At 48.4% G+C, this 72089-nt stretch overlaps 1 long non-coding RNA gene across 1 annotated transcript; it reads left to right on the plus strand.

The window, feature by feature from the left end:
- Positions 1-33303: 33303 nt before the first annotated feature.
- Positions 33304-35462, plus strand: LOC142006989 (uncharacterized). The gene is made up of 3 exons (XR_012643879.1): positions 33304-33407; positions 33700-33761; positions 33864-35462. It is a non-coding gene; the product is annotated as an uncharacterized LOC142006989 (long non-coding RNA).
- Positions 35463-72089: the final 36627 nt, after the last annotated feature.

Consider the following 72089-nt stretch of genomic DNA (forward strand, 5'->3'; position numbering starts at 1 on the left):
CTCCAGCGTCCCAGGGGTGGGCTCCTGGGGGGGCCCCTGGAGTGCGGGGCTTACCTCCGGAGTGGACTCCGCCTCCAAGGCCTGATGGGGCTCGTCGGCTGAGGTATCAAGAGTGGCCGGAGGGGAGGAGGTGTGCCGGGGGCCCAGGATGGCCCTGAGCTCCCTGTAAAAGGGGCAAGTGACAGGGGCCCCGTAACCCTGCTGCAGCTCCTTCACCTTACTCCTGACATGGTCAGGAGTGCGGTCAGGGTGACCCCGGGCAGCCAGGCCCTTGGCCAGCCGAGCGAACGCATCTGCGTTCCGCCTCTTGCTCCCCATTACCTGGAGCACCTCCTCCTCACTCCAGAGGCCCAGCAGATCCCAAAGCTCGGCCTCCATCCAGGAGGGGCCCCGCTGCTGCTTCCCAGCCTGGCTGCTGTGCTCTGGGGGCACTTGGGGGGCTGGGGGACGGCCATTGCAGCGGGGGGGCTGTGGCTGCAGAGGGGCATGCAGGCTAGCCATGTGGCTGGGCTGCCACCTGCACACTCTCTCAGCTTCCTGCACAGGAAGGCAGGGGGCGGGGACCATTAAGGGGCCGCTGCACGCGGCGACCATCGAGTTCAGGGGCTGGATAGAGCATCTCTCAACCCCTCCGCTGATGGCTGCCATGGCGGACCCCGCTATTTCGATGTTGCGGGATGCGCAATGGCTACACGTTCCCTACTTCAACGTTCAACGTCAAAGTAGGGTGCTATTCCCATCTCCTGATGGGGATAGCTACTTCGATGTCTCGCCGCCTTACGTCGATGTCAACTTCGAAATAGCACCTGCCACGTGTAGCTGTGGCGGGCGCTATTTCGAAGTTGGCACGGCTACTTCGAAGTAGCCGGCATTTGTAGACGCGGCTCATATAAGCATGCTCAAAGTTATTGCAGGCAGTAAGGCTGATGCCTCAGTATGTGGCACTCTTTCTTTTGAATACAAATTGAACCAATGGTGTAAGTGTGCTGTTGTAAGTGTCTCCTCTCATAACACATCTAGAACCTAGCAACTTCACACCCTCAAAGACCTTACATATCTTTTTACCAGTAACACTGCAGTCATCATTGCCCTGCCCATATTTCTCTTTTGGTAAATTCTCCTTTGTTATTTCAATTGAATGCACTATTTTTGTGACATTTTAAGTTGGTTAGTGTTGCTGTTTACTGCTAAATAAACTCTGCTGCCCATCTTAGAAGTAGCTGTGGCACCGCAATAGGTGAAATGGAGCTTGTGTACCTGTATATGTAACTATAGTAGTATAGAAGGCCTTTGAGAGCTGTGTAGATGAAAGTTATAATGCTAATGAGAGACATGAATATTTATGGCTAAAGCACTATCCAATGGTGGTTGAAATATTGGTTGTGTGTGCCAAAAGACACACTCAACTAATAGACATAATGCACATAACAGGGTGTGTATATGCATTACTATAAAACAGGAGTACACTTTATTTGAGTAAGGATAGATGGTGCACTTCAAGTTCGTTAAACAAGTGCAATGACCAGACAATGTTTGAGATTGTGGGTGTCATGAGCAAAACTCTTTTTGGGAGTGGGAGGTGTTAATGGACCCATAGCTTGACAGAGAAGAAAACAATGGGTGGGGAAAGGCATCATCAAAATCTTAATCGCTATCTTCCAAATATGCTATTTCTTGCAATCTGGACTGAAATTTTGGATCCCAAACCTTAGATGTGTGTGTTCTGATGTATCCACAGGCGTTTCTAGGGACACTGGGAAACTGAGAAATATGCTGATTTACATAGTGCCATATTTGAAAAGAAGGTACTCTAGCTATAGGACTGATCTATTCAGAGGGCCTGCAGTATTTTTACCTTCATACACCACACCACAGAGACTGTCAAGTGGCATAAAGATGATGGATTATCTGTGTTTGGATGCTGCAGGTGATAGGTACCTTAGCAGAAAACATATGACATAGAAAATACTCTGAAAAGCACATTAATCATTTTATCTATATTATGGTAGAGGGTTTTAACATTCTACATGGCTTGGAAAGAAATAATTCCTTCCATTTCTGCAGGCTAATTTAGGTTTCTTACAATATGCTGAAGCCTTTGTTTTGAGGCTCAGCTGTTACTTCACTCAATCTCTTGTTCTGACAGACTTTTGTAGTAAACAGGTTAATCTCAACAATGCCCGCAAGAACACAAAGCAATACCCTTTAGTGTCAGTGTGTGCACTGACTGTCACCCTTTTATCAGGCATGCACATTGTGCAGATAAATATACACTTTACAAATTACCATATCATACCAAGGCCATCATTCTTCAGGCTTCCTGATGATGTGTATAATAGGTAGTGAAGAGTTATTAACCATTATAGATGTTAGGGAAATTAAAATTAAAACTTTTTTTCAAATAAAAATAGGAATCTCACTGTTTTGGTCCATCTTAGACCAAGCAGTGGTCCAACTACTATGATGTCCCCTTACACACCTTAGCTAGGTACACAAGTAGCGATGTAGATGCCACACAACCTCTGTGTCAGTAAGGGTGAGTTGGAGGGAGGAGTCAGAACTTAGTATACCAGGGAACATGGGTTGTGTATTGCTGAAACCTGGTGCAGTTTACTTCTTCCCTGTAGAATTTGTGTGTGTTCGTGCGTGTGTGTAGATTGGAGGAGGGGGAGATCCAGTAGGCAGGTTGGCTCTTAGGTTGGGTCTACGTTACTGTGATCCTCTGGATCACCTTACATAAGAGCATGTCTGCGCCTAAAACATGGCCCAAAAGAGATACCCGTCCCCTCAGAAGAGCATGTCCACATAGGCGTGTACCCTCTTCCAAAAGAACAGGCTAAGAAATGCCCCAGATGGGGTTGTGCAGCTGGGAAGCACTTTTGGGAGCACCAGACATCGGGGGGGGTGTTTAAAGGGCCCCTCCCAAACACCCCCTCCCTGTGCACACTGCTGAGGCCAGCCAAGTTGCTTACAGTGAAGGTGAGCCTGTGCCTGGTTCTGACCCTCACTTGTGAGAGTCATGGACCCACAGCAGCTGTGGACCCCCCAGGATTGCCCAGGCATGTCTGCTGACTACCATCCTGGAAGCGATCCTCCACCACCTGCAGAGCTGGAGATCCTGCCCTGGGGGCCTTGACTTCCTCCCCTGACTGCCCTTGCCAAGGTTCGGACCCACCCTGCCAGCACCAACTGGTGGGACCGGGTGGTCCTGAATGAGTAGGACAATGAGCACTGGCTGCAGAACTTCTACATGAAGAGGAATGAAGGGGTCCTGTGGCACCTTATAGACTAACAGAAAAGTTTTGAGCATGAGCTTTCGTGAGCACAGACTCACTTCATCAGATGCATCTCAAAACTTTTCTGTTAGTCTATAAGGTGCCACAGGACCCTTCATTGCTGTTACAGATCCAGACTAACACGGCTACCCCTCCGATACATGAAGAGGGACACCTTCACAGAGCTCTGCACTTGGCTCGTCCCTGTTCTTTGACACCAGAACACCTACATGTGGCCTGCCATCTCCATGAAGAAACGTGTGATCATTGCCTTGTGGAAGTTTGCCACCCTGGACACCTACCAGTCCATCAGGCAGCAGTTTGGAGTGAGCAAGGTAACCATCAGAGTCACTGTCCTCCAAGTAAGGCACAACCGATGCCCCAGCCTGGCACAGGGAGTAGGGAGAGTGCCGCTGGGCAAGTGGGACCCCCAGGGACTGGGGGTGCAAGGGGGAGGGCTGGGGAAGAGGGTAGGCCCATCCCTGGGGGAACTGGGACACCCCGCTCACACTCAGGCCCTCTGACAGAGGGGCCATCCCACAGGGGGAGCCCAGAGGGCCCAGAGGGGAGAGGGCCTTGGAAGGGGCCCTGGAGAGGGCACAGAGGGGCATGGGGATGGGGCAGAGGCACCCTCTGTCTCACCCATGAGCCCACAACGCTCTCCATCACATGCTCCTTTGGAGGCTGGTGCACATCGGGGACCTGGATGCAGCCATCATGGGGTTTGCCACCCCTGGTTTCCCCCACTGCTTCAGAGTGATCAAAGGCATTTTGAAGCACTTGGAGAAGGGGAAAGTGATCAGGAATAGCCAGCATGGATTCATGAAGGACAAGTCATGCCTGACCAACCTGATTAGTTTCTATGATGAGATAACTGGCTCTGTGGATAGGGGAAAAACAATGGATGTGATTTATCTTGACTTTAGCAAAGCTTTTGATACGGTCTCCCACAATATTCTTGTCAGCAGATTAAAGGAATGTGGATTGGATAAATGAATGGTAACATGGATAGAAAGCTGGCTAGAAGGTTGGGCCCAGTGGGTAGTGATCAGCGGTTCAATGTCAGGATGGCGTTTGGTTTCTAGTAGAGTGCCCCAAGGTTCAGTTCTGGGTCCTGTTCTGTTCAACATATTTATCAATGACCTGGATGAGGGGTTGGATTGCACCCTCAGCAAGTTTGCGAATGACACTAAGCTGGGGGAGAGGTAGATATGCTGGAGGGTAAGGACAGGGTCCAAAGTGACTTAGACAAATTGGAAGACTGGGCTACAAGAAATCTGATGAGGTTCAATAAGGGCAAATGCAGAGTCCTGCACTTGGGCTGGAAGAATCCCAAGCATTGTTGCAGGCTGGGGTCTGACTGGCTTAGCAGTAGGTCTGCAGAAAAGCACCTGGGAGTTGTAGTGGACGAGAAGCTGGACATGAGTCAACAGTGTGCCATTGTAGCCAAGAAGGCTAATAGCATATTAGTTTGCATCAAGAGGTGCATTGCCAGTAGATCCAGAGAAGATTATTCCTCTTTATTTGGCTTTGGTGAGGCCGCGTCTGGAGTACTGTGTCCAGTTTTGGGCCCCCAGTTATAGGACGGATGTGGACACACTGGAGAGGGTCCAGTGGAGAGCTCAGCCCAGCAAGTTCTGTAGTGGCAGCTGCCTGGCCCCGGCCATGTTTGATGTGAGCAGCTGGCCCTGAAGCCATGCTGCAGAGACCATGGCCCCAACTATCTACACGCTCTTGGCCCCATGCCCTGAGGACTGGGGGTCTCCGAGGCTGTACATGAACCCCAGGTCACATGGCTGCCAAGCTCTTCTGGGAGGATGATGCCATGTGTGCCCATATAGGACCCTCTGGCATTATCAGCCCTGGTGCATGCTGAGGAGCCCCCAGGCTCACATGCATGTTGCACGCCCTGGGCATTTCAAGGGAGGCCAGTGGAGCTGTCTGCCTGGTGCAAGGAAAGATAGGCATTGCACACAGCTGAGCCCCGAGCCCGAGAGGCAGGAACCCCTGCCTCCCCATGCCCGCCTGCATGCCTTGACCTGCCTGCTAGCCTCCCTCTTGACCACCATTGTGTATGTGTTCCAGCTGTTGATGAATGTTCTTGTCCCCGCTGGGTCCTCCCCTCCTGACAGCCAGGGTCACAGCTCCACAGCCAGCCCTGCCTGGTGGGACTGGGTGGTCCTCCATGAGTAAGACTATGCATGCTGGCTGTGAGGTTTCCTCATTAGGAGGGACACCTTCATGGAACTCTACAGGTGCCTTGCCCCAAACCTTCGTTTCCAGGACACCCACATGCAGCCCACAGTGACTGTGCAAAAGCAGGTGGCCATCACCCACTGGAAACTTGCCACCACTCACAGCTACCAGGCCATGGGGTGGCAGTTCAGGGTGAGCAAGGTAACCATAGGCTCTGCCCTTCTCCTAATAAGGTCTGCCCTGCTCACAACCCTGGCAGTGGGATGGGAGCAGGCAATAAGTCCTGCTTCCAGGCACCCATGCCACTCCAATGAGAGTTGGGTCCACTGCCAGAAGGGCTTCCCCACTGGGGAGAGTTTCCCTGTGGGGACTGTGGGTGGCAGGGCTGGAGGGGAGGCAGGGGCAGCTGTGTGCCCATCCATGAGTGTGCCCAAACTCCATCCCTGACAAGTGATGGCAGCCATCAACCACCTGCTGTTCTGGAAGCTAGAGTGCATGAGGGACCTGGACAAGGTGATCACAGGGTTCCACACAACTTCGGCACACTCCACACAATGCACATTGCCATCCACTCCCCAGACTGGGTTCCTGATTGCTACATGGAGTGCATGGGCCATCACTCCATTGTGCTGCAGGTGCTGGTGGAACATTGGGGCCACTTTATGGACAAATGCAAGGGGAGCCCGGCTCCAGCCTCTGAAGTATGCATGTTTCAGACCTCAAGCCTGTACTGCAGGATGGAGGCTGGGACCCTCGTCCCACATCATGAGTGCTTGGTCAGGGACATGAGCATACCCCTGTGTGTGGAGGGTGACCCAGGCTGTCCCCGGCTGCTGTGACTGATGTGGTCCTATATCAGGTGCCCTGAGTCCTCCCAGGGGCTCTTCGATGGGTGCATAGCCCATACGCTTGCTCCATGGAGTGTGCCTTTGCCCGCTTGTTGGCGCACTTTTGGGGCCTCCTCACACTCTTGAAAGTGGGGATGGTGGATATCCCACGGGTTGTGTTGGCCTGCTGCATCCTGCAGAACCTCATCAAGGTCACGGATGGTCCCCTTCCCCTGGCCTGGCTGGATGAGGCCATACCAGCTTACGAGGAGCCCGAGATGGTCCTTTGGGCCTGAGGACATCCTCACAGTGCTCCACATTTGGAATCCCCACTTGCAGGAGTTCATCCATGAGACCCCGTGAGCGGTCCTGAGGTGGCCGTGGCTGGCTCCTCATGGCTGCTGGGTCCTGTACAGCCTCAGCCCCACCAGGCTCCCCTCCCACCTACCCTTTCCTCACCCTGGCCCACCCTCCCCAGGCACCACAGACATGGGGGTGTTTGCTTCTCAAGTGGGGTTTGCATATATTGCTGTGATGGCCCTTTTGGGGCACTGGGTAGTGTAACTGACTTACATAGCTCTTCATGTAAAATAAAAGATAATGTTGAAGTAGGCGCACCATGGTCTGGCTGTGCCATTCTCTCCCACATATGCACAGGGGTACTCTGTCCACATTGGGGGGTGACATGGGATGGGGATGGGGATGGGGATGTGAGTCTGTGGGGCTGTCCTGCCCAGGATGCAGCCTGGGGTCCCATGGGGATTGGGAGGGCAACGATCCCTTCAGAGGTGGGGTGTATGGGTCCCCCCGGCCCTTGCGTAGTATGGCTGGCCAGGTGGGGGAGACAGCATGTCTGTCTGGCAGCTGGATGCAGGGGCCCATGGCGCTGTCCCTGCTCCTGCCTCCTGCTCTGGGGAATGGGCTGGCAGACAAGGGGTTTCGCCAGACACAGGGGTCCCTGCATGGGTAGTGTGTGGGTTGTGTGTGGCCGTTCCATTGCCCAGGCACTCACCACAGACATGCAGCTTGCAGCACTGTACGTGGATGTGGGTTCTGGCTGTTGCATGAGTGTGGGTCTGCACCCTGTGGCAGCGCTGCTGCGTGGGATCCCTGGGGTCAGGGTTTAGCCATATGGCCAGCCTGCTAGGGGGATCAGGGTTTGCTGTGAGCCCATGCCTGTCTCCTGCATAGCTCCTCCACATGTTGGGACTGTGGTGTGCTGTCCATGGGGGGGCAGTTGTCCACCTTGTGGGTGGGTGTGGGAAGGTGTGGGCACCTGACCCGTATCCCTGCTCATGCGGCACTATTGTATTGGTGCGTTGGCGCCTGTGGGACTCGCTGATGCTTTAAGGACAGCTGGAATACTGGGCCATAGAGCTCCTCTGGTGCTGTCTTCTTACAGTGTCTTCATGCTCCCTGCTGCCAGCACCATGGCAGACTGTTATCTCGAAAGAGGGACTCACAAAACATCTAAATGCACTATCTTCCAGCAGAATCTTCTGGAAGAGGACGCTCTTCCTGAAATGGGAGCAGAGTATGAACTCCAGAAGAATCATAGAATCAACCTCAGGAGGTCATTTAGTCCAGCCCCCTGCTTCAAGCAGGATCAACCCCAACTAAGTCATCCCAGCCCAGACTTTGTCCAGCCAGGACATTAAAACTGCGAGGGATGGAGAATCAACCATCTCTCTAGGCAACGCATTCCAGTGCTTCACCACCCACCTGGTGAAGAGGTTTTTCCTAATATCCTACCTACTCCTCTCCATCTGTAACTTCAGACCATTACTCCTTGTTCTGCTATCTGATACCACTGAGAACAGTTTCTCACCCTCCTCTTTAGAGCTCCTCTTCAGGAAGTTGAAGGCTGCTATTAAATCACCTCTAAGTCTTCTCTTCTGTAAACTAAACAAGCACAAATCCCTCAGCCTGTCCTCATAGGTCTTGTGCTCCAGCCCCTCAATTAATTTTGTTGCCCTCCACTGAACCTGCTCCAGCACATCCACATCTTTTTTATACGGGGGGGGAGGGGGAGGGGGGCAAAACTGCACACAATATTCCAGATGTGGCCTCACCAGTGCCGAGTAGACAGGAACAACTACTTCTCTAGATCTGCTCAAATTGCTCCGCCTAATGCACCCTAGTATGCTGTTAGCCTTCTTGGCTTCAAGGGCACACTGTTTACTCATATCCAGCCTTTCATGCACCATAAAACCTAGGTCTCTTTCTGCTGTACTACTGCTTAGCCAGTCGGTCCCCAGCCTGTAACCATGCTTGGGATTCCTCCGCCCCAGTGCAGGACTCTTCTTGTTGTAACGCATCAGATTTCTTTTGGCCCAATCCTCCAATTTATCCGGGTCACTACGGATCCTATCTCTACCTTCCAATGTATCTATGTCTCCCCCTAGATTTGTGTCATCTGCAAACTTGCTGAGGAGGCAATCCAGTCCCTCATCCAGGTAATTAAGAAAGATATTGAACAACACCAGCCCCAGAACCAAGCCTTGTAACACTCTGCTTGAAACTGGCCTCCATCTAGACATTGAGCCATTGACCACTACCTGTTGGGCCCGACTCTCAAGCCAGCTTTCTATCCGTCTTATAGTCCATGGATCCAATCCATAGTTCCTTAATGTATGGGCAAGAATGTTGTGGGAGACTGTATCAAAAGCTTTGCTGAAGTCAAGATATATCACTTTCACAACTTCCCCATGTCCACACAGCCTGTTAACTACTCATAGAAGCTAATTAGATAGGTCAGGCATGACTCGCCCTTGGCGAATCCACGTTGGATACTTTTGATCACTTTCCCCCTTCCAAGTGCTCCAAAATGGATTCCTTGAGGATCCCCATCATTATTTTCCCAGGGATTGAAGTAAGGCTGACCAGTCTGTAGTTCCCTGGATTGTCCTTCTTTCCTTTTTCAAAGATGGGCACTATGTTTGCCTTTTTCCAATCATCTGGGATATCTCCTGATCTCCAAGGCCATGTCTACACTACACCCCCCTTTTGAAAGGACGACTTTCAAAACAGAACATCAAAAGCTGTTCTTTCGAAAGGGAGCATCCACACAGAAAAACAAACACTGAAGGTGCGATCCACTCTTATGAAAGTCCCGGACTGCAATTTCGAAAATGAGCGTCCACACTATGCAGTGCGCTCTTTCGAAAGTACAGGCACAGGAAGTCCCGCAGGGAGGGTCACATGGCAGATGAGCCCTTCCGGGACCGCGGCCCACCATCCCCTTAAAGGCTCCCCCATCCCATACGTCAGCCTGCACACATCGAGGGCCAGCCACCTGTCCTCAGGCTCACACACTGAGGAAATCAGAGGAGGCACACCAAGCCCCCATGGAACCCAAGCAGCCCCCCATCCCCATAGAGGCCATGGCCAGTGCACTGGCTGTGGTTCTGGCCACCGTGCAGAAGTGGCTATGGGCAGCCAGCCTACTAGCCACCCTCCTGGAAGTCATCCAGAGGGCGCGACGTCCCCAGCCAGTCCTCCGGGGCATCCGCCACCTGTGGAGCTTCCCCACAAGCAGTGACTGGCTGGTGCTGGAGGGCTGGGGCGACGACTGGTGGCTACAGAACTTCCGGATGACCAAGGGGACATTCCTAGAGCTGTGCCACTGGCTCGCCCCAGCTCTCCAGCACCAGGACACCCACATAAGGCCAGCGATCCTGCTCCAGAAAAGGGTGGCCATCACCCTCTGGAAACTGGCCACTCCAGACAGTCACCGATCCATCGGCCATCAGTTCGGGGTGGGCAGAGCCACCATTGGGGCCATCCTCAATGTGGTAAGCCATGCGCATGCAGGGGCCAGGGGATGGGGGACACTCCAGCATGGGGCACCATTGAGGACCACAGGGCAGCCCCCACCGGGGACGGGACAGGGACAGGGGCCCCAGGGAGGCCTGCCCTGCAGGGGACAGGGATGGTCAGGCACATTACACCCTACCCCATGCTCATGAGTGAGTCCTCCTCCCACTCCCTGCAGGTCGTCCGGGCCACCAACAGGGTCTTCCTGCAGCAGCTGGTGCATGTCAGGGACCTGGATGATGCCATCTGGGCCTTCAAGGAGTTGGGCTTCCCAAACTGCTTCGGGGCCCTGGACAGCACGCACATCTCTATCCGGGCCCCAGAGTACAGCGGCAGGGCTTTCATAAACCATAAGAGCTACCACTCCGTGGTCCTGCAGGCACTCGTCGACGCCAATCGTCGGTTCCAGGACACCTGTGCCCATGACACCAGGGTGTTCCAGAACTCGGGGCTGGGCCTCCTTCATCCCCCAGCAGGAGCTCCCCACTGGGGACACCACAGTGCCATCCCGCATCGTGGCAGACGCAGCCTACCCACTGCAGGCATGGCTCATGAGGCCATACATGGGACACACACAGCCCAGCCAAGATGTTTTTAATGAGCGGCTGAACCAGGCCTGCAACACGATGGAGCGGGCATTTGGCTGCTTGAAAGGGCACTTCAGATGCCTCCTCACAAGGCTGAAGATTGGCCTCCCCAGTTTTCCAGCAGTGGTTGGGGCCTGCTGTGCCCTGCACAACCTCGTGGAGGCAAAGCATGAGCCATTCGTGCACGGGTGGGCCGTTGAGGCAGGGCATGGGTATGAGCATCCCCCTGCTGCCCCACGCCGCGAGGCCCAGTGGGACGGGGTGTGGGTACGGGAGGCCTTGCGCCAGGCCTTTGAGCAGGAACCGCAGTAACCACCCCACACCCATGCACGCCCCACCACCCTGACACGTGCACAGGGGTCCCAGATGGAACCACGAAATAAACACTTTACTTAACCAATATTACTGCTTGGCCACCTATGTACAGGGAGGGGTATCACAGAAAGTGGTGCTGGGGGTAACTATATACAGGGGGTATCACAAAAAGGGGGGCTGGGGGGAACTATATACAGGGGTGTTGTGGCCCCAGGTGGTCACCCTCTGGGCCCTGGGAGGGCTAAAGGTAAGGGCAGAAGGCCCTATTCATTTATGGGAGTTGAGGGATGGGATCCCCATCTCCTGCATCCGCCCCTTCCCCCCTGGGTCTGGGTGGTCCGTCATGGCTGGGCTGGGACAGGTGGCATGGGGAGGTAGGGGCACTGCAGGGGAGGGGCCCCCTGCTGGCTCCCTGGGGTCAGCATGGGAGATGTGTGGGGTGGGGGGAATGGCCTCACCTTGGCCAGCCCTGGCCATCAACATATTGGCCAGCTGCATCAGGGCATATGAGGGCAGGTGGGTTGGGACAAGGGCAGAGAGGTCAGGCTTGTGGGGAGGGGTTTGCTGCAGGGGTTGGCGTGGCAGGGTGGCAGGAGATGTCAGGGTGGGGAGGCTGACTGTGGGGACTGGGAAGGCTGGGGGGCAGCTGGGTGACAGGGGGATGAGGGATGGTGGGGTGAGGGCAGGGGGTGTGGGTGCAGGAGTGGCTTGCAATGGGGCGGCAGCTGAGTCTAGGTGGCCCACCACGGCCCGGGTCAGGGCATCCATGTTCGCCACCACCTGGTCCCAGGCCTGCTGCTCCATGGCAAGTCACTCCTGTAGCACGCCAGTAAGGGTCCGCAAAGCTGCAGTATGGGCAGTGTCCCCCACCTCCTCGTCACCGCCCTGGTGACACCAGCGGATGGCCAGGCGGTGACCGCGCACGGTCCCTGCTCAGGATGCCGGCTGCTCCCCCTCACCCTCTGTGGTGGGCCTGGTTTGGCCACTGGCTGCAGGAGCTGTGGAGACAGAAGGGGAGGGGTAATGGGCCATTAGTCCCAGGTGCAGCTCCCCATGTCCTGACCACCTCCCAGGGTACATGTCCCTGGGTGCCCCACAGGGGTACTGGGAATGTGCCCCTTCCACGCTGTTCCCCGCTCCCTCCAAGTCTGGGCAGCCCCTGATGCTGTCCCATCTATGTGGTGCTGAGTGCCGCGCATCATCCCCGTGAGAGCCCGGGGAATATAGCTGTCCAGGGTCCCCATGCACCTGGACTGGTGGCCATGTGGGATGCCTGTGGCCACCCCAGGTGGGACCTGACACTCTCTCCCTGGACACTAGGGAGGCTGGTGTGCACGCCACCTACCTAGGGGTCCCTCCGGGAAGGCAGGCAAGGCACGGTCAGATGGGACCTGGCTGGGCGGCCCGGATGGGAGGTCAATGATGAGGGCCCCCTTGCTTAAGCCCTCGTCATTGCTGGTGAGGTCAAGTTGTCATGCTGTCCACGGTCGCCTGGTGCTGGCTAATGACCCCGGGTACTTCTCGCCCTCAGTCGCTGTCTCTGGCTTGGTCTCACTGACTGATATGGTGGGGGGTCCAGCCTCCTTCCGCCCCAGGAGGCGGTGGAGCTCTGTGTAGTCGGGGCAGCTTGTGGGGGCTGCTCCCAACCGTCCAGCTGTGTCCCAGGCCCTGCAATACCCCTGCTGCAGTTTTTTACCTTTGATCACACCTGGTCTGGTGTGCGGGGGGCGGGGGGTGGCCGCGGCCGAGCAGCCCCTTTGCCAGATGCTGGAAGGAGACTGCATTGCGGCGACAGACCCCTGTTTGTTGGACAACCTCCTCATCCTCCCAGAGGGAGAGGAGGTCCTGGATCTCGGCCTCTGTCCAGGAGGGGGCTCGACGCTTTGGGGCCTACCCCGCCTCTTGGGATGACTCCCCATTGTCTTTGGAGGGCCCCTGCGGTGGACGGGGGTCTGGGTGGCTGGCCATGGATCTGGGTGGTGTGGGGGACTGGCTGGCCGTCGCAGTGGCTGGTGAACTGGAGAGCAGAGTGGCCTCACTGCTGGCTGCATGCTCTCAGCTTCCTGCCTGAGGGTTTCTGTGACCCTGTGTCCTCTTAAGCATGGCCGGATGCTAGAATCATAGAGCTCCGTCTGTGGTGTGAGTGGCGCTGCCATCTGCCAGCTGATTGCCACCATGGAGGACTCCCTCTTTCGAATGAGCGGGCTGTGGAGCATCTCCACTTGCTCTTTCAAACTTATCTTTCGAAGGAGGGCGCTCTTCCCATCCCGGGAACAGAGGACTGACTTCGAAAGATCGCAGGAGGTCTTTTGAAGTCACTTTCGAAAGGGCGCAGGGTGTGTGTGGACGCTCCGTGGGTTCTTTCAAAAGAGCTCAGTCTTCCGATCCTAATTTCGAATGTACTTGCTAGTGTAGAGGCGGCCCAAGAGTCTTCACAGCTCATGGCCCAATGCCTGGCAACAACATCTGCCGATTCCCTTGGTTACCTTTGGGTGCATTAAATCCAGACCCATGGATTTGTGTGCATGTAGTTTTTCTAGATAGCTCAGAACTGGTTCTTTCCTCACTGAGGCCTGCTCTCCACCTTCCCATATTGCATTGTCTAGCACCGTAGTGTGGTGCTGTCTTTGTCCGTTAAGACTGAGGCAAAAAAAGCAGTGAGTACTTCAGCTTTTCTTTCATCATCTGTCACTAGGTTACCTCTCTCATCCAGTAACAGCCCCACACCTTCTCTGATAACCCGCTTATTGTTAACATGCCTGTAGAAACTCTTCTTCTTACCCTTCACATTCCTTGCCAGCTTCACTTCCACTTGTGTTTTTGCTTTCCTGATTACTGCCCAGCATTCTCCAGCCATATGTTTATACGCCTCCTTAGTCAACTGTCACCACTTTCTTTCAGATGAATTTTCCGGCGTAGACATGGCCCTCAGGTCTACCTTACAGATTGGTCCTGAGGTAATGGAACAGAAGACTGCCTCTTACTTTTGGGCTCAGTTGAGTCCTTTCTGACCAGTTCGATAGCACAACAGGAGACAGCCAATCAAACTGAAGGCAACATATTTAAATTGCTAAAAGGCAGCTTTCTCTACAATACATAATTACCTTACAGAAGTCACTGCCACTAGAGACTCAGACCAAGGGCCTAATGTGTTCAAGGGGAGATTAGCAATTTCTGCAATCTCCAATGACTCTTAAAAGGATAACATATAAAGCATTTATACTCTCATAAGCCAACATTAACTGGTATGTGATAGAAAGAATGTTCCCCTGTTCTATTATAGGCTTTTGATTACTTTCTTTTGGAGAATCTAGGTTGCAGCTAAGAAACCAGATTAGATGGACAATTGATCTTTTCCAGTATGGTAGCACCTATCCTTTTTACTTTCACTATCTCATACTATTTTGTTACTCTACAAAATGATCCAGCAGTATCTCAGCATGCTCTCAGACATTTAAATGACTCACTGTGTTTGGTGCTACATAGTAACCTATGCTATTGACGTTAAGATGCTATTGTACAGTTATAGAAAAGTGCATTCTTTCAACAATAAAATGAAGAATCCTCCTCCTCTCTCTTTCTTTTTATTAACCATTGATTCCTCAAGCCCCCAAAGTTTAGGTCTGGAAGACACTATATCTTAACATGGTGTGGACCACAATTTTAGAAGTCCCAGGTTCAAGTCTGCCTGTATGCAATTACAAGTGGGGCTCATCCAAGATCACTTGTAACCACTAACAAGCAAACTTGAACCAGGGACCTCCAGAGCTCAGTGCAGGAGCTGCTACAGTTTGAGCTCAATGCCAGCTAACTCTCAGCTAAGGCTGTAGAGATATACATGTCACAGGGCTGGAAGGGACCAGACCTCAGAAGGTCATCAAGTGCAGTGCCCTGACCTTTTGGCAGGGCCAAGCACCGTCCAACAGGTTTGTTTTAAATCTATTTGCCTCAGACCCCTAAGTGGTCTCCTCAAGGACTGCGCTCACAACTCTGTGTTTAACAGGCCAATGCTCAAACCATTGAGTTAGAAGACTCATTATTTTGCTTTAGGCTACAGATATACAGCAGAGCTATTTTAGGATACCGCTCTATGGGACAGTGAACCACGGCCGTAGTGAAAGTCTGGATTGCTACGTACAATGTTTCCACAACCGTGCTCAGACTGACATTATACGCAAACAATGCCAAACGAGACACAATCTCAACTATTCTGAATGCTATGCTGTCCAGAGTCTCAAAAATAATCCAGACATTATAATCAAAACAGCTGACAAAGGGGGTGCTGTTGTCATCATGAATAAGTCAAACTATGAACAAGAGGCAGCCAGACAACTCTCCAACACCACATTTTACAGACCTCTCTCCTCTGATCCCACTTTAGAATTCCAAAAGAAATTACAGCAACTACTTAAGGAACTCCCTGCTGCTACTTGGGACCTTATTAACTCAGACACACCATCTGAGCCCCATCCTAGATTATTTTATTTACTTCCCAAAATCCACAAACCTGGGAACCCTTTATGACCTATCATTTTGGATATTGGCATCCTTACCACGGGACTATCCAGTTACGTGGACTCCTGCCACAAACCATATGCCACCAATTCTCCCAGCTATCTCCGAGATACCACCAACTTCCTGAGGAAATTAGAAAACATCAGAAAAGTTCCTGACAACACCATCCTTGCCACCATGGATGTAGAGGCTCTGTACACTAATAATCCACATGAAGACAGATTACAAGCGATCAGGAATACCATCCCTCATGTCATCACAGCCAGTCTGGTGTCTGACCTCTGTAACTTTGTTCTTACACACAATTATTTCTGATTTGGGGACAATTTATACCTCTAGATTAGTGGAACTGCTATGGGCACCCGCATGGCCCCACAGTATGCTAATATATTTATAGCGGACCTGGAACAATGATTCCTCATCTCTCATCCCCTATTACCCTTCCGCTACTTAAGATACATTGATGACATCTTTATGAATTGGACCCATGGTATAGAATCTCTAGAAGAATTCCACAGGGACTTTAATAATCTGCACCCCACCATTAACTTATGCCTCGATTACTCCATGCGAGAGATACATTTCCTGGACACTACAGTACAAATCAAGAATGGCCTAATCGGTACTACACTGTACCGGAAACCCACTGGTGGCTATACTTACCTACACGCTTCTAGCTTCCATCCTGCACGCACAACTAGATTCATTGTTTACAGTCAAGCCCTTAGGTACAATCGCATTTGCTCTGATCCTACTGACAGAGACCAAAAGCTACAGGATCTTAAACCTGAATTACCCACCAGGAGAAATGAAAAACCAAATTGACAGTGTCAGACGAATACCCAGAGACCATCTACTCCAAGATAGGCCCAAAAAAGCCAATAACAGAACACCACTGGCCATTACCTACAGCCCCCAACTCAAACCACTGCAACGTATTATTAAAGACCTACAACCTATCCTTAATCAGGATGCCAACACTCCAGAAGTCCCTAGGTGACAGGCTTGTTCTCTTCTACAGACAACCTCCCAGCCTTATGAGGATTCTCACAAACAGCCATGTCTATACTGTAGGAACACCGGTCCTGGGACTTTTCCTTGCAACAAAGCTCACTGCCAGCTTTGCCCACATACTTATTCTGGAGATACCATCACTGGACCTAACCAGGTTAGTCACAGAATCACGGACACATTCTCATGTTCCTCAACTAACATCATATATGCCATCATGTGCCAACAATGCCCAGATGCTTTGTATATTGGACACACTTCAAACTCTCTTGGACAAAGAGTTAATGGGCACAAAACAGACATAAAAACACTCCTGATCCACAAACTAGTTAGTCTACATTTTAATGGAGTGGGCCATTCTGTTAATGACATAAGAGTTTACATCTTATTGAAGAAGAATTTTCACACTGCTTTGGAAAGAGAAGCTTCTGAACTCTCTTTCATATTCAGATTCGACACATTAACATGTGGTTTGAACCGGGACACAAATTTTCTGGGACACTATCGGGGCTCTTTTGGATACGTGGCTTAACCTAATTGTTGCCCGCCAGCCCCTCTGCTCTGATTTGCTCACCTTGATCATTTTTTTTCTGATTTGTCAACCTTGATTACTATTTTTCGTTCTCTGTGCCTTAAATATTGAGTCTGTTCTGGTATGGCTATGGTGTGAAGAAGTGGGTCTGTCCCACAAAAGCTCATTATTATTTTATATATTACCTAAATTATTTTGTTAGTCTTTAAAGTGCTACTTTACTGCTTTTTTGTTTTTATATTATGTAGACTAGCATGGCTTTCTCTCTGTTACACCCCTATGGGTGTGGGTCATATACTCCCCCTCGCTCAGGAAACAACCCCCAAGCTTCAAAGACCCAGCTGAAATCCTGACTAGCCCCAACTTGTAACTGCCCAAAGGCAGACTGGAACCTAGGAACTCTGAAGCTTAGTGGAGGCTGCCTGTTTAGTCTGAACAAAAAGCCCAGTGGCTTTTTGCTCAAGCTCTAGAAAGTCCTGCATTAAACTCCAGAGGTCTCAGGTTTGACTCTGCTTGAGGAGAGTTACATGGCCTCACAGGACTGTGACATGATATATGAAAACTGAGGTGGAGAATTGGTGGTGGAAGGATTAAAATAAAAAGTACTTTCCAAGCCTTTACAAGGGCATAACTACAAAAGGAAAGTGTCTGTTTCTTTTTTGAGTTAAATATCCTGCAAGTATAGGATGAAGACATGAAATTCACTCCTGCTTATTGACTGTTTAAGGAAAGGTTGTACTGTATCCCTGAACCAGGAGGCTTTTTAGCTGTTAAGAACTGAAGGTGCTGAGATCAGCTAGATATGCTTTTCTCCCAATCATTTACAGTAAAAGTGAACTAGGAAGCACAGAAGGAATTATACTGATGTGCTTCTGTAAGACTTCACTTTAAAAGATTAAAACTATAGACCATGCTACAAGCTGGAGTGTATCTCTCAATCTCTGCCATTCCGTTGTATGTCAGCTTTGCAGGCACTAAAGAGAGCTTTATTTTCTCCACATGAGACTGAGAGTGAACACTTAGTAACTCTCCACTGTGCACAAATACAAGCATAAGGGTTTTGATTTCTAAGGTAGGAAAATAAAAGTTCTGCAGAATGGGATGGGTGAGGGTGAGGGAATGTTCAAATGTACAATTGGGCAACCAGAGTGAGCAAAGATTCCTTCTACCATAGGTAACAGTAGAATTACACTCAGAAAAGTCTCTGTTGTATTCTAGCAACAGTTGCATACCTATATATTTCCTTCAGCTTTTGAGTACAGCATAAGCATAGAATCACAGAATGCTAGGACTGGAAGGGATCTTGTGAGGTCGAGTCCAGGCCCCTGCCCTCATGGCAGGACCAAGTACTGTCTAGACCATCCCTGATAGACATTTATCTACCCTGTTCTTAAATATCTCCAGAGATGGATATTCCACAACCTCCCTCAGCAATTTATTCCAGTGTTTGACCACCCTGACAGTTAGGAACATTTTCCTAATCTCCAACCTGAACCTCCCTTACTGCAGTTTAAGCCCATTGCTTCTTGTTCTTATCCTCAGAGGCCAAGAAGAACAAGTTTTCTCCCTACTCCTTACTGCACCATTTTAGATATCTGAAAACCGCTATCGTGTCCCCCTTTAATCTTTTTTCCAAACTAAACAAGCCCATTTCTTTCAGCCTTTCTTCATAGGTCATGTCCTTGAGAACTTTGATCATTCATGTTGCTCTTTTCTGGACCCTTTCCAATTTCTCTACATCTTTCTTGAAATGTGGTGCCCAGAACTGGACACAGTGCTCCAACTGAGGCCTAACCAGCTCAGAGTAGGGAAGAATAATGCATGTTAGCTGCAAATCATCAATTTTCTGTGTGATCTTCCTCTGCCATTGTTCTGTTAAAATAAATGAGTTTGTCTTAGACACCATTTTGGCAAAGCATGCCCGATGCTCATAAACAACTATTACCCATCCCCCAATTGGTGGGGGGTGGGGGGAAGGGAAATCAAGTTAAAGGGAAGGACATTTGGTCACCTCATGTGTCTCTCCTGCCCACTGACACCCCAAATGCCATGGCTATGTCTACACTAGAGCAATCTGTCAACAGAAGTTACTGTTGGCAGCTATCTTCTCACAAAACTTCTGTCGACAGATTGTAGCCACACACAAAAGCAGATCACTCCGTTGACAGAGAGTGGTCAGACTGCTCAGCTGTTCTCTCAATACAAGGGTCAACTGGAAGCACAGCAGACAGGGCTGTCCAGTGACCTGGAAGCCCTGTCTGTTGACAGAGGGCCCCCAGGACTGTCTCCACAGCTTTTTTGTCGACAGATTCTATCAAGAAAGTCATTCTGCCTCATGGGGGAGAGGCAGAAGGCTGTCGACAAAAGTGGCGAGTTCTGTCAACAGCATGTTGACAGAACGCATCTTTAGTGTCAGCGCTTAGCGAGCTTTGTCCACAAAACCAGGGTTTTGTCAACAAAACTCTGTAGTTTAGAAGTAGCTCTTACACACTGTTGGGGCCACCTTGTCTCTCCCCCACCCCACACACACACATTATTTGCAAGGAGAGCGCTCTGTCCTTTTTAACCTGCACCTCCTCCTCCCTCGCAGCTGGAATGGGAGCAGGACAAAATGCTTCTGCCTGACAGAGCCTAGCTGGCTGCTTCCCACTCCCCACCGAGCTGCCAGGGAGACAGACTGAATTTATTAGGGAGCAGAGGGAGGGAGAGAAGGAGAAAGCCACTCTCCCTCCCTGCCTATAGCAGGACAATCTGGTGTGTGCGGGGCACTATGCACTGCCTCTGCAGGTTCAGAAAATCTACGGATAAGACTGTTGTTTGGTCCTCTGACTATCTTCATGCCGGTGCAGGGCTATTCTACATTGAACGTTTTTGTTGATGTTTCACTCAATTTCAATTTCAATGTTTTGAGCATGAGGGCTTCAAGAATACCATATCAGAGCTCAATCCCCATCTTAATCCATTCCATCAGCAGAATCTTCTCCTGCTATCTATTCTAAGTTTCTCTTTTCTTAATTTCACCCAATTACTGCAAGTCATATCCTTTTCATTATGCCACTTAATTACTCTGCCTGGTATTTACATCTTTCAAACATTTATAGGACATCACTTACACATTTAGTTGTCACTTATTGAAATTATACCTTATATATTACACTTTTATATAAATTCTTTCTCAGCAAAAGAAGCTCTCATTCTTTCCTCCTCAGTCTATTCAGTCCCTTATCAATTTCTCTTCTTTTAGCTCAGTAATATCTTTCATGTGAACGGATGCCCAGAGACACACCTAACAGTCCAGAATCTCTTTTTCCCTGTGGTTCTTTCCTAAATCCTTGTGATCATTGCTATGTCACACACCTCTTTCCCTTTTCTGTAACTATATCTGATTTTAAATTATTTTTAATATGGTGAATGCTAATACTTCCCACGTCTTTTAATGTTCATCAGGTTTCATTACTGAATATGTTTGTTCTAGATGTTTTCTCCTGCCTTCCCCTTACCCCCCAGCAGACACACATTGGTGTCTATTATTTCAAAAATGAATCTCATTTTGAATTTTTCTGTGAGTTTCTAATTCCTTCAACACACTTTGGATTATTTCTTTCTTCACTGACACTTGCAACTCCTCTCAATGTAGCATCAGCTGTGAATTTAATTACTGTGCTGTTTACTTCTCTTTCTGATGTAATAATGAAGTTGCTAATAGAGCTGGTGGGAAGAATTTCAACAAGAAAAAGTTTTTCCTTCAGAACTTATTGATTCCTCAAAATTTAATCTTGTTGTGTTGGCGGGCGGTTCTGGAAGCCTGGGATTCCACATTCTGTGGTAGACAGGGAAGCAAGCTGTACCAGGGACCCTACAAGAGTTTCACAAGTCAGTGCCTCTGGGGCAACAAGCCAGGCTGACAGTCTTGAGTCTATGAATGCGAGGCTTCCATGTTCTGTAGCCTCAGGGGACTCAGTGAAGTGGACTGGCCCAGATTTGTGAAACCCAGGGCTATTGCTTTTGTGGAGAAATTCAAAATTTAGATTTTTTCCCTAATTTCAAAATATCTAAATTCCCAATAAAGCAGATTTACCTTTTTCCACCAAGCTCTAGATGCAAATGCAGGTAGAGCTCCCTAGTCCAGCACTCTCTTGTCCAGCAACATTTGTAATCTTGCATGGTTTAATTTAATTGGACAACCACTCATCATAGGTGTGGCCAAATTTCCCATGGTCTCGTAAAGTTTGTTTACAGCCACCAGTCCTGGCTGTCAGTGATCTGTGCTGTTATTTCAACTAAAATTTACCCCAAGTGTCTTCTAAGAGCCTAGTGAGCACTGTATAGGATAAAATTTTGAAGCATGCCGTGATATTTGCTAAGAACCACTGTTCTAAAATGGAGTCTGGTAAGCGCCCCCACCCCAGCCATCTGGGAGACCATCCCAGTTGATGCTCCCTAGGCAGCCACATTCCAGGAAGGGACCCTGTAGGGAGGGGAATTGGACTATAGTTAAAGGGCAACTGACACGATTCTTTCATTATCTTCTGTTTTGATTCTGTATTGTCCACTTGCTCTGATTCTGTAGAGATAACACAAATCACAGAATCATGGGGCTGGAAGGGACCTCAGGAGGTCATCTAGTCCAGCCACCTGCTTCAAGCAGGATCAACCCCTATTAAGTCATCCCAGCCAGGACCTTGTCCAGACGGGACTTAAAAACCTCAAGGGATGGAGAATCCACCACCTCTCTAGGCAACGCATTCCAATGCTTCACCACCCACCTGGTGAAGAAGTTTTTCCTAATATCTAACCTACACCTTTCCTTCTTCAACTTCTGACCATTACTCCTTGTTCTGCCATCAGACACTACTGAGAACACTTTCTCACCCTCCTATCTAGAGCTCCCCTTCAGGAAGTTGAAGGCTGCTATTAAATCACCTCTAAGTCTTCTCTTCTGTAAACTAAACAAGCACAAATCTCTCAGCCTATCCTCATAGGTCTTGTGCTCCAGACCATTAATCATTTTTGTTGCCCCTCGCTGAACCTGCTCTAGCAAATCCACATCCTTTTTATACTGGGGGGCCCAAAACTGGACACAATATTCCAGATGTGGCCTCACCAGTGCTGAATAAAGAGGAATAACTACTTCCCTGGATGATCATGTCCATGCAAAGATTACATCAGGATGCCAGACAAGACATCACTGCTTTACACATCAGTGTATTACAGATGAGATATAACTTTATACATCGGTGTTGGGGACTGCACTCTTCAAAGGACTTGTTGTTTGTAGATAAAATGTTTTGTAAACTGTGCACGGAAATTTTGTAACTTCCAGATTGTTTGTTAATTCACGTGGATTGCCCATTGTGTGACATCCTCATTTTCAAAAAACAACTGCCAATAACTACAGTAAGATTGTTTACTACTAATTCTTTTAACATCTTACAATCTGTATTACCTGACCTGGTTGATGTCGGTCTAGATTGTTCTTTTGCTCAGTGCCCTGAACATAGAGAGGTGTGAAACTGCATCAACCCAGGAAGAGCACAATTGTTTTCTCCCTTGCTCTGGAGGAGGCAAAGGGAGGAGAAAAAACATATCAGCCCTTTACCTGGTGAAATGCATGACCCTTTCTCTTCCCACATTATGTCCAGTTCAGTTCTGCTGGTTGACAGATTATAGGCACTGAATGAATGTTCCCTAGCCTCCTCCATGACCACTTGCTCAGAGGGAGAGAAGGAGCACATGGGGCCCTGCTCATGTACCTGGACCTTCATCAAGTGACAGGTTACAGTCACAATCTCCTTCCAGTTTATTGATTTAGATGTTATGGATACTCTGGGGTACCACATCTTTACAAGTAACTATTTTTATTGGCTTGTCTTTGTTTTGTTTAGCATTTCCCAGGAATTTATAGATATTTCTTACAAAAATTAAAAAAAGATGAAAATCAACAGAAAAAATAACTTCACAGTTTTCCCAGTGAATATAGCAGGACTGGACAGGATTTCCTTAATATAATTATTATTTTTATGTGATCAAAGTTTGGCTGAAAAAAGTCAGTAAAATCTTATTAGCTTTTGTAAAAAGCCAGCAATTTCTCAGTAATAATTGTTTTTTAAAGGCTTTTCATATACTTTATGCTATTATTTTAAATCTGTGGTTGTACTCTGATCTTACTTTCTTTTTCCTTTGAAAGTATATGATTTCAATTTTTTTTCTTTTTATTCATTTGCTTTTAGCTGACGTATAGCTGCAGTTATCTGAATATTCTGATGAAACTAAGTTCCTTTCTTCATGTAATTAAACATTTTGTAATTAAAATAGATGGAGATGAGTTATTTATCTGAAATAGTCTTTCCTACAAAGAAGAATTTATTGACATTTATGTGGTCGCACACAGTACATCTGCAAATATAATTATATTCATTCGGTCTCTTTATGGATTGTAAAGGGCAATAGGGTTCAATGTCTTTGAAACTGGAATAATTTACACTTAGAAATTGCAGTATATGTGGTTATTCAAGGATAATGTTTTGGTGGAACAATGAAACCAGGTTTTGTAATCTGAAACATAAAGCTCATTTCTTTTCATACCCATTTTTGCACCTAAAGAATTAAAAACCCTCAAATGACTTAACAGAAATTCAACTTCATTTGTAAATCTTTTAAATACTGGGAAGGAAAATAAAGCTGTGGGCTTCATCAGCACAGATCTGTGTGAGGTTACAGAATTCTTTGAGTCTTTCAAAAGCAAAAGCACTTTGGCATTATATAGAAATTCCTTCAGGTGTGACAATTACATTATTTAAAACAAGCTGGACATTTTTTAACATCCCAAACAAGGATTTGGGCTAGCAAAATAAAAAAAAATAAGATATTTCTATTTTCATAATTTTATTTTTAATAAACAGTAAATTTTAAACTCTGTGGTCTGGGATTGAATATAACAGATCTGAGAAGGCTGTTGGCACTAGAGATGAGAATTCTTGAAAAGATGGCTTATATAAAGCGATACAATTTTAACTCAAATGAAGAAGTTAGAAAGAAAGTGGGATGTGGAATGAGGTTACAGGACTGGCTACAGCTGAAGAGAATGTGATGTTGGGGGCATGCTAAAGAAAATAAGGCAAACTCAACCAAGCTCAGTCTGACCTAGAAGGTGACCACCTCATAGAAGGTGGGACATTGTAGACAAGGCTATTACCATACTGGCCTTAAGTGGGGAACAAGCAATGAACAAGAATGAATGCTGATCCTGGACTGCTCCCTAAATCAGAAAAGATGCTGTGGGATGAAAAGAAGATTTATTTCTGAATACTTAAGAAACATTCTCTATTATATACAGGGAAAGAACTAGTTGAAACTATGTCTGTTGTGCTTGTGGCAGCTGATACAAGCACGCACTTCCTGGTTTTCACTCCCTGGTTTTCAGTTCTATGACTTCCCCATAAGCATTCCCATGAGAATACCGCTGTCCTTGAAATTCCATCAATGTTTGTCTCCAGTACTCTTCTGCTTGGCTTTTGCAGCTCAGAAGGGTTTCCACACAAGAAAATGACAACATCAGGCTTGATCAGCTCCCTGTACAAGTCAGCTGCATCTTTCCTATTCCACTTTTCTCATTTTACAAATATTGCAAACAAACTGACAGCTTATTAGTAATATCAGTCTTGCATGTATTACTTGTCAAAGCCATCAATCAACAATGTCATTGAACTCATGGTTGCTTTTCATGCATGTAAAAATATTAATTATTTACCGAAGTGCACTTGTCAAGCACTTAAAAATTCATACACATTTATATAAACAAAAAACGTGAAACTGTACAGATCTGAAACCTTGCCATAGAAATCTGTTCAGCTGGTATTTTAAGTTAAATAAAAAGTCACTTGAATGTAATACAGATTCATAGACTTTAGAGATAGAATGAACCACTGTAATCATCTACTTTGATGATCTGTATAATGAGGTACTGAGAACTTCACCAAGTAATTCCTGGATATCCTGGCTGTTAAAGAGATTCATCTTATTTGGTGCTGTTTGTTGATGATGTAAATGAAGAAAATGTATCTTTTTGTCATATAGGCTATGTCTACACTAGCCCCAGAACTTCGAAATGGGCATCATAATGAACCTAATCGAAAAATGGTAATGAGGCGCTTCCATGAATATGCAGAAACTCATTAGCATAACAGTGGCTGTGGCATTTCGATAGTGCCGCTTTCCATCTCGTGCAGCTAGTCTACACAGGGTCCTTTTCGAAAGGACCCCACGCGCTTAGAAATCCTTTTATTCCTCCTTGGTTATAGGAATAAGGGGATTCTGAAATGTGCGGGGTCCTTTTGAAAAGAACCCTGTGTAGATGAGCTGTGCACAATCGAAAGCAGCACTTATGAAGTGCCGCAGCTGCCATTATGCTAATGAGGTGCCACATATTCATGGCAGTGTCTCATTACCATCTTTTGATTAGGTTCATTATCATGCCACTTTAGAAGTTCTGGGGCTAGCATAGACATAGCCATAAAGTTAATAAGTTTGTTAATAAAGTTAATACTAATAATCCTTTTTTGTCTGTTTCATTGCAATGGACTATTTCAGAGGCAATGTGTAAGGCCACATATATTAGACATTCTTACACAAAATTAGCCTTTCTTCTACTCAGATTTTCTTAGACCTACTTACACCTACACCTTGAACCTTCAAGGCAGCCTGGCTTACACGTCAAGGAGTTGGAAAAAGGGATGCAAGAGCAGCCTCATGCAACTTTAAGTTGCACATTCTTCTAGCTGCTCTGACTCTAGGGGGGACTACAATTTATAAGGGTGTGACGCATGGCCAGAAAGGTAAGATAAATGACCCAAATTAAACTTTTAGGTCCATAGTGTTAGATAATATTCATGTTTTTGTGTGTAATGTATATTTCCAGAGATAACAATGTAACCAAAAGGTTGCTGTCTACACTGATCTCAAAACTATACTCATGTCTGTATGTGTACTCATCTTTTAACCAATATGCTCTCTTTTCTTTTTAAATAAATTTTAATTTAGTTAAGATTTGACTGTAAGAGTGTGTTGTGGTATGATCTAAAATGTTCATTAATTTAGGATACAATATGTCCAATCCTTTGGGACTGGTAAAACTGACATGTTTGAGTTGACTGGCTGGGAGGGAAAGTATATCCTGGGTTAAGGCTAAGGGAATCATGGTTTGGATTCTGTGTAGCCAATAAGGTATTCTCTTAGTGGGGGATGGATAGCTCAGTGGGCTGCCCATTAGCCTGTTAAACCCAGGCTTGTGAGTTCAATCTTTGAGGAGGCTATTTAGGGGTCTGGAGCAGATCAATTTGTATTTAAAAAAGAAAAAGCTATTTGGAATGGTGTTTGCTCCTGCCTAGAGCACAGAGGACTGGACTCAATGAACTTCCAAGGTCCCTTCCAGCTCTATGAGATGTGTATCTATATATTTTTTATTTTTTATAAAAGCTTTTTTGCACTACTTGTCTTGATAAATCTAAACAATGGAATAGCCACCTTGTTTGCACTTTGTCTGCTCCATTCCTTGCAGTTCACCCTAACCAAGTAACCTCAGTGAGACTCCCCTGTCATTCTGGTAACAAAGGCGGCATCTACAGTACTGAGTTATTTTGAGGTAACAGTTGTTATTTTGAAATAATTTTGCTAGCATCTACACTACACATACACTTCAAAAGTGGCAGTTTTGAAATGCATGTCGCCCATGTAGCTGGGGGCATTTTGAATGACCCCCTGATTTCAAAAGTCTTCTTTTGGTATGTTGGTATTGAAGGGTACAAGTGGATGAGGCTTTTTTTAAACTAACCAAGTCATGCAGGGCCCAGGATTTGGTGGTGATAGGGGACTTCAATGATCCAGACATATGTTCGGAAACATATACAACAGGGCACAGACTACCCAATAAGTTCTTGGACTGCATTGGAGACATTTTTTTATTCCAAAAGGCTGAAAAAGCTACCGGGGGGAAGCTGTTTTAGATTTCATTTTAACAAATAGGGAGGAATTGGTTGAGAATTTGAAAGTGGAAGGCAGCTTGGGTGAAAATGACCATGAAACCATAGAGTTCACAATTCTAAGGAAGGGTAGAAGGGAAAACAACAATAGAGATAATGGATTTCAGGAGGGTAGATTTCGGTAAACTCAGAGAGCTGGTAGGTAAGGTCCCATGGGAAGCAAAACTGAGGGGAAAAACAGCTGAGGAGAGTTGGCAGTTTTTCAAAGCGATATTAACAAGGGCCCAAAAGCAAGCTATCCTGCTGTGTAGGAAAGATAGAAAATATGGCAAAAGACTGGCTTGGCTTAACCAGAAGATCTTGCATGAACTCAAAATAAAAAAGGAATCATACAAAAAATGGAAACAAGGACAAATTATAAAGGATGAAGATAGGCAAACAACTCAAGAATGCAGGAGCAAGATTAGAAAGGCTAAGGCACAAAATGAGCTCAAACTAGCTATAGGCATAAAGGGAAACAAGGATGCTTTTTATAAATACATTAGAAACAAGAGGAAGACTAGGGATAGGGTAGGACCATTGCTCAGGGAGGAGGAAGAAACAGTAACTGGGAACTTGGAAATGACAGAAATGATTAATGACTTCTTTGTTTCAGTCTTCACTGAGACGTCTGATGAAGGAATGCCTAACATAGTGAATGCTAGTGGGAAAAGGGGTAGGGCTAGAAGTTGAAATAAAAGAAGAACAAGTTAAAAATTACTTAGAAAAATTAGATGTCTGCAAGTCACCAGGGCCTGATGAAATGCATCCTAGAATACTCAAGCAGCTGATAGAGGAGGAATCTGAGCCTTTAGCTATCATTTTTGGAAAATCAGGGGAGGCAGGAGGGATTCCAGAAGACTGGAGAAGGGCAAATATAGTGCTCATCTATAAACAGGGGAATAAAAATAACCCAGGAAACTACAGGCCAGTCAGCTTAACTTCTGTGCCAGGAAAGATAATGGAGCAGGTAATTAAAGAAATCATCTGCAAGCACTTGGAAGGTGGTAAGGTGATAGGGAACAGCCAGCATGGATTTGTAAAAAACAAATCATGTCAAACCAATCTGATAGCGTTCTTTAATAGGCTAACAAGCCTTGTGAATAGGGGAGAAGTGGTGAATGTGGTATACCTAGACTTTAGTAAAGCATTTAATATGCTCTCACATGATATTCCTATCAATAAACTAGGCAAATACAACTTAGATGAGGCTACTATAAGGTGGGTGCATAACTAGAGTATTTGTTAATGGTTCTCAATCCTGATGGAAAGGTATAACAAGTGAGGTTCTGCAGGGGTCTGTTTTAGGACCGGTTCTGTTCAATATCTTCATCAATGATTTAGATATTGGCATAGAAAGTACACTTATTAAGTTTGCAGATGATATGAAGCTGGGAGGTGTTGCAACTACTTTGGAAGACAGGGTCGTAATTCAAAATGATCTGGATAAATTGGAGAAATGGTCTGAGGTAAACAGGATGAAGTTTAATAAGGAGAAATGCAAGGTGCTCCACTTGGGAAGGAACAATCAGTGTCACACATACAGAATGGGAAGCAACTGTTTAGGAATGACTACAGCGGAAAGGGATCTAGGGGTCATAGTGGACCACAAACTAAATACGAGTCAATAGTGTGATGCTACTGCAAAAAAAGCAAACATGATTCTGGGATGCATTAACAGGTGTGTTGTGAACAAGACATAAGAAGTCATTCTTCCGCTCTACTCTGTGCTGGTTAGGCCTCAGCTGGAGTATTGTGTCTAGTTCTGGGCACCGCAGTTCAAGAAAGATGTGGAGAAATTATAGAGGGTCCAGCAAAGAGCGACAAGAATGATAAAAGGTCTAGAGGACGTGACCTATGAAGAAAGGCTGAAAGAATTGGGCTTGTTTAGTTTGGAAAAGAGAAGATTGAGAGGGGACATGGAACTGTCTCCCTTACAGCACAAGCCATGCACATCCCCTCTTATTGGTTTGTAGTTCTACTGTTTAAGGAGTAACTCTGTGGAAAATGACAAAGTCTGAAGGACCTACTGTTGTGACAACTATAGGAACTTGCACAAGATATTTTTGAAGGAGAGACCAATTTAATTCCATTTACCCCTTTTTTATTAACATTAAAAATGCAGTGCTAGATAATAAATCAGGTATCAACTGTCCATTACCTGAAGACCACTAAATTACCTGTGCTCACTTGCTCACTTGTTTTCGGCTGCTCAGTTGTATTGAGTGGTTCCTGTGGACCCCTTTTCTCAAGTTAGACTCAGATGAGCAAATTCTGATTTTAGTTACACCAGAATACTCCACAATGACTCCATTTATTTTATTAATATTGCTCTATATTTTACTTCAATGTAACAGGGATAAGAATACAGCCCATTGTGTTGACTGGGACCCTAAGTGTGAATAAAGATTGACCATATAAGAAACTCTTGATGGATCAGACCCCCTTGATCCTAAGTATTGTCTCATATTTTTCTGAAAGGCCCCATACATATTTCTGACATGCTTGGCCAGATCTATGCATGGTGTAAATTTGCATAGCTTCATTGACTTCAATGGGTACCTGGGTTTGGGGGTTCTGGGCCTGGGTTTGTCTGTTTGTTTGGTGTTTGGAGTGCTGTGCTGTCTGTTTGCCTTTTTGTTTGAAAGGCCATGTGCTCAGGCTGGCCATGTGCTCAGGCTGCCTGCCGATTGGCTGAGCGGTAGTCAGAGGGAGGGGCTCTCTCAGGTAGGCCAGAGCTCTAAAGGCCTGCTGGCAAGTGACCAGGGAGCGTGCAACCGGGTGCATGCGAACAGGGTGGTTGCTAACAGGAGGGAGTTTTGAGAGGGGAGTTTAGAGGGGGAGCTTAGTGGGAGCTAGTTACTACTTCAGGTGTAAGAGGCAGGATCATCCCCAGCTGCTGGCTGGAGCTGAGGGACCCGCTGCAGCATGAGCAGCAGGGGCGGGGGCGAGATTGAGGGATGTCAGTGGTGGGCAAGCGGTTTGGGGCCGTCTGGTATGGCTGTGAGGATGGCAGCACCCACAGAGGCTGCTTGCGCTGTGCTGGCCTGGATTGCGTGGCTTCCAGGCCCAGTCCTGAGCTCCCTGCATGCATGCTCCACGCCAGATCTGTGAGGCTCCAGGGACAGCTGTAGCCAGATGAAGAGTTGGTGGCTTTGGCTGGGACCCAGGGTGCGGCTGGGCTGCGAGATCGGCGCCTTCCTAGAGGACGTGGGGCTGCAGCAGCGTGTGGCCAAGTGCAGAGAGGCCAGGGGAAGGGGAACCTGGGGGCAACGAGAACTGATGGGGGCAGTGTGGTGCAGTCAGGAGACATGGAAGTGGATGGGGGGAAAAGGGGACAGGGAGGGAGGATCTGGGGGGTGATGGTAGCCGATGAGAGGCAGAGGGGTGGGGAGGAGGGTCCTGGGGAGGAGAGGTGGTCATTACGGGGAGCTTTGGGGACATGTGGCACCAGGGAGGTGCAAAAGGTAGTGGGACCATACCCACATTCTCCATACCCCACTGCCTTGTGGGTTATCCTGGAAAGGAGCAAGGCTAAGGGAGTAAACCCTGACAGAAAATCTGGAGGGGAGTCCTAAGGCGGTTCTGTGCCAACTTCTGGCATTGACCCGGCAACTCCTGAAGCTGAGCTGGTACCAGAAGTAGAGGTTATCCTCTCCTTTGGACTATATCAGTAAAGCCGAGAGGGGAACACTGGCGTCTGGGCAGCCCAGGGTCCCAATAATCTCCCAAGCTTGCACCTGGGGAGGTACTCCAGCATCGCTAACAGCGTTGAACCAACAAGGGAGGTAACAGATACTGGTTATAAGCTCTTGCTCGATTGGCGTAGAGAACGAGTGCCAGGGGTTGCCTCCGACAGTGGGAGAGATCGTTGCATCTCACTGGACAGTCACCGCCCGCCTCAAGCTGGGCAGCCCCCTGCCAATAGGGTACTGTCCCGCCACAGTTCACCTGCCTTACTGGGTGCTGACACCCTGTCCTTGGAGACTGAGCTAAATAGGAGGATCGGTAAAGCAGGCACAACTCTGTCCAGACTCAACAAGAGAGTGTGGAATAATAACAAGCTGTACACTCACACCAAAATGCAAGTCTACAGAGCCTGCATCCTCAGCACCCTCCTTTACGGCAGCGAGACTTGGACCCTGTATGCCCGCCAGGAAAAGAGGCTGAACGTCTTCCACTTACGCTGTTTCAGGCGCATCCTTGGAATATTGTGGAAGGACAGAGTGTCCAACACTACTGTCTTTGAGCAAGCTAGAATCCCAACTATGCACACACTCTTCAGGCAGTGGAGGCTCCGCTGGCTTGGCCACTTCCACAGGATGAATGATGGAAGGATCCCAAAAGACATCCTGTATGGTGAGCGAGCCTCTGGCAAGAGACCTCCTGGATGCCCCCAGCTGTGCTACAAAGATGTTTGCAAGAGAGACCTCAGGGAAGTAGACATCAAGCCAGACAGCTGGGAGGAGCTGGCAGACGATCGCAGCAGATGGAGGCAGGAACTATACAAGGGCCTTCAGAAGGGTGAGTTGAGGATCACACAGCTAGCAAAGGAGAAGTGAGCCCACAGAAAGCACAGCAAGGACCTGCCAGACACCCATTACATATGCAACAGATGCAGCAAGGACTGTCACTCTCGTGTGGGTCTTCACAGTCACAGCTGACGCTGCAAATGAGGATGCCAAATGGAACTACGAAGGGCGTGATCCATAGTCTACGTAGACTGAAGGATGCTACTACATTGACTTCAATAGAACTGAACCAAATTACAACAAGTGAAGATTTTAAATTCAGCTTCATGATTCTGACTACACAATAAAGTTGTCTTTTTTATGCCTTGAACTTGATTATAACTATTTGATGGACAAACCTCAGAGCATGGAGGTTTTCTTTAATCAGAGAGGCACTCAGAAGGTAGGATGAGTATCTAAATCAGAAGATTCATAATCACAGCCTGCAGGCCTTCTATGGTCTTAGCATTTTCATAACCCTGCCTGGGAGGGGACGAATCATCCCCCAAGCCCCACCCCTTCCTACCACCATCCTGTATTCTCCCCGCCTTTCCTCTGAGGAACACAGCCTTGGGGATTACTAGGGAGAGCTGGTGTGGGGAGGCACATATGGTAGTGGGAACCACAGGAAAGTTGTGTGATTTAAACCTTGGATTCAATCATCTACCAAATTTGTGTATTTGTACATATGGATTATATTTATATTTATATGTATATTTTATTTGTGCAAAATTATTTATATCTTTATAGTGAGCTGAATCAAGCTCCTGCAACCAATCATCACTATACATTATGTTGTAAAAAATCTGGATCTGGAACCAGAGCTAGACTTTATGGTTCAAGCCACCTCTCGCTGTTACTGAACAAAGACCCTGTTCTTTTTCATACAATAAACCCATTTCTATTATTATGAATCTCCCTTCAATCATACATTGAAAGTATTGTGGCCATAATGTAGGCTTGTCATTGCTTTTTCTCCGATTGTACCTGCCCCAACAATCTGATGCTCTACTAAGCCCACCCCTGTTACTGTGATAATTCATTTAGGTAATTTATTAGGGCCAAATGCACATGGTGGGGTGGTCACTCTTGTAAGTGAAATCTGATGCAAAATGATGAAAAATGTCATTTATCTTTCTGCTACCATTGCTTCTTTATCCCTTGCAGCAGCAGAATCAATAGGTATGAAAACATGCAGAAAAAGCTAATCAGTGCAATGCTTATAATGTGATGATTGACACTTTTGGTAAGCTCTGAATGCAGGCACCCTAGTAAGAGGAAAATTGTGATTATCAGATGGCTATACTGTGTTATCCAAAGTTCACAGAAGTCAATTTATAATTTCAGTGTACTTTGCATCAGGCCCTGCCCCCTTCTGCCCCCCACCCCTTTTTTTCAGTTGTTCTGGAAACTAAAAATAAACATTGCACGTTTATGCATTGAAGGGAAAGGCCTGCAGGAATCCCAGTTTATGGGCTACTAGGGGTTCTTTCCTGCTAATCAAGTGTGCTTTGACAATTTGCCTTGCAAAAGACTATAGAAAGTACAGTACTGACCTGGAAACCACCCACAGCTTTTTGCTTTCTCTTTGTAGCTGAGCTTCCTTTATGAACAGTAGATAAAAACGTCTATCTTCTGAGCAGTAAAAATAACACACTTTGAACATCAAGCTGTGTGACGTCTATCAGAGATAAAGGCAGGAGTTGTGAGCTGGAACATATTTGTATAATGTACAGCACTGGCTGAACTGTTTTTTCTTTTGTCTGATGCCATGTAATTAAAATGGTGTGTTTCCGTCTCCTTCAGGTATGGTATGTTTTCCCTCTCCCTCAGGTATAGTATAGTTTTATGGTTGTTTTTAGTGGTTGTACATCACTGATACACAAGAAAGGGACTGTGAAAATAAATTAGGTACCAAAATGAAATGTAGTTATCAGTCAGCAGAAGATTCTAATTTGACTTTCTGTTTTAAAAGGAAAGCATATGACAACTTCTTAAATGATTCCTAAAGAGATTCAGCTATAGGTTTGCTGTGTGTGTTTGTGTGGGTGTACATGTACATACTCTCCTGACTTTATTCTTCACTCTGTTACACCAGCACGAACCAATAACTTCAGTGCCTTTTGTGGAGTTACATCACCATAGTGAGGTGGAAGATAGGTATGTATTCAAATATATCACTGCATGATTACCCGTTATTAGTCATTTTTGTTTGTTTTTAACTATAGCCTTTGTTTTGTTTTTTTTCTTTTTCCTCTCAAGATTCCAAAGCTGTCTCCTTGTTCCCACTCCATTATTGCCACCCCTATGTCCCTTCCTCTCTTCTCCATCCTCCCTAGGCTTGTGCCCGTTTCCACATACCCAGCTCTTAGTTTCTTATTAACCTTCACATTCCTCAGACAGAAAGGTGAGGAGAAGCATGATGTGCTTCAAAGCCATCGGTAGGATTTATGGGGCCCTACACAGAACTATTAACCTGGTACCTCTCTGCCTGATGGCAGCCAAGGGGAATGATTTTTTTTAGAAATGTGACTTTATAATCTTCAGCAGCACACTAATGAAATATTTTTAAACAAATTTCAACTAAGCTCCTGTAGCCTAACACAGGAAATTGAGAAACTGACAATCTATACCTGGGGTAGGCACATGCCTGCTAAATGGCTTAATTACCACTTGAATGGCTCTTTCACATTATTTCCGGTGTGGTTCATTCCCCTGTGAATTCCATTCCAGTGGATGCACATAGCACAGTGTGTCTTCTGTTAATGTGACGGATATTCCAGCTAATGGTTTGGATGCAAATTCCTCCCAGGTGTAACTCTACTTCAGTTTAAGTAAAATATGTGCTATGCCACTAGAGATGGCTCCAAACCAAAACAATAGATTTCACTGCCTGAATACTGCAAATGTACAAAATACATGCCCTCACTTTTAAACAACTGTAGGGAATGTGGCAGAAGGAATGCAGTGCTGCTGAAGGCTGGGAGCAATGAGTCTCCCAGAGGTCATCTGCATGAGAATGCAAAAGGTGTGCATGTGTGATACCTTTTCAGGCAAAGCCTAATGGGTAGCAAGTAAGCCATGAGATTTGGTCTATTGTAAACATGTAGTTGTAAAATCACAATTTAAGCTGACACTTAATGTGGGAGTTGTGAGATTTCACCTATGCTCTGGGTTGTTGTGGGGGACAGGGCAGTTGCCTTAGCTGTGTAAGACATTGATTACACAGGGCTCCCTGGTTTAAAGCATTGTGAGAGAGCAAGGGGAGGGGTACTGGTTGAGCCAGCTTGCTGAGTGCCTTGGCCCTGCCTATGCCTTGGCCATATAGCTATAAGCCTGGCTTGACTAACCCTCCCAACCTGTTAAAAGATAGAGCTGGATACTAGGGTGTTTGTGAAACCTCACACTAGAGATACCAAGAGCTGAAATCACAGAGTGGCAGCTGAGACCACACAGAACTGAAATCACTGGGTTCTGCCTTAGGGCAGTCCCAAGCAGTGGGGTTAGGACTGGTGGACAACAGCAGGACCAGCGGGCGGCTGGTAGGAGCGGCGGCGGCGGCGGCAGTAGACGACGGCGACTGGCAGACGGCTGGTGACAACAAGGGGAGGCTACAGACAAGTGGACAGCTAGTATTGTCCTGGTGATGTATCTGTGGGCTTTGAGTTTGGGACTGCCCCGCAGAGGGTACACCCTGTAACTGTGTGTGTGTGTAAAAGGGCCAAGAGCCCCAGCAAGAGACTGGGTTCTACTGCATATGGGGATGGTATCTGGGTAAAAGGGGTTTTGTCTCTTCTGTGCTGAGATATACTGCATCTGTCGCTGTAACCTTCGGGTAGGTTACGGTCATTAAACAAGCCATTTCTATCTCAGACTCTGTGCTTGTGGGGAGCGGGGGGGGAGAACCGCCTTACAGGCACCCAGCACGGGGGTGAAATTGTCCCAGGCCACTGGGTGGGGGCTCGAGCTGGTTAATTGTATCCTTGATAGGAAAACCCCACAAGAGTTGAACCCGGCCCTTCTGGCAGGCATCTGGAGTTAACAGAAGGGTTACACAACTATTATCTTTCTAGCCAACCAAACAAAAACCCTGAATCAAAACAGTGCAAAATTTGATAACCAAATCCATTGCTTAGCTTTGAGCCAAACCCTTCTGTAGAAACAGTTTAAGTATTCCAGCTGTCATAAATTACAGTAAATACAACGTCTTTGACATGTTGTCCTATGGCTGTGTGCTTTTATTTGATTTTGTTCCGAATGTCAGTTCCCACTGCATTATTATGAAGCTTTCAGAAGCATTAAAACAAATTTATCAGCAAGGATGAGCTTCATTTATTTTTCATCTTAATGTTAGTATAACAATTGGTGGTGCTTTTTTTTCTTTTGGTAAAACAACAAAAGGCACTGCTGCATTTTATGTTTAAGTGAGACCATGCAAATAGCCCAAGAGAAGAATATAATTGCAGCTTTTAAAGGCAAAAAAGCCAGCTTGCACAAACCACCAAAAGAAAAGTTTCAAAATGAACTTAACAATTTGAATTTCACTACAACTTAACCTGATGTTTTAAAGTCTTTCTTTTATGATAAAAGAAGGAATACAGTCTGTGTACTCTGAGCATGAGCTACAAATCAAGGCTTAAATTCATCTTTGGAAACAATATATATATCGTTCAGTATTAGTGAAGATTAGTGTATATATATACTAATCTTCATCAATACTGGTATAGTAATATTCCAGACATGTTAGCATGGAAATCCTCTTTTTATTGAGGATATTAGTCCCATGTGCATGAATTTTGAACAGGCTAATCTCTAGCTCTGTTAAGAAGCAGTTATTGAATATTTTAGTGTAGTACTTTTTTTGTACTGGTACCACAAGCCGCAGCCATGGAATTGGCTGGGGAAGGGGATTGGGAGACAGATGAGTACTGGCTCCACTTTTTCTTTTTCTTTTTTTTTTTTTAGCAAAAAAGTCAGTGGTTTAATTTTTTAAAAATATTAGTGCCTCAGTAGCTGTAACCACTGTGTCTTCGTGTCTTCCAAAACTTATGACGAGACTTTCAATATTGGAGTACCAAACTGCCTGCATCCTGAATGCTAGAGCCTGTGAAAGTAAGATGAGTAGGAACAGGTGACCCAGCAAGGAGGCATGTGGACTCTCCTTTGGATCCCCAGACTAGTTTAAAGAGCTAAATATGCATCCTACCTAAAGTTTTGATAGTCAGATAGGAAGACAGGTTGTGTGTGGTTGCATAGCCCAGGGAAAAGAGTTGCATCTCTCCATTCATTCTAAAAGTTACAAGGTTCACATGTGGTGTCTGAATGAATTTCCTTGACAGCCAGCTGGGGAGAGACTTTAGGAGCTAGCTGTATTTACCTGAGCATAGCTACTCTGCCTAGATATCAAGCACACAGAACCATGCTGCTCAAAGTAAATAAACTGTGGAGGGGGGGTGTTGGATTACAAAATCACATTGGTACTGAAAGCAGGGACAATGAAATGTTGTTTTAATGTTGTTTCATTGCTGCGTGAACACGGAATCAGGACTATGCTTAACTTGTCCCAAATGAGGGAACATGGTTAATCCAGGGTCCTGAATGCTAGAGCCTGTGAAAGTAAGATAGGTGGGGACAGGTGACCCAGCAAGTAGGCATGTGGACTCTCCTTTGGATCCCCAGACTAGTTTAAAGAGCTAAATATGCTTAATTAGGAGCTTCTATGTTATTGTAAATACTCTATCAGAGCTGAAGTCTGATGTGCTGGGACTGTAGCTCTGCCCAGCCTTGTGTGAGCTAAGGATCACTGAAATCTGAAATCACTTGAGATTAGGCTGTCTGAACTGCAAAGAGCTAAAAATTAATAGTAGACTGATGAGAAGAAGTCACAGCAGAGAGACAAGTGGCAACAGAAGGTGACTGACAGTTGATTGGTGAACAGGTGGCTGGTATGGTGGGGAGCAAAATGAGTGGCAGGCTATGCAACAAGGAGCAACCACAGCTGGAGAGGCAGCCAGATGGTGAGGAGCAGTGACTGGTGAGGAAAAACAAGTGCTCAGATGGCAGAGCAAGCCAGGTGCCTTTTTCCCTCGGGCATGGGAGGGAGTGGGAATGAGCTCACACAGACGTGCCTGTGAACAATGGGTCCCCTCTGACCAAGGGCAACCACTGTGAGTGGAGTATGGTGGAGGAGCAGAGAGAGGCACTTAAAAGGAACTTTTTTAATTGTGGAACTCATGTGTACAAGACAGGAGCCTCTGCCCCACACGCTCTGGGGTGAGTGTCCTGCTTGTAGTTTTATGGTTATGTATCCTGCTTGTGGCATTTTCTCTAATTAATGTTTGGTGACCTTCCTCCTTTCTTTAGAAGATTATTTCCTAAACTCAAAAGTTGTGCTTGTGAGTGGAAAAGTATTGTTTTCCAAGGTTACTGGGTGGAGGCTTGAGCCACTTCTTTGCTGTATCAATGGAAAGGAACCACTAGGAACTAAATCCAGCCCTAGTTGCTGCTGGCTCCCTCTGCAGAAAGGTTACATGTGTATGGTTAAGAGATTCATGGTTACTATATGTCTATATGGGCACCTCCCTGACTACAAACATCCACCTTTTGAAAATCTGTGCATACAAATAGCTTCAGCATTGAGCAGGCAAGCGGCACAGATAGTGGTGAGCAGCACAAGTGCTGGCTGGAGGTCTCTGGAGGAACTGAGGGCATTCGCACAGCCACTAGCTGGAGAGAAGTTGTTCTTTGAAGGGGAAACAGCTGCTTTTTCTCCAGCCACTGGCTGCAGAGCCACCTCTTGCCTTGCTAGAGTCCTTCAGCCCATGCTTGTGCCTCTCGCTGCCTCCTGGTGAGCAAGGGCTTGGGGAAAGGTCAGGAGATGGGGATGGCTGCAAAAGCTGGTACAAAGACTAGGAAGGGGAGCAGCCATGGATGCCCAGAAGTCCCTTTTAGAATCTCCACCTACTTCTTCCTCCTGTAATTAAACCTGCCTTTCCTCAAGCACCAGCATTCAAGGTTAAAATAAAACTAACAAACAAAAAAAACCTGAGTTCTACCTGTTTTCATTGCAAATATACAATATTTCAGCTACATGCCAGGTAACATAGGTTTTTGTGGGCTAGCCTGGGACCCTAATTACTATTTATAACAAAATTTCTATGGGAAAATGTGTTCTGAGTTCCAAACAAACTTTTGGAACACAAACTACTCAAAAGTTGGGGAGTTCCTTGATTTTGGGTTTCTTCTTTTAGCAAACACATGCCAAGTGCTCTGGTTTGGGCAGAACTTGGATTCAGAACCAGTGGTATCAGTCATATGAAAACAAAAAAGCAGTCAAATAGCACTTTAAAGACTTAACAAAATAATTTATTCGGTGATCAGTTGTGTTTGACCAGAAAACAATCCAGACTGAGAGTATAAAAATTCCTCCAGCCCTGCTGGGGACTTCCTGTCCTCTGCGGAGAATTCCATTGCATAACATTCAACTCCTAGAAAAAACAAACTCTCGGCCTGTCAGATGGATGGAATTTGAAGGCTATGGGTCATTATGCACTATTTTTTAGGAGCCTGCTCCCACTCCCATTTAACACTTAGAGACTTTTGCAACTTCAGTGGAAGCAGGATGAAGCTCTTAGTCACTTGCCTTCTCATCATAACTGTAGTTTTGCAGAGCAGTGTCGTCTTAACTCCTGTGAGACAGATATACTTCCCTGGAGACATTTGTTTATTTTTACAGAGAAAGCCTGCAGGATCAACATTTATATTTTTTTATTTCCATGAAACCACATATTCTTAACCGTTTTCATAGTGGGTCTGTCAAGTAACCTTTTAATTTATATTTTATTCTCTCCTCCAAAAAAAAATAAGGGGAGAACACAAAAAAAATAGAAAAGAATAAATATATAGGGAAATGGAATTGAGGGGAAGGAGGAAAGTAAAGGTTAAGGGGAGTAACACAATGGTTTATATCCCATCTGATCTCAAGCAACCTTTTTGCCAGGCACAGCTGACTCTAAGCCCATGGCCAGACTACCCCTCCCTTTTGGAAGAGGCATGTTAATGAGGGAGTTCAGAACGTGCTAATGAGGCACTGACATGAGTACACAGTGCCTCATTAGCATAAGGGTGGTCACGCGCAATTTGAAAGTGCCGCTTTTGGAATGCATGATGCCCATGTAGCCGGGGGCCTTTTGAAAGGACCTCCTGACTTCAAAAGCCTATTCTTCCTATTCTTCCTTCTTGGTTTTAGGAAGAAGGGGCTTTTGAAGTGGGGGAACTTTTGAAAGGCCTCCGGCTACACGGGCAGTGTGCGTTCCAAAAGGGGCACTTTCGAATCGCACACGGCCTCCAATATGCTAATGAGACACTGCATATTCATGTCAGCGCCTCATTAGCATGTTCCAGACTCCCTCATTAACGTCCCCCTTCTGAAAGGGAGTGCTTGTGTGGGCACAGCCTTAGAAATTTGTGTCTTATTTTGTCTCATGCCTTTTGTGGTTCTTTACTCTAGGATATACTTCAAGTGTTAAATAGATGTGATCACGTGTAAAGATTCATTTGGATACAATAAGAATTAAAAAATAAAAAAGAAACTCCCCGTAATCAATGAAAGCATGCATCTGTGGAAAAAAAGGTGTGCCAGGCAAAAAGCTATTGCAAAATTAATTGAGGGAAAAGAGACAGTGGATAAAATATATCTGGGCTTTAGTAAAACATTTGATAGAGTATCTGTGGACTCACACCAGTGAAGGTCATCCATACTGGCTCAGCTAAGGGCACTGTCAGAGACCTAAAGATGGCTGATGGTGTGAGAAATGGACATAATGATCAGCATCAGGAAACAGTAATCATGTAAGATGGGGTGAAAGTATCAGTATTTAATCTCTTTATTAAAGAGCTGGAAGTTACATATTGAGATCATCTACATTGAGTTATTGGAAAACAGCAATATGGGAGACAGAAAGTTTAATGTTTGAACAGGAAATAAGATTGATTATTGAAATATTCTAACTAGTGCATCTGGGGACTAATAATCCAGCTGTTCAATGAGAGGAAGATACTTGAAAAGCAATAATGCCAGAAAACATCAAGGGATGACAGTAGAGCATAAATTAGATACATAGTGCTATGACCACGAAAAAGAGCTGTAGATGTAGACGAGCGCTTTGCATGCAGATGGACCACACCTCAGTCTAGGCCTTCATCTGATGTAAACCAATGATTTCAGTCTTATCTTAACTTCATTAGTGCTTCACCAATATACACATGGTGCGTGGGGTCTCCAGACAGTACTACCACAGGGCACTTGTTCACTTAGGCTGTCTAGATGGCCCCCTAACCTCAAAATAAGCTATGCAATTTTGGCATGTGGTGCTGTCTAAATGGCACCGTGTGCCTCAATAAAGCCCTGTTTCAAGGCATCCCTGTACTCCTCAGGCAATGAGGTTTATAGGCAAGCCAGAATAATGTGCCCAGTATCTTGAACACTGTTTCAAGACTTTAGGTATGTGGCACAGATGCAGGCAGCTATTTTGGGATACCTTTGCATCCTCCATGTAGACATAGCCTTAGAGTTCCTCATACAATGCTGAGTACCTTCAGTTTATAAGAAGGAACTGCAGAGCTGAGCAGCAGAAGTGATTAAAGGGCTACATTTACTGATCTGTGAGGACAGGATAAAATAACTAAATATTATAGCTTCACCACAGAGTAAGTGAGAGGTGAAAAATATAACCAATTGCATATCACTGAATTCCAAGCATGCAGAAGAGGGATTGTTTAAGATGTCCTAAAAGGAATACATATTTGATAGTAATTAAAAGAAAGTCTAGTTGATATGTGGTGGATTTCCCTTGTCTCCTATTGGGGAGCAGGTTGCACAAAAAAGAAGGTTGAGAGTCACTGCCTCTTCTTCACATCCAAACCAGTTCTTACAGCTGTGTCTATTACAGTGCAGGGAAGAGTTAAAGTGTGAAGGTGCATTCTGGCTCACCACTGACTCAGATGAGACTTCACCAAATAATTAAATCGCTATGTGCTGTATGTATCCTTCTATTTAATAAGGATAATATTACATGCTTACTATGTGACAATGAACTCTGGTGACCACTATTATGTATAAAGTATGTTTTCTGCTGTATTATCTGAAAAGTTATAATTTGCAGGACATTATTGTTGTGGAAAAATATGTGTGGTAACATTATACTTGAAGTTGTAAAATTCCATTATGTGGTGATACTAAAACATGTTCAATTTCTGGGGAGCAGGCAAAACAGTTCCTCAGAGATACAGGACAAGTTGTTTCATCTAATGCTGCCCTATACTAAGCATGCATGAAGCATGACTACATAAATGTGCCTTTTTGTGTGGTATTGTTTCCCACAGAATTACATTTTTTCATTCTTCTTTGTGCACTCTAAGGATATGTCTATGCTGCAGAAAACCCTTCAGCAGAAATTTTCAGACTGTAAGTCAACTACCCTGAGCATGGAATAACATTGTAAATGAAGATCAGGCTCTTAGCATATATATAGGGGGACCAGAACCTGTATCTGTAGAGTTGGGGATGACTCATGTTCCCATAGTGCCACTTCAGGCCACCCAAAGTCCAACCCAGCAACCACGATAGAGTATAAGTGTCATAGGAAGCACTGACCAAGGGAGCCAAAAGCCGTGTCTACATGTGCACGCTACTTCAAAGTAGCGGCACTAACTTCGAAATAGCGCCCGTCACAGCTACACGTGTTGGGCGCTATTTCGATGTTAACATCGACGTTAAGCGGAGAGACGTCGAAGCCGTTAACCCCATGAGGGGATAGGAATAGCGCCCTACTTCGACGTTCAACATCGAAGTAGGGACTGGGTAGTCGTTGCGCGTCCCACAACATCAAAATTGCGGGGTCCTCCATGGCGGCCATCAGCTGAGGGGTTGAGAGACGCTGTCTCTCCAGCCCCTGCCAGGCTCTATGGTCACCGTGTGCAGCAGCCCTTAGCCCAGGGCTTCTGGCTGCTGCTGCTGCAGCTGGGGATCCATGCTGCATGCACAGGGTCTGCAACCAGTTGTCGGCTCTGTGGATCTTGTGTTGTTTAGTGCAAGTGTGTCTGGGAGGGGCCGTTTAAGGGAGCGGCTTGCTGTTGAGTCCGTCCTGTGACCCTGTCTGCAGCTGTGCCTGGCACCCTTATTTCGATGTGTGCTACTGTGGCATGTAGACGTTCCCTCGCAGCGCCTATTTCGATGTGGTGCTGCGCAACGTCGATGTTGAACGTTGACGTTGCCAGCCCTGGAGGACGTGTAGATGTTATTCATCGAAATAGCCTATATTTCGATGTCACTACATCGAAATAAGCTATTTCGATGTAGCGTTCACGTGTAGACGTAAAGTGACACTACTTTGTGGTCCTCTAATTCTCCAACCATCCTATCTCACCCTGGAAGATGCCCAAGGAAGTTGTCTGAGGAATACCATGGACGTTGGGCCTGCTGGAACTTCAGACCTTGCTTTGCCTCCATCTTTCTGCCCTCCAACCCCTGCCTGACTTTGACATTAACTTCTGCTTCCTGACTCTAGCCTGATACTGTCTGTGATCTCCAGTCTTCAATTTCAACCTGACTTTGATGCCAATACTTACTGATTGACTTTTGCTCTAGCAATTCCTTCAGCCTCTGCTCACTAACCAGCCTTTATGATGTGTGAATGCCAGCTGAGCCTGTGACCACTAGTCAAGACCACCTATGCCACTGTCTTTTACACTGAGACTCTTTCCTACCACTGGGTATCAATGCCTCCATCCAGTGTGAGCACAAATATCTATGCTGGAATTTTTAGCCCAGTAGGATGAGCCTGCACTGGATTTTTTCTGTATAGGCATACACTAACTTCCCTGCACTGTCACACAGCATTCTAAAGCTGTCTACACGTGAAGCCTACATCGACGTAGCCTGTTTCAATGTGGAGACATCGAAATAGGCTATTTCGATGAATAACATCTACACATCCTCCCGGGCTGGCAACGTCAACGTTCAACATCGACGTTGCGCAGCACCACATCGAAACAGGCGCAGCGAGGGAATGTCTACACGCCAAAGTAGCACACATCGAAATAAGGGTGCCAGGCACAGCTGCAGACAAGGTCACAGGGCAGACTAGCGCTTCCAGGGCAACAGCTAGCCACTCCCTTAAAGGGCCCCTCCCAGACACACTCAGCCTGCACAGCACGCAGTTTGCAGAGCCATAGGCATGCACACCTCGGGCGACGCAGTCATGGACCCCCAGCAGCAGCAGCAGCAGCCAGAGGTCCACCCAGCCGCCCCTGCAGGAGCAGTGCTCGCCCTGCTCCGTGCCATGCAGGAGGCAGCTGAGCAACTCTTTGCCACACAGGAGGAGATGCCCGCAGGGGAGGAGGACGCAACCCCCAACCCTGCAGCACCCCGACCCCTCCGCCGCCTCATACGCTGGCGGCTGTGGAGCTACCCCACCAGCACCGACTGGTGGGAGCGGCTGGTGCTTGGGGAGTGGGATGACGACCGCTGGCTCAGGAACTTTCGGATGAGCCGGCAGACATTTATGGAGCTATGCCAGTGGCTCACCCCCGCACTCAGGCACCAGGACACCGCCATGCGGCGTGCCCTCCCTGTGGAGAAACGGGTCAGCATCGCTGTCTGGAAGCTGGCCACTCCAGACAGCTACCGATCTGTGGGACAGCAGTTTGGTGTCGGCAAGGCCACCATCGGGGCTGTCCTCATGGAGGTAAGAGGACCCACGGGGGGAGGGGGGGCCAGGGCAGGGGAGAGAAGGGGGGCCCTGGCAGGGCAGGGCAGGGGAGGGGAGGGGAGGGGAGGGGAGAGCAGGGGGGCCCTGGCAGGGGAGGGCCACACGCACCCTGCTCACCCCTCATTGGTGCTCTCCCATGTGCTTCCCCTGCAGGTTGTCCATGCCATCAACGCCATGCTCCTCCACAGGCTCGTGAGGCTTGGGGACCCGGATGCCACCATCGCGGGCTTTGCCACCCTGGGCTTCCCCAATTGCTTCGGGGCTCTGCATGGGACTCACATCGCCATCTGTGCCCCGGAGCACAGTGGAGGACGGTACATCAACCGGAAGGGCTACCACTCAGTGGTCCTCCAGGCCTTGGTGGACAGCCAGGGCCGTTTCCAGGACATTTATGTGGGCTGGCCTGGCAGCACCCACGATGCCCGGGTATTCCGGAACTCGGGCCTGTGCTGCTGGCTGGAGGCAGGGACCTACATCCCCCAGTGGGACATCCCTGTTGGGGACACCACCATGCCCCTCTGTGTCATCGCAGATGCGGCATACACCCTCCGGCCCTAGCTCATGCACCCGTACACAGGCCATCTGTTTGCCAGCCAGGAGCACTTCATCCAGTGCCTGAACCACACGCGCCAGGTGGTGGAGCGCTCATTTGGCCGCCTCAAAGGGCGCTGGAGATGTCTCCTGACCCGCCTGGATGCGGGCCCCACCAACATCCCCCAGATTGTGGGTGTGTGCAGCGCCCTACACAATCTGGTGGAGAGCAAGGGGGAGGCCTTCTTTCAGGGCTGGGCTGTGGAGGCTGGCAGGGCCGATGTGCAGCCACCCGCTGCCCCCAGTTGCCAGATGGACCCCGAAGGGACCCGGGTCCGGGAGGCCCTGCGGGCCCACTTCGATGAGGCCATGGGGTGAACGCTGCCAGGCCCCCCACCGCCCCCCCCATCCTCCACAACACTCCGTGCCCCTACGCCCACACCACGGAGCACCCAACAGCACACCACCCCCCCCGACTTTTCCTGGACAAATAAAAGCAGACACTTGTTTGTGAAATCAAACTTGTTTACTTGGAACTCTGTTCTAACTAATACTAACTATATACAGGAACTTCTAACTAACTTAATATTAAATATGTATGTATATATTAACAAAAAAAAACAGGGATAACAAGGAAGGGGAGAACTATTTACATGGGGGGGAAGGATCAGACTGTGCAAACAGGGGGTCACAAATAAATAAATACAAACTATATACAAGCCCGGAAAACAAAACAGTGGGGGGAATATATGCAAGGGGGGGGGCCACGTCCTGGGCCCCACAACCTTATAGTCCAGCACTGGGGGTGGGCGGCCAGGATCCCAGCCTCAGCTGCAACCCTGTCCGGGGCTGGCTGGGGGCCGGGCGGACCAGTAGATATGGTCGGCGAGTGTCAGCTGGCCTCAGGTCTCCCTCGGTGGAACGGCCCTTGGTGGCGGGGCGACGGCGGACGGTGCGGCAACAGGAGCAGCGGGTGGCGCAGCGGGTGGAGCACGCAGGGCGGGCGCAGCGGTGGCCGGTGCAGCATGGGGGGGGCAGGTAATCCGCTGTGCGGTTGAAGGTCTCCATGTAGGCCCCCCATGCCTCTTGGCGCCAGGCCAGCGCCCGCTCCTGCAGGTGGAGCCGGCGTTGCTCCACCCGCAGCTGCTGCTCCGCGACCTCCACCTGCCGGCGGTGGAGGGACAGCAGTTGGGGGTCCATCGCCGGTGGCTGCTGCTGGGTCTGCCGTCTTGCCTGCCGTGGGGCCGGTTGGTCCTCCGTCGAGGGGCTGGCCTGGAGCGATGGCCCCGGAGGGGATTCTGGGACCACTGAAGCCTCGCCTGCGCTCTCCGGTCCTTCCGATGGTGCAGCTGTGGAACACAGGTGGGGGGAAGAAGAGTGGAGACAGGCGTTAGTGTGGGCCCCGAGCCGTGGCCCTTGTCCCCCCACCCCTGTGCTGCAGGTTCCCCATCCCCGTTCCCGGGAGATGCTGCTGTGATGGGATTCAAGGGTCCCCCTGCACTGCACCCTGACCCCTGGCTGGAGTGACTCTCACTTCACTCAGCAGGTCTGACAGGAGAGGTTTATTAGGCAACAGATGCCCAGTTTCTCCCAGAAGTGACAGTACAGCAGTCAGATACAGTCCTTCCAACCCGTCCTGGGGAGAAGACCCTGAGGGGTGCCCCTCTGGGGCGTAGCTTTCCCCCTCCTCAGGCTGGCTGCCTTCCAGCTCTCCCTTCCCCTAGCCTCTAACTGCAGCCCCTGATTCAAAGCCAGCTCGGCTCCTCCCTCCTCTTTGTTCAGGGCAGAGGTGTAACCTGCCAGTTGTAGCCCCAGGATCATCCTTAGCCCCTGGGAGCTATTCAGCTTGTTGCTCATATCTAGCCTGAGTCTCGCATTTGCACCCCCCCCCACTCCATCACATGCTGCTGCTGCTGCTGCTGCTGCTGCTGCTGGGTGTCCCACCCCCTTCTCCCGGGGGACCCTAGAGGTTCCACTCCCCCCTGCCCCGGGGATGGGGCATGGCACTGTCGTGCTGGGGGGAGCAGGGGCTGATGCACTCCTGTGAGGGACATGCCACTGCTGTCCTTGGGGCCATGGTCATCTGGGCATGTGGAGGGCCCTGGCCACATATCTATTACCCCCTTCCCTCAACCCCGGGGGTGTACACATGGGGGGTACATACCTGTAGGTCCACTCCCACGGTCGGGGGACACCCGGGGGGCGGACGCCCGGCTGCTGCTTCTCGATGGCAGGAGGAGGATCTGGAGCCCCGTCTCAGTGGAGGAGGAGTCCCCCTCCTCCTCCTCCTCCTGCTCCGGTGCCCTGGGGGTGGGCTCCTGGGGGGGCCCCCGGGGTGCGGGGCTTGCCTCCGGGGCAGACTCCGGCTCTGGGGCCTGCTGGGGCTCCTCAGCCGAGCTGTCAAGCATGGCCGGAGGGGAGGAGGTGTGCTGGGGGCTCAGGATGTCCCTGAGCTCCCTGTAAAAGGGGCAAGTGACAGGGGCGGCCCCAGATCGGCCGGCTGCATCCCGGGCCCGGGCGTAACCCTGCCGCAGCTCCTTGACTTTACTCCGGACATGGTCCAGAGTGCGGGCAGGATGACCCCGGGCGGCCAGGCCCTCGGCCAGCCGAGCGAAAGCATCCACGTTCCGCCTCTTGCTCCCCATTACCTGGAGCACCTCCTTCTCGCTCCAGAGCCCCAGCAGGTCACGAAGCTCGGCCTCCGTCCAGGAGGGGCCCTGCTGCCACTTCCCGGCCTGGCTCCTGCGCTGGCTGCCCTGGCTCCCCTTCGGGGGGGTTCCCTCAGGGCGCTGGGGGGGCTGCCAGGCGGCCATGAGGTCCTTTGGGAGTCTGGGTGGCTGAAGATGAGCGTGCAGGCGAGCCACGTATTATTGCTGCTGCCTGCACGCTCTCTCAGCTTCCTGAACAGAAAGGGAGGGGGTGGGGACATTTAAGGGGCCGCTCCATGCGGCCACCATTGAGCTGAGGGGCTGTAGAGAGCGTCTCTCAACCCCTCAGCTGATGGCTGCCATGGAGGACCCCGCAATTTCGAAGTTGCGGGACGCGCAATGACTACACGTTCCCTACTTCGACATTGAATGTTGAAGTAGGGCGCTATTCCCATCCCCTCATGGGGTTAGCAGCTTCGACGTCTCGCCGCCAAACGTCGATGTTAACATCGAAATACAGCCCAACACGTGTAGCCGTGACGGGCGCTATTTCGAAGTTAGTGCCGCTACTTCGAAGTAGCATGCATGTGTAGACACGGCTTTAGAGGAACATAAAACCTTCATAACAAAAAGCAGTCAAGTAGCACTTTAGGGGTGTATGGGGTGTACAGGGAGCGGTAGTACCTCTGTTGGAGGGACTTGTCGTACCCCTTTGGGGGTAGTCCGTCCACTTTGGTCCCCGCCTGTCACTCAACTCTCACTTGTGGCTCCAAGTAGCTGCAGCATGCGCAGCGGCCACACCCCGGGCAACGGCTTCAACAGGCCGGGCGAACCAGGTGAGTGTAACCGATGGGGCTCAAACCCTCGGTGAATTTTCGGATGCGCCTACCCAGCATGTGAAGTCAGTTCTGGCGGACTGGGCGGAAGAGATCATTTAGATCCAATGGCCAAGAGGGCAGTTCTGCAACACTTTGTGGAAAGTGAAGGGCTTGACAAGGCACAAAAGATGTCAAGGCCATCCACTGCAACCAAAGAAGTTACCAGTTGTGACGATTCTACGTACCACTGGTGCCTGGCTTCCAAGGTCGAGAGAGTGGGATTGCTCCCATGCAATGGCTCTACCCCTTAAAAAGCTTTCACTCACAGGTCCTGTGCAAATCATCATATCATCACATCACCCAAGTCCTGCGGCGATGGGGGAGGGGCGAAGCGACAGGTGGAGGTTACCACTGGGAGTCGTAGTCCCAATCCCGCATGTAGGTGGCCAGTGGACAAGTGGTCATCCAGCTCTGTACCTGGGGCAGCAGAGTTGCCCAGCAGCATTCCAGGAGTCTGAGCAGTGCTCTTTAGGAAGCACTGCTCACCCTAGTAAGGGAGGGGCCTAAAAAAGGTGGCCTAAAAATTGCCTGCCCTACAACAATAACTGGCCAGCAAGCCGGGGCTGGCAATTCAACCCTACTTGCAGTCGAAACCAAAAGAAAAATTTGAGAAAACTTACCATTGGTGTATGGAATGTTCGTACTCTCATGGATTGAGAAGCTGTTGCAAGACCTGAGAGAAGGACAGCTGTCATTGCTCGTGAACTAGCCCGCTATAACATTGATATAGCAGCATTAAGTGAAACAAGATTGGCTGGGGAAGGTTTCTTGAGTGAACCAGGAAGGGGTTATACCTTCTTCTGGAAGGGTAAGACTGAGACAGAGGATAGAATACATGGAGTCAGTCTGGCAATAAAAACCTCATTGATGCATCAACTCCCAGACCTTCCAGTGGGTATCAATGAAAGATTGCTGGAACTACACTTCCCACTAAATGCCAAACGTCATGCCACCATCATCAGTGCATATGCACCCACTCTAACATGCCCTGACAACTCAAAGGAACAATTCTATGAAGATCTCGACAGACTGATCAAGGCCACACCTGCAACAGACAAACTACTCTTACTTGGAGATTTCAATGCCCAAGATGGGGCTGACAACGAGAAGTGGAAAGGAGTAGCCGGGCCACATGCTGTTGGCAAAATGAACAACAATGGACTGCTCCTTTTGAGCCTTTGTTCTGAAAACGACCTGACTATTACCAACACTCTGTTCCAACAAGTGAATAAATACAAAACGATGTGGATGCACCCTAGGTCTAAACAGTGGCATCTGATAGATTATGCCATTGTCAGAAGGCGAGACATCTGAGACGTACTGATCACCAGAGTAATGCGAGGTGCAGAGTGCTGCACAGATCACAGATTAGTCAGGATGTCTCTTCAACTTTATATTGCTCCCTCTCGGCACAAATGCCTTAAGCACGTGTGACCTGCTTTTAACATAGCCAAACTGAAGGATGCCCAATGCTTAAACAATTTTCAGAAGAGTCTCGATGACAAATTAACATCGCACGGTCAACTGGTCGGTACTGTAACCAAAAAGTAGGATCAGTTCAAGCAGATAGTGACTATCACAGCAATAACATCGCTTGGACCAAAGAAAAAAATAGATCAGGATTGTTTCGATGAGAACCAAGAAGAAATATGGTCAGCACTGGAAGTAAAGAGAAAAGCCTTTATTGAATGGCAGAATTACCCTTCCTCAGCCTCCAAACGGGACCATTTCAAGCACCTTCAGAGCAAAACACAGAAAGACCTCCGCCAGATACAAGACAGCTGGTGGGAGAGCAAAGCCAAAGAAATTGAGCAATATGCTGAGATCCACAACTCAGAGATGTTCTTTAGTGCTATTAAGACTGTCTATGGACCTTCTAAACCAAGGACTACCCCATTGCTCTCATCAGACAACACAACACTGGTCAAAGACAAAGAGGGCATCAAAGAAAGATGGCAAGAACACTTTAGCAACCTCCTTAGCAGACCATTGACCATGAATAACAATGTCCTCAATGAAATTCCACAACAACCCATCCTGACAGATCTTGACTTTCCGCCCATGATAGATGAGATTAAGAAAGCTATTAGCCAGATGAGTTCAGGAAAAGCTCCTGGAAAAGATGGGATACCAGCAGAGATATATAAAGCAGCAACTCCAGCAGCACTAGCAGCGTTCCATAGTGTGATCATCGGCATCTGGGAGGATGAAAACATACCACAGGACCTCCGCGATGCTATTATTGTCTCCCTTTTTAAGAATAAAGGCAGCAAAGCAGAATGTGGAAACTACAGAGGCATATCCCTCCTCCCCATTGGAGGGAGGATCATCACCTGCATCATCTTGAACCACCTAATAGCCAGTATTTCCGAGGCAAATCTACCTGAAAGTCAATGTGGTTTTCGACCTGGCCGGAGCACAGCCGACATGGTGTTTGCTGTCAGACAAATACAAGAGAGGTGCATTGAACAGAACATGCACCTGTATGCTGTCTTCATAGATCTGACAAAGGTGTTTGATACCGTCAACAGGGAAGCCCTTTGGACCATTATAATACGACTTGGCTGCCCAAGAAAATTTGTCCAGATCATACGCCTTTTCCATGAAGACATGACAGGCAAAGTACTGTCTGATGGAGCCACATCACCCCCCTTCAACATCACCAATGGTGTGAAACAAGGAAGTGTTCTCGCTCCTGTCTTATTTAACCTGTTCTTTGCATGCGTCCTTAACCGTGCAATGAAAGATCTGGACTGAGGTATATACCTGAAATACCGGCATGATGGTTCACTTTTTGACCTCCGTCGTCTGAACGCAAAGACTAAGACAGTGCAGAAACTCCTTTCTGAGGTACTCTTTGCTGATGACTGTGCCCTTATGGCTCACACTGAAAATGATCTTCAGCACATTGTCAACAAGTTTGCTGAGGCCTTGCAACTTTTCGGACTATCTATCAGCCTCGGAAAGACAGAAGTTCTCCATCAAACTGCACCTGGATCAAATGCTCTTGTCCTGAGTATCTCCATTGATGGCACTCAGCTTAAAGTAGTGGAGAACTTTAAATACCTGGGGGGGTGTCATATCCAGTGATGGATCACTAGATAATGAGATCAAAGCACGAATATCCAAAGCGAGCCAGGCACTTGGCTGTCTGCGTGTCAAAGTTCTAAACCACAATAACATCCAGATGTCAACAAAACTGCTTGTGTACAGAGCTGTTGTTCTCTCATCCCTTTTGTACAGGTGCGAAACATGGACACTATACAGGTGTCACATCAAGCAGCTCGAAGCATTCCACATGCGCTGCCTCCGTAACGACATGAAGATCCACTGGCAAGACAAAGTGCCCAATCTTGAGGTCCTCAAGACAGCCCAGATGGCAAGTATCAAAATGATGATTATGAAGTCACAACTATGTTGGACTGGTCATGTCAGCCGCATGGATGCCAACAGAATCCCTCGCCAGCTTCTGTATGGTGAACTCTCCTAGGGCATCCGGTGTACAGGTCATCCATGAAAATGCTACAAGGATACCATGAAAGCCGATCTGCAGTACAGCAGTATCAAACCTAGGGACCTTGAGGACGCCGCCGGTGACAGAACACAGTGGCATGCAACAGTCAGAAATACCTGCATTGCCTTTGAGTAAGACCGCTGTCGGCATCTACAAGAGGCACGTGAACGACGTCACAGAGCATCAGCAATGCACAACCCACAGATTGCAAACTTCCCATGCACCATCTGCAGCAAAATGTGCACCTCTAGAATTGGCTTATACAGTCACCAGAGGGCACACCATAAGACCAATAACAGATGATCTGCACAGATCTGTCATCATCGGATCAATGGACTACCATTAAAATAGCACTTTAAAGACTAGCAAAGTGCTACTTGACTGCTTTTTGTTTTGATAGTGTATAGACTGGCACGGCTCCTTCTCTGTTACTATGAAACCTTCAAACAGAGGAGCCTGATAGTGTATTCATGTTATGAACATTGGTAGTAGTTGGCTACGTCTACACGTGAAGCCTACATCAATATAGCTTATTTCGATGTTGCGACATCGAAATAGGCTATTTCGATGAATAACGTCTACACGTCCTCCAGGGCCGGCAACGTCGATGTTCAACTTCGACGTTGCTCAGCCCAACGTCGAAATAGGTGCAGCGAGGGAACGTCTACACGTCAAAGTAGCACACATCGAAATAGGGATGCCAGACACAGCTGCAGACAGGGTCAATGGGCGGACTAGCGCTTCCGGGACAACAGCTAGCCGCTCCCTTAAAGGGCCCCTCCCACATACACTCAGCCTGCACAGCACGCGGTCTGAGGAGCCATAGGCACACAGACCCCGGGCGCCGCAGTCATGGACCCCCAGCAGCAGCAGCAGCAGCAGCAGCAGCAGCTAGAGGTCCACCCAGCCCTCCCGGCAGGAGCAGGGCTTGCCCTGGCCCATGCCGTGTGGGAGGCAGCTGAGTACCTTCTTGCCCCAGGGGAGGAGATGCCCCCAGGGCAGCAGGGCTCAACCCCTACGCCTGCAGCACCCTGCTCCATCCCCCGCCTCACACGCCGGCGGCTGTGGAGCTACCCCACCAGCACCGACTGGTGGGAGCGGCTGGTGCTTGGGGAGTGGGACGACGACCACTGGCTCAGGAACTTCAGGATGAGCCGGCAGACATTCCTGGAGCTGTGCCAGTGGCTCACCCGCGCACTCAGGCACCGGGACACTGCCATGCGGCGTGCCCTCCCTGTGGAGAAACAGGTCGGCATCGCTGTCTGGAAGCTGGCCACTCCGGACAGCTACCAATCCATGGGGCAGCAGTTTGGTGTCGGAAAGGCCACCGTCGGGGCTGTCTTCATGGAAGTAAGAGAACCCACAGGGGGAGGCCAGGCCAGGGCAGGGGGGGCCAGGCCAGGGCAGAGCAGGGGGGCCAGGGCAGGGCAGGGCAGGGCAGGCCAGGGCAGGGGGGCCAGGGCAGGCCAGGGCCACGCACACCCTGCTCACCCCTCATTGGGGCTGTCCCATGTGCTTTCTCTGCAGGTCGTGCATGCCATCAACGCCATGCTCCTGCACAGGCTCATGAGGCTGGGGGACCCACATGCCAGTGTCGCCGCTTTTGCCACCCTGGGCTTCCCCAACTGCTTCGGGGCTCTGGATGGGACTCACATCCCCATCCGCGCCCCGCATCACAGTGGAGGACGATACCTCAATTGGAAGGGCTACCATTCTGTCGTCCTGCAGGCCTTGGTGGACAGCCGGGGACGTTTCCAGGACATTTACGTGGGCTGGCCTGGCAGCACCCACGACGCCCGGGTTTTTCGGAACTCGAGCCTGTGCCGCCGGCTGGAGGCGGGGACCTACATCCCCCAGCGGGAGATCCCTCTGGGGGACACCACCATGCCCTTCTGCGTCATCGCAGATGCGGCCTACCCCCTCCGGCCGTGGCTCATGCACCCCTACACGGGCCATATCTCCGCTAGCCAGGAGCGCTTCAACGAGCGCCTGAACCGTGCACGCCAGGTGGTGGAGCACTCATTTGGCCGCCTCAAGGGACGCTGGCGATGTCTCCTGACCCACCTGGATGCGGGCCCCAACAACATCCCCCAGATTGTGGGTGCCTGCTGCGCCCTGCACAACCTCGTGGAGAGCAAGGGGGAGACCTTTCTGCAGGGCTGGGCTGCGGAGGCTGGCAGGGCAAACGTGCAGCCACCTGCTGCCCCCAGTCGGCAGGTGGACCCCGAGGGGACCCGGGTCCGGGAGGCCCTGCGGGCCCACTTCAACCAACAGGCCGCGGGGTGAACTCTGCCCAGGCCCCCTACTGCCCGCCCCTTCCTCCCCCACACTTCTGCCCCAACGCCCACACCATGGAGCACCCCACCGCCCCCGCTCCCACTTGTCCTGGACAAATGACAGCACGAACTTGTGGCTGAACGTAAACTTTTTTTTGGTCTTTCAGAACCTTTTGTTTTTTGTATGTAAATAAATAAATATGTGAAACACAAACCAAAAAGTTCAACAAAAGCAAGATGTGCACAAATAAAACAATACAACAAAGCAAACAAGTGTGTGCGATCAACAAAAAAGAAAACCAGGGAGGAGAACGGGGAGAACTATTTACATGGGGGGGACGGGGCAAACGGGGGGACCAAAAAAACCCAGTCCAACTATATACAACAAGGGGGGGGCCACGTCCCGGGCCCCTCGCCCCTAGAGCCCAGCACTGGGCGTGCCCGGCTGGGAGCCCTGCCGTGCCTGCAGTCTGGTCCGCGGCTGGGTGGGAGCGGGCTGGACCGGAAGGTATCAGTGCCGGCGAGTCTCAGGTGGCTTCAGGGGTCCCTCGGCGCTCTGGCCCTCGCGGGTGGGTGGTGGGGCGGCGGCGGACGGCCCGGCGACGGCCGGAGCAGCTGGTGGTGGGGCTGCAGGAGCGGGCACGGCGGGCGATGGCTCGGCCAGCGCGGCATGGGGGGCCAGGTACTCAACCAGCCGGTTAAATGTCTGCATATACGCCCCCCATGCCTCCTGGCGCCAGGCCAGCGCCCGCTCCTGCAGCTGGAGGTGCTGCTCCGAGACCTCCAGCTGCCGGCGGAGGATGGCCAGCAGCTGGGGGTCCGTCGCCGTTGCCGGTAGTAGGCGCGGGGTCTGCCGTCTTGCCCTCCGCGGGGCCGGTCGTTCCTCAGCCGAGGGGCTGCCCTGGAGCGATGGTCCCGGAGGCCTCTCTGGGACAACTGAGGCCTCGCCGGCGCTCTCTTCCGGTCCTTCGGATGGTGCAGGTGCAGGTGCAGGACACAGGAGAGGAGAGGGGAAAGAAGAATGGAGACAGGCGTTATTGTGGGCCCCGAGCCGTGGCCTCTGTCCCCCACACCCTGTGCTGCAGGTTCCCCATCCCCGTCCCCGGGAGATGCTGCTGTGATGGATGGGGTTCAGGGGTCCCCCTGCCCTGCACCCCGTCCCCTGGTGGGAGCGACTCTCACTTCACCCCACAGGGTCTGAGAGCAGGAGAGCTTTCTTAGCCCACAGGTGGCCAGTTTCTGGCAGGAGTGACAGCACCAGCTGTCGGAAGAGACAGTCCTTCCAATCCATCGTGGGGAGAAGACCCCAAGGGGGGCCCCTCTGGGATGCAGCTTTCCCCCTCCTCTGGCTGGCTGCCTACCAGCTCTCCCTTCCCCTAGCCTCTACCTGTGGCCCCCGCCCTCGCCCCCCAATTCCAAGCCAGCTCGGTTCCTCCCTCCTGTTTGTTCAGGGCAGAGGTGTCACCTGCCAGCTGTAGCGCCAGGATCCTCCTTTGGCCCTGGGAGCTCTTCGGCTCTTGTGGCTCATATGTAGCCTGAGTCTCCCTTTGGCACTCCCCCCACTCCATCACATGCTGCTGCTGCGGGGTGTCCCACCCCCTCCGCCCGGGGGCCCCTCGAGGTTCCGCTCCCCCCTGGCCCGGGGATGGTGCACGGCACTGTCATGCAGGGTGGGGGGGCAGGGGCTGATGGCTGCAGTGCTGTGAGGGCCATGGCCCTGGTGTCCTTGGGGCCATGGCCATGTGAGCATGTGGGGGGCCCTGGACACATCTCTGTTACCCCCGCCCCTCAAGCCCAGGGGTGTCCACCAGAGAGGGGTACCTACCTGTGGGTCCGCTCCCACAGTCCAGAGATCCCCGGGGGTCGGAGGCCCTGCTGCTGCTCCGGGATGGCAGGAGGAGGATCTGCAGGCTGGATTCTGCGGAGGAGGAGCCCCCCTCCTCCTCCTCCTCCTGCCGCGATGTCCCGGGGATGGCCTCCGGCTGCAGGGCCTGCTGGGCCTCGTCAGCCGAGGTGTCAAGGGTGGCCAGAGGGGAGGAGGTGTGCCGGGAGCCCAGGATGTCCCTGAGCTCCCTGTAAAAGGGGCAGGTGACAGGGGCGGCCCCAGATCGGCTGGCCGCATCCCGGGCCCGGGCATAACCCTGCCACAGCTCCTTCACCTTACTCCTCACATGATCCGGAGTGCGGGCAGGGTGACCCCGGGCAGCCAGGCCCTCGGCCAGCCGAGCGAACGCATCCGCGTTCCGCCTCTTGCTCCGCATTACCTGGAGCACCTCCTCCTCGCTCCAGAGCCCCAGCAGGTCCCACAGCTCGGCCTCCGTCCAGGAGGGGCCCCGCTGCCGCTTCCCAGACTGGCTGGTCCTCTGGCTCGGCTGGCTGCCCTGGCTCCCCTTGGGGGGGGTCCCCTGAGGGCGCTGGGGGGGCTGCTGGCTCGCCGTTGCAGCTGTGTGGTGGGGCTGAGGGCTGTGCAGGCTCGCCGCGTGTGCAGGCTCCAGCCTGCACGTTGCCTCAGCTTCCTGCAGAGTCAGGGCGGGGGAGGGGACCTTTAAGGGGCCACTCCACGTGGCCACCAGTGAGCTGAGGGGCTGGAGAGAGCGTCTCTCAACCCCCCAGCTGATGGCCGCCATGGAGGACCCGGCAATTTCGACGTTGCGGGACGCAGATCGTCTACACTGTCCCTACTTCGACGTTGAACGTTGAAGTTGGGCGCTATTCCTATCCCCTCATGGGGTTAGCGACTTCGACGTCTCGCCGCCTAACGTCGAAGTTAACTTCGAAATAGCGCCCGACGCGTGTAGCCGCGACGGGTGCTATTTCGAAGTTAGTGCCGCTACTTCGAAGTAGCGTGCACGTGTAGACACAGCTGTTGTGTCCTTATAGCCCTGAGGTAAATCTTGGAATGACTATATAAGCCCTCGTGCCAAAAGTCAAAATGGGGGAAGTGGCAGGCACGGAACCAATATGATTGATGGCAGGAATCTTACCTGGGGATGCATAGAAGGGACACCACATGGGTAGATAGTAACTGGGTTGGAATGTTGTCTTTGACTAGACGTTGTCTATCCATGTGTAAGCACCATAGACTCCTTGTCCTTATGAAACTTGTAAGCTGTATGAGTATTACTGAGCAAATGTTAAATCCATGGGTCTTTATATTCCAGCCACCCAGTATCAACAAGATAAAAATAGGAACTGATCAGCTATGGGCAGTGCTACCAAATACATAACACCCCCATATGAATGCCTGAGATCTCATCTCTCACTGCAGCTGCTCATTTACATAAGGTGCTATTCTTATAATTGTACCCATTCGTATAATGTCTAAGAACCTCACATAATGGCAATGTCCACTCACACCAGGGAAAGAGTGAGACTATGATGAGAGATATACAAGAGTCACAAGACAAGTGTGTGACAGTGGATGAGAGGCTGGATATGAGTCAACAGCGTGCCCTTGTAGGCAAGAAGGTGAACGAAATATTAGGTTGCATTAGGAGAAGCATTTCCAGCAGCTCTAGAGAAGTTATTATTCCTGTCTACTCGGCACTGGTGAGGCCACATCTGTAGTACTGCATCCAGTTCTGGGTCCCCCAGTATAGGAAGGAAGTGGACACATTGGGGAAGGTTCAGTGGAGGGCAACGAAAATTATTAAGGGGCTGGAGCACATGACCTATAAGGAGAGGCTGAAAGATTTGTGCTGATTTAGTTTGCAGAAGAGAAAAATGAAGGGTGATTTGATAGCAGCCTTCAACTTCCTGAAAGGGGTCTCTAAAGAGGATGGAGAGAGACTGTTCTCAGTGGTAACAGATGGCAGAAGAAGAACAATGATCTGAAATTACAGAGGGAGAGGTGTAGGTTGGATATTAGGAAAAACTATTTCACCAGGAGGGTGGTGGTGCACTGGAACGTGTTACCAAAAGAGGTGATGAAATGTCCATTCCTAGACCGTGTCTTCACATGCCCCTTTCTTTTGAAAGAGGCATGTTAATGAGCGGGTTCAAAAGATGTTAATGAGGTGCTGCAATGAATATGCAGCACCTCATTAGCATAATGGCAGCCATGACGATTCGAACGTGCAGCTTTTCAAATCGCGTGCCGCCTGTGGAGACGGGACCTTCTGAAAGGACCCCTCCCAGTTTTCAAAAGCCCTTCTTCCTATCTGGTGATCAGAAGATGGGCTTTCCAAAACTGGGGGGGGTCCTTTCTGAAGGTCCCATCTCCATGGGCGGTGCACAATTCAAAGAGCCGCACTTTTGAATCGCCGCGGGTGCCATTATGCTAATGAGGTGCTGCATATTCATTGCAGCACCTCATTAGCATCTTTCAAACCCACTCATTAACATGCCCCTTTCAAAAGGAAGGGGCACGTGTTGACACAGCCAAAGGCTTTCAAGTCCCGGCATGACATAGTCATGGATGGGATGAGTTAGTTGGGTTGATACTGCTTTGGGCAGGGGGCTGGAATAGATGACTTCCTGAGGACCCTTCCTGCCCTAGGATTCTATGATTCTATGACAATTATCATTCACATAATAATAGGCAGCATATCTGCAATCTATTGCTATGTGTTTTGCAGGCTGTCCAGCAGAGCTGATTAGGAGATGAAAGCATGATTCTATATATCCCCAAATGACACCAAGACCCCCATCAAAGCTTTTACAATCATATGGTCTGTACTTTGTGATATTACTTGAGTTGGAGATACCACAAGAGCACCCTTTTGGTACTTCCCTTACCACTCCCAGCTGAAATCCAGAAATTCAGTCACACGAAAAGTCAAAATTATTTTTTCCTACTGATAATTTTAATTTCTTCTACTATTGATCCACTACTTTGCCTAAGAGTTGATAAGTTTATAGGTTTATAGGTACAGAATACTTAAAGATAGGGAGGTGAGGAAATCTAGAACCTACTGTAATAAGGACGGGTGTAACAGAGATGAAAGAGCAGGTGTAATAGGGGTGTAATAGAGATGAAAGAGTGGTGGAATGCATGCGAAAAGAGGGGCTACTTTTCAAAAGAAAGCAGCGACCGCAGAAATAGGAGTCAGACCCTTAAAGGTATTTACACATCTGGCCCCTAGTACTCACAAAAGCTCTGGCTTGACAGCAGTATTGGAGATATCTCCCTGTTGTCCTTGACTGGGATGCACTGAACCATCTGTATGATTTATTCTCCTTTCCCCTTAAATCCATGGTATCACTGCTGAAACTGCCATCAAGAAAGCCAATTGCAGTGGTAAAGTCTGTGACATGAATGCTCACAAAATATTCATGTGAAGGAGTCCCTGACCACCACCAAACTCATTTCACATCAGCCTTCAAAAGAAGTATTGACTTTCAGTCATGGCTAGCCCAAGGCAACCTATTGTAGAGGAAACAGAATCCCGGTCTCATCACTATTTCTCTCACATAGTTCCATTCCTTCCTCTGCAGCCAGACAAATGCAGAGCAAAGATGATATTTTTATTTCATAGATCATACTATTTTTTGTCACACACTCATGTAGTGGCTAACTGATCTGAGAGAATGCTAATTACCAAGCATTCCTTGAGTAACAGCTGAAAAAGTTCTGTTTAGGCTCCACAACCAAATTGCTTATGACAAGAGAAAAGAAAATGCTCAACTATGATTTTACACTTAGCCTTAGTGCTAGACTTTGTATTATTCTCTGGATTAAATTTGCATGGAGATTTCCTCTATCCTTATTAATGTGCATGTCTGAGAGTGTGTGTGCACTCCCCATCTTTGGGAAGACTAGTGCTAGCTTAGATAGTGAAGTTTCAACAGTTTGTAACACATCGCTTTGAGATAGTGGAATTAAACAGATGCATGTAAAAAGAATGAAAATGTTGCACCACTAATTTAAGTGGGAGAGAGGATATAATGGCCGTGCAACAAATCATTATTATGTTTCTATGGGTTTATAAATTTTGATATATTCATTAGTTGGTCAAAGACCAGTGTTCCCTGTAAGATGGGTGCTTGAATAGCTACCGAGGAGAGTTTCAGGAGCTGCTCAGCTGATTAGCAGAGCATCCACTACCACCGATAGTGGGCAGCATGTGTTTTGTGCATGCTTCAGTGCACACAACAAAATTTATTCTGCCAGTGGATGAAAAATATTAGAGGGAACACTGCCTGTGACTAAAGTAGGAGAAACCATTGAAACATTTTTTTATTAATATTGGCCGGATGAGGGGGAGGATACTATGAAGCTACTGGATGGAAAAAGCCTGTCTGAACTACCATTTGCTATCTTTTTTGGCCTTGTAATAAAATAGCAATTCAGGTCACTATGGATGAAGCAAACATCATACAGTAATACTACACACAAGTTGACAGTATGATGTAAGAAAATCCACTAGCTGATATAGATAGGCTGACATCGATTCCATGGAGATGCTTAGAATGGCTGTGACCTAACTATCCAAGAGAAATTTTATGAACTAAGACAGCAGAGATTTCAAGTTTAGGGGTGGAACTGTACAATAGAAAACCTTTTGCCTGATTCAATTAATTGAGTTATTGATTTTTGGGTTTGATGATTTATCAAAGTAAAGTTCAGCATAGTTGGATCCCCCGGTAATGATGATGCTGTTTATGACACAGAAAAGAAATCATTGTAAAGGCTTAAGCAAGCAGGCCTGCTTGGCTAACAAACTAGTGTGCTAGAATTTCAGCAGCATGGGAAATCCCAGCAGGTGCAAAGTTCAGTTTTTTTTTTCCAACAGCATTGTTCTACCCATCTGAGAGCATCTGCACATTCAAATTGTACATACTGTTTTGCACATAATTCCCATGCATAACCGTAGCAATTGTGTAGGTAAAGTGGGCAGATATTTACATGCATGTTAATATGATTCGCGTGCATTATCTATGCAATTCACTGCACTTATTTTGCAATGACGTGCATATGGTGTCTGCTAGTCAGGCTTATATATGTAACTTTTTAAAGTACTGTATTATGAGGATATAGGTGGCATTATGAGGATATCTGTGGCTATGTTTTGCTATGAAGCAGCAGGTATTTGCTACTGGATGCCTCACAGTGTCTGAACTTCAAAACGGACTTTCCATTGCTCCAGAGAACAACTGAAATCTGCAAAAATGGAATGAAAATTATATTAGAAGAGGTTTTCGTGTGAGCTTCTTTCAGCACTTCTACCATTAATCCCAGAAAACACCAGGAAGGGCAGAATGGTGCAAAAATTCAAGAGGCTCCAGGGTGGTAGCGATAGAAGGTTGTTTGCAAATGATGGCTGTTCATTGGCTTCTGAAAGATGAATTAATTAGACTCTGACGAATCTTCACTTCAAAAGCACCTACAGCGTATATACTATCACAGCTTACTTTGTTCAAGTAAGTTTTAGCAATACACTAAGGACTGAATTCTCCTCCTTCAGTCAGTGATAGGGTGCATCTACACTTGCATTCCTCTTTTGAGAGATGTATGCAAATGAGGTAAATCAAAAACACAAATGATATAAGTTTGCATATTTGGCACCTCATTTGCATATTCTAATTTTGAAAGCTTCTTTCAACAGAAGAAAGCCAGTGTAGACGCTGCTCTTTCAAAAGTAAACCCCATCTTCAAAAGAATCCTTCTTCCCTTTAAGTAAAGCATTAGCTTAGCTAAGGCGATATAGTCAACTCATATTCTCTCTGTAAGTGATCTCAGAGCCACCAAAGTGGACAGAACACCACATGCAAGAGGGATGAGGGTTACATAAACACCATTCTCCAAAGTAAACAAAAATGCACAAAATACAGCATAGTACTTACATGCCTATGACAATGCATTCCGATGAGGTGTATTACAGGAAATTAATAACTTCCCAAAGGAACACAGTTTTGCATTGGCCAAGGCCAATACACTTTCTTTTTCTTTATATGAAACTATACTTTCAAATATTTTAACACAAGAAAATAACCTTCGTAAGCATTGCCATCAATTCTACCTGTTGAAAAATGTTCCCAAGATGGCTGCGAATGAGAGCAAGTTATAAAGCAAAATATTAATTAAATGGAATTGTAAACCTCATGCAAAACCAAGTATGGCCCTAACAAAAGGGATCATCAGGAGGAATTTGCCTTGGGAAGCATAGTTCCACCTATCCATCCTCAGAGTTCAGCCCTGCATACACACTTTTGGATGTAATCTCAAAATATTTTAAATCCGAAAGAATACCGAAACCCTTCCTTCTCTCCTTTCATTAATTTCTTCTTCTTTCTGTCTTCCTACCTTAAGTCAGACCATTTGGATTCCTGTGTGGACACAAAAAGGTCTGCTAATTGTATGCTCAGTATCTTGGTGGGTAATAAGTAAGCAGGGGGAAGGGGGACATCAAGAAGCATTTTGTTTCTATCTTCAACCTTCTTTGTGCACTTTGTATTTATTGGGATGCACAAGTGGCTACTTCGAACCTTTGGACAGCAGGATTCATTAAAGCCTACATTGTTAAAAAGCGCTTGTAAAGGGGAAAAAAAGGAAGAAAAAGGAAGAAAAGAGATCTCCACAGCTTCAGATAAAGAAAACCCCCTAATTTATGCTGTTTGGCCAGTGTTTCTGTTTTTTGCTGATTAGGCAGGTTCAGAGTTTCACTTTAAACATTATTTTAGTCTTTTTCATTCATAAATCAAGGGTATTGGGTCTAGCCAAATGCATGCTTTTTGGGCATCCAATAAAAGCAAGATAAAGAGAGAAAATTAGCTACAGAGAATGGGAATGGCATCAATGATTCTCACTCAGCCGAAAAAGGAGCAGTTGTGAAATATATTTATCTTAAATCCTAGGGCTCTGACTGAGCCCTGATTCCATGCCCCTGCAGGGGAACAGAGATATGTCAATGCATCACTAGACACTGAACATGGGTGAGATGAATTGTTATCAGGTTTCTGCTGCCTTTTTTGAAGTGTATGCAAGGTGCTGCAGAGGGAGGTGCATTGTGATAGCAAAGGAACGTATGTTGCTTACCAGGGAACAAAGAGAAAGGAGGGCACAAACCATGCTTGAGTTACAGTTTGGGGCCTTCTGTGTTCCTATGACAGTGGAATTATGTGCTGCCCCTTACTCGGGGCTTGTTTGTAAGATTATAAACTACTCCTGAGGTTTATGCACTCATCCAAAACTGAAACCCCTGTAATCTTTAAAACTAATGAGCCCTAACAAGTTGAAGACAGTGGGACTGGAAGACTTATTTTGAGTGCCAAAACAACTGCAGTGGAGCTTGGCTCCACCATTCCCTCTCCCTCATTGCCATGAAAGAGGAATTTGCAGCACAAAATTCCTTTAGCAAACCAGGACTCTGTTTTAAAATACTACTGTGTGTGTGTAAGGGTTGCACAGCCTCATCCTAAAACTTCCTTCTGGCACCTTCTGTTCAAATAAGTAGTCCAGGTAAAATCAGCGGCAGTTACACTAAATTTTCTTTATTCCAGATACCTTATCTAACCTGGATGGTTATGAATTTTTAAACTATCCCTTTTAGATGATCATTTCATTAATATTAACAAGCCAGACTCTCCTGTAAATCCAGGATAATTGTTTGTTAATGCAATTGCAGAGTTACACCTGTGTAGCGGAGTGAATAGTCTGGCCCCATGGGTGTGCTCAAAGCCTCGTCCAAAACACAGACTCCAATGCAAAAACTCTTTTTTCACTTCAGTGGGCATGGATCATGCCTCTTGCGAGGATGTCTACACAGCAGTGTTTTTTCAGAATAAGCTATTCCAGAAAAGATTTTCCAGAATAGCTTATATTTCAAAATAATGCTGCTACACACAAAATATATTTGGAAATAGCTGAATGATACTTCAAAATAGAGTATCCAGACACAATAGAGCCCTTGAACACACTATGACTTGTTTCAAAATAGCCCCTATTCCCTGTCTACACAGCCCCAGTTTCTAGATACTTATTTCAAAACAGGCGCAATTACTCAGACAATGAGGTTTACCAATTTTGAAATGAGCTGTCTGCTATTTTGCAAATAGTTTGAATTATTTTAAAATAGCGGTTGTGCTGTGTAGATACTTGCAAAGTTATTTCAAAATAACTTAGCTGTGTAGACCTACCCTATGACTTCATATCACTCCTTTCAGGATTGGGCATGGCATATGGGCATTAGGATTTGAAACCATAGATCCTTATCTGTTTCAGCTCTTGCTTACTTAAGTGATTCCTGTTTCATTAGGCAATGTTTTGGTATCTGCCCCAACTAAGTATCTCCACAATTCTGCTGACTGCCGTAAGCTTACAGATATATAAGTGGGTTTTGCATTGCTTAATCTGTGTCTCGAGAGAGAAGGGGGGAAACAAAAGCGGATGACAATCATGTAGAATATGGTTTTGCCTTGGCAGGTGCTTGATTGAAGCATCTGCTAGACTCAGGAGTGACTCATAATTATGAAAAAGGTCATGCTGTGAGCCTGTGAGAGATCAATTCCACCTTAAAAGTTGGCATCACTGCAATCAACAGGAATTACAGCCAAAGAATGAGTCAACTAAAAAAGTATAAACAGATCAAAAAGCAAAAGTGATTATTTTAGTAATTAAGCATTTCTTCACTGTTTCAAAAGCATCATGACAGGTCAAGAGAGTTTTTAAAAAGTGCTCTGGAGTAAGGAAATATAAAAGCAATTAAACACATACATAGAAGCTTGTGATGCATAAAAGATTATTTTAAACAAGTGGTTACCAGCAACAAATTGCATTGTTCTGAATGTTTAATTAGAAGGTGTTTTTTCATTAACTCTGGTAAATGTATTGAACAAATACGTGCAAAACTAAACTACATTTCTTAAAATGTAAAATAAAATTCAGGTATCTGCATGTGAATGTGAGTGTGAACAGGCCAAAATTAATCATTTTGTTTCTTTGAAATGAGTGACCAGCATTCACTTGAAAAAGCTGTGCGCACAGGAGGCAGGGCTTTCTCTCTGAAGGGCCCATAAAACAAGGACTCAAACAGGAACCTTGGTGGCTTGTGGGCAAGGTGCAAACTCCACTTCTAGGCAAAGGCTTCCAAAATCACCCCTACAAGCACAAACTCAAATTGTCTGTATGGTTATATGGGCATGTCTACGGTGCCAGTTCGGGTACCGCAAAACCAGGTGCTACTGTATAATGCCCTAGCTTGCCACACAATGACAGTGAGAACTTTGCTATTGGTCACTGAGAAACCTTCAGTGTGCTTTGACCTATTACTTCAGACTGATAGTGGAGACAAGACATAAGTTAGATGACCTCATTCTGCTTTAGGGGAAAGAAAAGGAGAAAGACACACAGCCTTGTGTTCATTTAATCATTATGGAAGGTGTTGAGTTTTGCGCTACCTGCTATGTCCCTATGAACAGCCCTAAATAGAATTCGGCATTTCAGAAGTGAATCTCACAGCCTAGCTCTAGAAGAAAAACTTCAACTCTACTTTGGTGGATTCAGTATTCAGAACATTTAAGCTGCGTCTACACGTGCACGCTACTTCGAAGTAGCGGCAGTAACTTCGAAATAGCGCCCGTCACGTCTACACATGTTGGGCGCTATTTCGAAGTTGAAATCGACGTTAGGCGGTGAGACGTCGAAGTCGCTAACCCCATGAGGGGATGGGAATAGCGCCCTACTTCGACGTTCAACATCGAAGTAGGGACGTGTAGACGATCCGCGTCCCGCAACATCGAAATAGCGGGGTCCTCCATGGCGGCCATCAGCTGGGGGGTTGAGAGATACTCTCTCTCCAGCCCTTGCGGGGCTCTGTGGTCACCGTGGGCAGCAGCCCTTAGCCCAGGGCTTCTGGCTGCTGCTGCTGCAGCTGGGGGTCCGTGATGCATATACAGGGTCTGCAACTAGTTGTTGGCTCTGTGTATCTTGCACTGTTTAATGAAAGTGTGTCTGGGAGGGGCCCTTTATGGGAGCGACTTGCTGTTGAGTCCGCCCCGTGACCCTGTCTGCAGCTGTGCCTGGCTCCCTTATTTCGATGTGTGCTACTTTGGCGTGTAGACGTTCCCTCGCTGTGCCTATTTCGATGTTGGGCTGAGCAACGTCGAAGTTGAACATCGACGTTGCCAGCCCTGGAGGACGTGTAGACGTTATTCATCGAAATAGCCTATTTCGATGTCGCAACATCGAAATAAGCTATTTCGAAGTTGGGTGCACGTGTAGACGTAGCCTTAGATTCCATTTATTTATCTGAAAAATGTTGTTTTGTTTTTGGTCACAGCAGTAATATGTGAACAAAGAAGGCTGCCTAGCCTACCTGAGGGGAGCTGATGAGCTCTGGCAGTAGCCAGTAGCTGATGTTTAAAAGGCAGGTGAGAGGTCCATAATGGCCAGTTGTATAATGCTGCATATTATTTCACCGTCGTAGTCTTTCTTGCCTAGCACAATGGAGACAGCCTGATTATGCATTTAGAACACTACTGCAGTAGAAGAGTTAGTTCATAATAGGGAGAAATCACCTTCTCAATACCTGGTTTACTTTGATCCCTGAAGCAGGAGATGTTTTGCAATGATTTTGTAGATTATCTTGACTTCTTTTAGAGACAGACTGAATACATTTAGATAAAATAGCTACAGTAGCTTCAAACACATTGGTGTTTCAGTGTCTAACATGATCTTTAAAAAAAAGATAACTTTCTTACAGCATGGACATATTGTTAGAGATGGAATGGGATTGCTAGCAAAGTGTGTCCATTAGTCATGCCACTTTTGAGATTATATCAATTTTTCATACCACGCACAGGTCAATTCTGGAAACTCTACTAAGGGCTGGAGACTTCTTTGTCTGGTTCTATGACAGCACACCTACCCATGATGCCTTCTAGATACATTGCCAGAATGACGATGCTCTTACATTACCATGATTCAGGATACCATACTGATATCCATGCATTGAAAAAAAGTAGACATAATAAAGCTGCAGCATATTTTTGCCCTTTATTCACTTGTTTTCCCATGAAACAGAAATACGGTGCATCTAAATTCATAAATTTCATAAGTGCATTTGGCTGTAGCAGTTCACTAAACCATACTGTATGATTTGCTAAGCTGATCTGATGGGGTGCACATGCTTCATTCCTGTGTGAACCAGGAAGTGGTTAAATTCCCTAGCCCTTGAGGACTACAACTATGCCCATACTAGAGCATGATTTCAAAAGGATCCCCTTCCAAAATGGCTGGCACTTCCAATCCAGCCTTTTGAATGGGTGATGCACTCTTTCGGAAGAAAGCATCTACACTGCCACAGGAGACCTTTCAAAAGTAAGGGACAGGAAATGCCACACATGGGGTTGCATGGTGGACAAGCCCTTCTGGGCCTGCAGCAGCTTCTCCCTTAAAGGCCCCCTCGCCCTGCATACGCTGAAACCTGCAGAGCTGCCACAAGCCATGTAGACTGAGTGGAGGCAGTGGACACAATAACCAAGGTCAGATGAACCGGCATCAGCAGCATCAGCTGGATATCCTGCTGGCCATTGCCAACAGTGTGCTTTCCTTGCCGTTCATGACAGTGGTGGCCATCCTTCACCTTCTCTTGGGGGCCTCCACCCCCTGCTATGGCCGTAGAGTCCCCTGATGTGGGACCCCGCTGGCACTTCCCCCAGGTGCCCTGCCAACTCTGCAGCCATCCCAGTAGCTCCTATTGTGGGAGTGGCTGGTGATGGGGAAATGGGATGATGCCAGGTGGCTCCAGAATTTTAGGATGAGGAGATAGACATTAATGAAGCTCTGCCAGCCCACCCTCCCTCTAGAAAAGAAGGTTGCCATAGGCATGTGGAAGCTGGTTACCACAAATAGCTACCAGTCCATAGGCCACCAGTTTGAGGTGGATAAGGCCAGCATTGGGGATGTCCTCATGGAGCTAAGTCCTGCCCTAGTCACACACCACCAGAGGAGGGGGCTCTCAGGAAAGGGAGAACATCGGAGGCTGGGGGATGGGAGGGGCATGGTGGGGGGCCAGGCACTCCCAATCATGCCCTCACAAATGCAAACAGCCTCCATCCCGTGCAGGTGGTTTGGGCCATCAAAGCCATGTTCCTGCAGAGGGTGATCCATGTGGGGGACCTGGACATGGCCGTTATCAGCTTTACAGCACTCAGGTTCCTGAACTCTTTTGGCACCCCGGACAGAACCTGCATACCAATACATGCTCACCACAGTGGGGGCCAGTATATAAACAAGAAATGGTACCACTCTGTAGAGATCGAGGGCCTGGTGGACAGCAGAGGCAAGTTCCAGGACGTGTATGTGTGCTGGGTAGGCCAGATGAATGATGTGCAGATGTCAAAGAACTCTGGACTGTGCCGCTGCATGCTGGCAGGGATCTTCATCCCCCGGAGGGAGCTCCCACCTGGGGACACCACCATGCCCCCATGCATGGTGACTGATGCTGCTTATCCCCTCCAGCCTTGGGTCATGTGGCCCTCTAAAGACCACCCTACCCCCAGAAAGGAGCTCTTCAACTCCTGGCTCAGCAAAGCCCGAAACATGGGGGAGTGAGCTTTCATGCATTTGAAGGGCCAGTGGCAGTGTGTCCTGGCACATCTGGAGGTGGAAGTGCAAAACAGCCACCAAGCGGTGGGTGCCTGCTGCACCTTGCATGACATAGCTGAGAAAAAGAGCCAAAGCAAAGCATTCCACCAGGGGCGGACAGCCAGTTCTGGCCTTGCCTAAGAACAGCTGGCCACCGTCCCTAGCCTCGAACCCCACCAGGATGGAGTCTGTGTCTGGGAGGTCCTCCGTGATCACTTTGCTCAGGGGCCCCACTATCCACCTCCCTGGCCACCCCCAGCAGGCTCCCTGTCACTACCTATGCACACTCCCCCTTCCCCATCTCCACCCTGAGTGCACAGCACACAGTTATGTGGACTAAATGGAGTATATTATGTGTAACAATAATGTGTAAATATAAACAACTGGGAATAGAACTATATACAGTGGGGCAGGGGTCTGAACTATTTACATTGTGGTGGGGCACATGGGAGCACATCACCGGGGGGGGGGGCTTACTGCAAGGCAGGGGTGGAGGGGCTCAAGCCCCATTGACCTTGGGATCCTCTGCCACCCCTCTTTTGGGGTCCCCGGTGGGGCTGGATGGGGCAGGGAGGACAAAGACATAGAGCCATGAGGGGCCTCAGCAGGGGCCTTGGACTTGTCAGCGGTCTCTGCAGGAGGGGCAGCTGTAGGGTCTGCAGCAGGGGCGGCAGGCAGGGGCAGCCAGGACAGAAGCTCCCTGAGCGTGGCCACCACATCCTGGAAGGTCACCATTAACTCACCTCAGGCTGCCTACCACCAGTTTGCCTTTGCCCCCTCCAAGCGGAGGTGTCACTCGCCACCTCCCCCTAACGACAGATGGAGGCAGTGTGGAGGATATTCTTTGCACCCCACCTCTGGGCCCTCCTCGTGTGGGTCCATCCTGGTGCCATTGCAGGTGTTGCCCGTGCACTGTCCCCCACCTCTGGTGGACTATTCAGGACCATGGACCATGCAAAGCATTCCTGGCCCTCTGAAGGCTCACCTGTTGGAATGGAAAGGAAGAGGAGGACAGGCCATGAGTCTCAGGCCCCTGCCCTGTGGCCCATAATCTGCCCTGCCGAGTAGCCCATACTCTGCCCTCCCAAGTAACTCCAATGGCAGGGAGACCTGGGGGTTCAGGGAAGCTGTTGGGTTCCCTGCCACCATGGGGGGCCAGCCCCCTTGCAAGGTCGGGCTCTGCCAACCACATCCCCACATGAGTGGCCTGCAGTGCTGTTCATGGGAGTGGATGCTGAATGTCACTGGCAGCCATTGTGGTGTCTCAAGGACCACAGCCAGCTGGGCTGTATCCAGTCTGGCTATGCTGGGTATGTGGGTGGCTGTGGTGCTCCTGCCCAGACACTTGGGCTGTAAGCTCCAGGGGGTACTTACCAGAGGGTCCGCTGCTGAGGTCTGGGGATACCTGGCTGGCAGAGGCAAGGCTGCAGGACTGGGAGGGGAGATCAATCATCCCTCATCACTGGACCACTCTGTCCCTGGCTCCATGCCCAGTATGGTGGGGCTGGCTGGGGGTCCCAGCTCCTTCTCTTCCCTGGAGTGGGGCTCATTGGCCACAGTGTTCAGGATGGTGGGTGGGGAGGAGCTTTCCCTGGGCCCCAGGAGGCTTCATAGCTCCCTGTAGAAGAGGTTGGATGCAGGCCCTGACTCTGACTGCCTGGCTGAGTCCTTAGCCCGGGCATAGTCCTGCTGCAACTCCTTCACTTTACTCCACCCAGGTGAAAGCAGCCACATTGCAGCACTTGGTTCCCATTTCTTTGAGGACCTCCTACTGCTGCAAGAGGCCCAGGAAGTCCCTGAGCTCTGGCTCTTTTCAGGACAGGGCTTGCTTTTTCAGAGCCTGGCCAGTCCCTTGTGAGCCCTGGGAATGCTCAGAGTGGGGGCCCTGAGGCAGGTCTGGGGGCTGGCTGCTGGCCATACCAGGCTGTCTTGCTGGGACAGTGTCCCTGAGGCGTACTTGCTCTCAGCTTCCTGCCACAGGGTTCCTGGGTCCATGCGGCTTTAAGAGCGCAGACCATAGAGCCCTGCAGCCTCCGGCCAGCACGTATCCACATCCTGGCTGGCCAGTGCCATGGAGGACCCGCTCTTTCAAAAGAGCAGGTGGTGGAGTGTCTGTAGGGTAAAAATTCCTAATGTATCTCATGGTTTATGTTCAAACCCCATCTCATTATTCCTAAATTTTATAGTCTGGTATGAAGTTAACTATCTCGTAACGTATCATGGTTCATAATGCTGTTAGTGTGGGTGGGAAGTTACCCTGGCCTGTGTTTGAAGACAAGCAAGGCCATAAACCGAGATCGGGTCTCAAAGTCTGAAGAAAGAGATAGGAGCAGCTGCTCCAAGGACGATCCTGGGGTCAGAGAGAGACCTAAACTGTCAACAATCAAATACAACTTTTTAACATCCTGTTTTCCCTATCAGATAGTTCCCATGTTGCCAGCCCAGATGCTAAAAGATAAGAGCAAAACATTACAAATAAGTATGCTTGTCCGGTACTTGTACTTTACTTTTACTGTTTTGCTTTAACTCCCGCAGATGTGTAGCTGTGGACCATGCCTGTGCGAAAACAGTCATGATTACTCCCAGGTACACCTAATTAACATTATTAAAATTTCTTGTTTGCATTGTTTAAACAAATTGTTGAGAAATACCACCTGTGTTTAGATAAAATGTTACGTGAGCTATGGATGGAGTCACTGTGTAACCTTTCAGATTATTGGCTTATTGAGCTCATTTCGTCTTGCTGCTAGTGCCTATCCAGTTGCTTCTCTCCACCCATCGATACCTATATAATCACTTGTAACCTATTACTTAGCAGTGCTCCACTGAACCTGACAGGCAATGTAGCACTCCACCAGCTGTGTGTAACAAACCCTCCTGCTTGATTCATACATCGTGTCCAGACTTCGTTCCAACAGCTTCTACACACATTTTCTTTGAAAAGAGCCTTTCAAAAGGGAGGAGCTTTTCCTATTTCCAGTTAGGAAGAGCGATTTTGAAAGCTCAGGTCCATTCCTCTGATTTTCTTTTCAAAAGGATGTGCTTTGTGTGTAGACACTCCACGCTCTATTTTGGAAGAGGCTGAAAATTTCAAATGCAGGGGGTAGTTTAGATGTGGCTTACCTGAGCAGCTAGACTAAGACCTGTGTGGGTATTTGAACTAGGTGAAAGAAAAGCAGCTTGTGGGTGTTCTGGAAACTTGGGGAAACATATGACTCAAAGGAAGGAGCTGTCCTGACAGACTTTTTTTTTTCTTTTGTCCTGCATTAGAGCTAATTCTTCTTTTGAAACCTGATGTACAGGAGCTGGGACTCCAGGCCTAGGGTGGCCTGTTATTCTGTTAC

Source organism: Carettochelys insculpta, chromosome 1, assembly GCF_033958435.1.
Source record: "Carettochelys insculpta isolate YL-2023 chromosome 1, ASM3395843v1, whole genome shotgun sequence".
NCBI lineage: Eukaryota > Metazoa > Chordata > Testudines > Carettochelyidae > Carettochelys > Carettochelys insculpta.